The sequence below is a fragment of the Pantherophis guttatus genome, chromosome 4 (genome assembly GCF_059756535.1).
Source record: "Pantherophis guttatus breed Tessera chromosome 4, ASM5975653v1, whole genome shotgun sequence".
NCBI lineage: Eukaryota > Metazoa > Chordata > Lepidosauria > Squamata > Colubridae > Pantherophis > Pantherophis guttatus.
Window position 1 is genome coordinate 35,616,635 of NC_142066.1, and position 69,649 is coordinate 35,686,283.

Genomic DNA, 69,649 nt, shown 5'->3' on the forward strand with positions numbered 1-69,649 from the left:
TTAAAAATGAACTGGATACTCTACTGTGTGGTAGTAATGAACATATTATGGCTAAAGTCTATAAAGTGTTATTGAATTTCAATCTGCAAAATGAACAAGTAAAGCATTGTATGATTCAGTGTGCAAGGAATTTTGAATATAATGTAATGCTTGAACAATGGGAGAATATGTGGAATAAAGGTTTAAAGTTTACATTAAATTATAGTTTAAAAGAAAATTTCTATAAGATGATGTATTGTTGATATTCAGCTCCAGATAAATTGTAAAGAATGTATAAAGGTACCTCAAATAAATGTTGAAAATGTAAATGTAAAGAAGTGACTTTTATCATCTATGATGGATGTGCGATAAAGCAAAGAAATATTGGAATAGGATTCATATCTTAATAGAGAAAATTCTTAAACTGAATATAGAAACAAAACCAGATACTTTTCTTTCGGGTTTAATGGAACAAGACTTGGGAAAAAGAATCACAACTCTGATGTTATATATGTTGACAGCAGCAAGGTTACTCTACACACAGAAATGAAAGGTCACCTCGATCCCCACAATGGATGAATGGCTACAAAAGCCATTGTTAGAATTTAGCCAGAGATGGCTAAATTAGCAATAGCAATAGCACTTAGATTTATATACCGCTTCATAGTGCTTTTACAGCCCTCTCTAAGTGGTTTACAGAGTCAGCATATTGCCCCCAACAATCTGGGTCGTCATTTTACCCACCTCAGAAGGATGGAAGGCTGAATCAACCTTGAGCCGGTGAGATTTGAACGGCTGAACTGCAGCTAGCAGTCAGCTGAACTAGCCTGCAGTACTACACTCCACCTCGGCTCTTGACTGCTTTGATGAAAGAAAAAAATACAAATACTTTCATTTCTACTTGGAAACCACTTACGGATTTTGTGCTTCAGGTGGGAAAAAAAATGAAACTTTGATTTTGGGTTTTACTGATTAAACAAATTTGTTGTTATAGAAATGGCTAGTTGCTATTATTATGAAAAAGTAAAAAGTTGAGGGTAGATCTTAATGCCTTATTTTACTGCACCAAAGGAGTTGGAAGTCAATGCCTTTTTTTCTTTTTCCCTTGCTTTCCCCCACTATCCACCTTTCCTTTTCCTAATTTCCCTATTTGTTTTTGTATTCTTTTTGTATGTCATATTATAAATTAATAAAACTCTAAAACTCAGGAAAAAAATAAAAAAAAATCTGGTTACACCATCAGATCTGGGAACCCCATGGAACTAGCAAATTAGTGAAATGCCTCCATTATTGTTAACATATTATCACCAGTTACTTTATTTTTTTAGCTGCATTTTATAAATTTTCATATTTATTTGTGTATATTTTTTTTTTAAAAATGTTGTATGCCATTCAGTGTCATTTGTTTTGTGAGAGAGCTGACTATATCAATCTGAAAAAATGAATAAGTGAATGAATGAAAAAAGATTATTTTCATTGAATTATATTTTAAAATTATTATAAAATTAAAATTATTATAACATGCTGCTTAATTTTAGAAATAAATGGAATTTTGTTATTTGAATGTTTATTCAGAAATACCTGTTTCAGATTATTCATATTGTATACCAAGAATTAAAATAAATATTTGATATAATGCAAGTTTAAATCTTGAATTGTAGCAAAATTGTTAGTGCATAGATGAAACACTAATAAATATTCATTATTTTTCAAATTACAAACACTGCACATATCTTTAAAGAAAATGTTATCTGTGACTGGCCTCTATCTACTACTCCCACTTTGCAACAAAATACATATATACAAATGTTGCTGTCAGATTAAAATATGTTAGATCTCTCCCTTAGATTTAGATACATCTCTTGAAAAGTCTTCATGGAAACAAGAAAATAATTTTTAAATTAATAATGTGACATTTCTGATTCTACATTCCTATGAATACCTCACACTGAATTCAAAGCAGTTCTTTTTTCAGTCAGAAGGATAAAATGTTGTTTTTTTTTAATGGTTGTGAGGTGTAAGGTATAAAATGATACTGGACAAGTATCCTTGACTAAATTTTTTTAACTTTACTTTTTCATTCCATGTGCTCTAGGTTTTAGCCTAAACAAGGAAAAAAAAAACGAGGAATGTTAAATGAGGCTCATCAAGGATGAAATGTTAATATTAGAAAAATGTGAGCTACAAACAATAAAAGCTTCATTTCTAAAATCAGTATTTCTATATTTAAGGGCACATGAGCATGGATTGAACACACACACATACACACACACACACACACACACACACACACACTGTAAAGTCCTCCATTCATAAGTAAGACGCTCTATTAATTTTAATTTACTCACAAAAAAGGCAGAGTCCCAGCAAGTGTGTGATTACAAATTGAGCCATTCTACTTGCAAACTTGTCACACGGCTTCTACTACATTAGTCAGACATCAACTGCTGCTGCTTCAGGATGAAGAGGTTTTAGATGACATCAGAATTGGTTATTAGTTTCCGATTCTCAGTTCCTTATTTGCATGCACGATAGAAATATAACTGTAATCTGATTTTACTTATGAAGAAATAAAGATTACTTATACGTTGTTGCATTATAAATATTCACCTACTTTTGTAGGATTTTTGTAGATACTGTTTTCATCACACTTTCCCTACCTTTATAAATAACTTAAGATGGTGAAAATATCCAATACATCTTCCTTCTTGTAGTTTTGCCACAACACCACCCTGTGAGGTGAGTTGGGCTAAGAGAGAGAGTGTGTGACTGACTCAAGATCAGCCAGCTGGCTTTTATGTCCAATGTGGGACTAGAACTCATACTTTCCTAATTTTTAGCCTGATAATTTAACCACTAGATCAAACTGGCTCCGTTTTTAATACTGAGGAGGCAAAGTGGCCCTGTCTTTAATACCTATGAGGCAACTTCATGCAAGGAATTGGGAATATGAGCTTGAAATGGATATTATACAACATACATTGAAATGGCTGGGTATTCCAGGGAATAAGAAGGAACAATTTGCACTTAGCACAATATTTTGTTTCATAATGCAAAATAGTTAATATCAGGATCCACTGCCAACAGAAACTGTCCTAGACTTTATGTTCTATGTTCACATTATTTGTTTTTGCACTCTTGAAACAGCTCAGTGGATTTGGAGTAAAATACAGTAGTCCATGTATTATGTAGCAATCACAATCATTAGAATATTACAACTTTAATGTAGACCTCATATTGGCTTCCAAAGGATTTGTGAGCAATATTCTCAGTGCTGGTTTTAATCCACAAGTGTCTATATATGAGTCTACTTGCCTGACCTTTGATCCCACAATCACAGTCAACCTATCAAAGATGGCCATTATGGAAATACAATGCTTGTGATTCCCCACTTCTATGTGATAAAAGGAACTGAGGCTCATAAGCATTGCTTTTCAAGTGCTACGGAAGTTATGATAGTTACCTCTTAAATTTATCCTTCTGGGAGAAAAGGGGGAAATGTGCTTTTTTTTTCTTCCTAAAGAGCATTCAAGGATTGTTGAAATGATGTTATCTGTTATTAGTTTTCTGTTAATATACTTTCATTTTAATTATCTAACATTTACTAAATTGTATTCTAATAATGTAATATATGACCTACAATATGCGCCATATGCTATTGTTGGTATATAAACTTGTTTCTGACACATTCTTTTTCTTATATTTTAAACTACTGAGAAACCATTGAGAATGTCATTATATAAAATATGATTCTTGTGGGTGGGGCCCACACAAGCTATGAGATCAAAACACACAATATACATTCTCAGAGAGTTAAATGTACATTCACATACACAAGGCAGAGTACAGATTCAGATTTACACAGGGGTGAAATTCAGCAGGTTCTGACAGGTTCTGGAGGCCAGTAGTAGAAATTTTGAGTAGCTCGGAAAATTGGCAAATATAACCTCTGGCTGGGGTAAGAATAGAGATTTTGCAATATCCTTCCTCCAGGAGTGGGGACAGAATGGCAATTTTGCAGTATCCTTCCCCTGGAGTGGGGTGGGAATGGAGATTTTGCAATATCCTTCCCCCTTGACCCACCAAGCCACACCACGGCCACCAAGCCATGCCCACATAACCGGTAGTAAAAAAAAATGTGAATTTCACCACTGGATTTACATATCCATAACATCTATCACTTTTTAGTTGTGATTTTTGAGTAACGAAACAGATTTGCCATTACTTGACACTTCAGATCAGTTTATCCCAATTTAAGGAATTTTGCTCCTTAACTCATATTCTACATATTTGTAGGAGCTTTTTATATTGTATCCATTCTAAAACCATGCCAACTATTGTTGTGGTGTGAATATTTTCCTTCAACTATCTCCTTTTTCTTTTCTTCTTTAAATTCAGGTTACTCTGAACTAACAACTTAAAATAGCTCTTTCTGTAGAAAACAAAATGGTGGTTCCATTTTGGAGCTGCATTGGACCAAAACTCATTCAGCTGCTTTCATGCCTTAGCTGGGAGTAGAACTCATAGTCTTCTGATTTCTAGGCAGGGTAATCTTTCTCAATTTGACAGAAGGATTTGGAAATGTCCAGCCAGAAGAAGTATAAATTTATAAAAATGTAAGAACCACTTACTTAGGACATGTGATGAATCTCTAGCACCTGTAATTTGAACAGAAGTTTATTATATTTACATATAATTCTACTTTTGCTTTACATGTAAATAAGATCTTATAAATATCCATATCAGTTTTTTTAAAAAAAGCTTAAATCCTAAAGCTCTACATAGAATTTTCAATTGAAAATTACTTAGGCACGGCTTTCTGAGGAAATAAATTCAAAATAAGCTTCAATTCCACCTTCTGCCTCAAACCTGGTTATTCTTATATTCCAAAAACAGAATTTGATCTTTGGCATTATCAAGTGTAGAAAATAGATCTGAAAGTAACAATCTAATGTAAGCCACAACCTGATTTTTTTTCAGAGATGGAAGCATATTGCAAGATGGTGGTGCATGTAGAGACCGGTATTTTTTAATTAATTTATTTTTTGTGTATTTTTTAATGAGTGCTTGTTCAGGCACAAGAGTTATTGTGCAGCTGACAAGAGTTATTAATCATTGGCAGAGAAGGGAGAAAAGACTGCATTTTTGAACCAGGAGTCTCAACTTACAACATTCCAGCTAAGATGGTTAGAATGATGCCGTGGATTACTCTGCCTGCTAAGAGAGCAAAGGAAATGGAGGAGACGAAGGAAACAAAGGCAGAAATGAGGCTGTAGAGCCGGACTACGTGTAAGGTTAGGAAAAAATCCTCACAAGCCTGCATTACCAAGTCTTTTTGTTTCAAATGTTAGATCTCTCCCTAATAAGATTGAAGAGCTGGAACTTACTATCTCTCGGCAGAAAAGCGTTCAGGACTGCTGTGTTACGGTCTTTACAGAAACGTGGCTTGACCCTACCATTCCGGGGTGGCAATTGAATTACAAGGATGTTCAGTTTACCGAGCGGATAGAACCATGGTCTCTGGGAAGAGCAGAGGAGGGGGATTTTGTGTTTATATAAATAATAACTGGAGCATAAATGTTAACATAATGGACACTCACTGTTCTCCTGATTTGGAGTACTTGGCAGTGAAATGCCACCTCTTTTATTTGCCTCATGAGTTTAACATTGTAATAACAACCGCAGTATATATACATCCTGATATTAACATGACCACAGCCAGGAGTCACCTGTTAATTGCTATTAGCAAACAGCAACAGGCCTACCTGGATGGAGTGCTGGTGGTTACGGATGATTTCAATCAAGCGAATTTAAAGACTGTCCTCCCTAAATTCTATCAGTATGTAGATTGTCCCACTAGAGGGAAAAATAGCTTGGATCAGGTAGATAGTAACATCATGAATGGATGCAGGACTATGCCTTTACCCCTCCTGGGACAGTCAGATTATATATATCTGTGTTCTTGATTCCATCATATAGACCTCTTGTCAACAGAATTAGACCATCGATTAGAGAAATATTAGTGTGGCCAGTGGGTGCATCGGAGCAACTTCAAGATTGCTTTAGGAGCACTGATTGGGCACTGTTTGAGGAGGACAATATTGATACTTACACTTCAACAGTATTATTTTATATTAAGCTGCATTGATATTATCACTACTGCTCTATTTGTAGAACAAAGGCATGGGCTAGAGGTTACCAGAACAGATCTTTATTAACATAACAGCTAACACATAACAACAGCAACAGAACAGTACAAACTTGGCTGACAGCTGCTTAAATAGCCGGCTGTCAAACAGGGTGACCAATCGGAGGCCGCGCAGCTTCCCGCTCGCCAACCCAGAAAGCTTCAGCCAATCGGGGACGGGTAGCAACACGCAAGTCTATACGGCGTTGTCTCTGTGAGGACTTAACACCCCTTCCCACCAGTACAGCGCATGCGTAATCTTTAAGTACATCGGCCAGCATCGGCTCCGCCCTGATCTCCTCAGTTCAGGGCCAGCCCTTGGCGAAGGCGGAGCTGGAACACTGTCCTCGTGGGAGCTGTTGGATTGCGGTTGCGAAGTGGGCAGAACGACGGCCAGCACGGGAGAACCGAATCGAACAGGTGAGTTTGCCAACGAGAACGCATCAGGTTGTAGGGCGACAGCAGGCAGAGCAGGTGTTGGAGTATTGATGGTTATGTGCGGCCCAGCCCCTTCATGCGGACGATTCCCAGATGAGCATTGTGTAGATGGGCTAGAACGGGGTGCCGCAACCCCTCAGGGACAACGACTCTATTTCCCCAAAGGAGACAGCCCTTTTGGGTCGACAGCTCATTTTGCCTATGGAAAAAGGGCAGGAGATCTGCTTGCACGGGACCCTTAGGCCACCCCCTGTGGACCCAATCTAAGACCTTGGAAATAGCAGGTTCCGCTAGGGACCCAGCGCTGATGTCCGAAGCCATTAGGGGAAAGTCGAAGTCCTCAACGAGGAGGACTGACAAGGCGGGAGTCGGATCTGAGGCCGGGGCAGGCACAGGGCACCAGCTCAAAACATCGGCATGGCCGATGGCCGAGCCAGGCCAGTAGACTAGGTGGTCGGAGTACCCGGCCAAAAACTCCGCCCAGCGGGACATGCAGGCCGAGAGCATGACCGGGGTTTGCCAATCACCGGCAAGCAACCCTAGGAGGGGCTTGTGGTCGGTGAACAGGGTAAAGGAACGGCCATAAAAATAATTATGGAATTATTTGACTCCGGCGACTGCCGCCAGAGCCTCCCGATCCAATTGGCTGTAATTCCTTTCTGGTGTGGAAAGGGTACGGGAATAAAAGGAAATCAGTGCCTCAAGGCCAGTTGGAAAGACATGACTCAAAATGGCACCAATGCCATAAGGCGAGGCGTTGCAAGTCAAGGACAAGGGCATGCTCTCGTCGTATTGGACGAGAAGCGCCTTAGATGTCAGTGCATCTTTGACAGCTTGGAATGACGTGGCAGTGGCTCGACTCCACCCCAGGATGACTTAGCATCCAGGAGACGGTGGAGGGGCTCAGCAAGGGACGCCTTATGAGGCAAAAAAATAGAGTAAAAATTGAGGAGCCCAAGGAACGCCTGCAGCTCCGCCTTGCATGTGGGCATAGGGGCGTTTTTAATAGCCGCGACCTTGGAAGGGGTAGGGTGGATACCTTGGGCGTCGATGAGGAACCCCAGGAATTCCATTTGCGGAACTCCTATAATGCACTTTGATCTCTTGACGCGGAGGCCGGCACTGCGCAAACGGCCCAATACGGCCCGTAGCTTAGCTAGGAGGTCGGGTTGGTCTCCAGTAGAGACCAAAACATTGTCGAAGTAGGTTACCACCCCGGGAATTCCCTGAAGCAATCGTTCCATGATGCTTTGGAATATTCCCGGGGCGACACTCACTCCGAACTGAAGCCGGGTGCATTTAAATGCACCCCGGTGAGTGACAATGGTTTGGGCCATGGCCGTTGGCTCATCAACCGGTAATTGTTGATAAGCCTGGGCCAGGTCCAGCTTAGCAAATATCTTGCTGTGACCCAGGGAGTGCAGCAAGTGCTGCACTACTGGCACCGGGTATGGGTTGGCCTGCAATGCCTTATTAATAGAACATTTATGGTCGGCGCAAATTCTGATTGAGCTGTCCTGTTTTAAGGGAATTACAATAGGGGTCTCCCAAGATGAATGATCCACGGGGACTAACACGCCCTGAGCTACAAGCTTATCAAGCTCTGTATCTACCCGTGGGCACAAAGTTAAAGGCACTCTCTGTGGTTTGAGGCGGACTGGCATCACCTGGGGGTCCAAATTAAAGGATATAGGCCTACCCGTATATTTACCCAGCTGGTCTGAGAACACGTCTGCGAACTCTCGGGTCAGGATAGACGGAACATCGGGGGCTACCCTATGCACTCCAGAAATGGACAATTTTAAAGCGGCAAACCAGTCCAGCCCTAAGAGGGTAGGGCGGTCGTCTCTTACCGCAATTAGTGGCAATTTACCAGAGAATGAACGGAAAGACACCAGGAAAGTGTCATATCCCAGAGTGGGGATAGCCTTCCCTTGATAGTCCTTTAAGAGGACAGAGCATGGCTTGAGCCAGCAGCGGGACAACCCTGGCAACAACTTAGAGAGTGTTGCCCACGCTATGAGTGACTTGGAGGACCCCGTGTCCACCTCCATTTTACAGGCCGCTCCTTCCAAACCCACAGTGAGGAAGAGCTTGCTGGCAGAAGCTGAAGAAGTGGTGTTGCTCACAGCAATGTCAGGCAGGTCCTTGTAGCGGGTGACAGCGAGACAATCCTTGCGGTGAGTAGCCACTTTCCGTCCATGGCAGCACTCCAGGAGGGGGCTGGAGGGAACGTCGGACATTGGGTGGGCACTCTGCAGACCCACAATAAATGGCCCCTCTTGCCATAGTGGCAGCACACGACGGTCTTAAAACGGCAGTCGATTCTGCGATGGTTGCCGCCACAGCCGAAGCAATTGTCCTTTAAAAGTTTAGTGGACGCACTGCGCTTTCGTTGAGTCACCTTGAGGCAGCTCACCTCCCTCTCATCGTCGGAGGACTCCACCAGGTCCGAGTCCTCATAATGGACAGACAGGGGCTTAGGAGTCGCTGAAGAGGGCGTCTGGTAATGGTGGACATTTTGGCAGCCGGACATTTCAGCAGCCCTGGCCTCATCCAGAGCGACTTGGAGGGTCAACTCTGAGCGGGCCAAAGGGCGCTGTTGTAGCTTCATGTCCTTGATCCCGCAAACCAGCTGGTCCAACAACATCTCATCAAAGTGGTCACGGAACTCACAATGAAGGGCTGCTGAACGTAAGGAAGCCATGTAATCGTTCACGGATTCACCCTCCATTTGTGAGTGCTGCCAGAATGCATGGTGTCACGCAATGCGAGACGGGGTAGAAATGGTGCTTTAATCTCTCTACCAGAGTCTCCCATGGAATGTCAAATACTTGCTGAGGCGCAGCTAGAGCCCTAGCAGCGCCAAAAATCTCACTCCCACAGGAACTGAGGAAATAACCCCGTTTGCGAGCGCTAGAAAGTTCAGTCAGGGTGTTCACTTGCAGGAAACATTCGAAACATTTCATATAGGTGTCCCATGTTTCAGATGCAGGAACGAAAGGAAAGAACGCCGGCAAGAAAGTAGACATGGCAGCGCTAGCGGGGTGGTGGAGGTTCCGCCATCAAAATTACCTCAGATGTACACCACCAATCCCACCTTCGTCGCCAATGCTCTATTTGTAGAACAAAGGCATGGGCTAGAGGTTACCAGAACAGATCTTTATTAACGTAACAGCTAACACATAACAACAGCAACAGAACAGTACAAACTTGGCTGACAGCTGCTTAAATAGCCGGCTGTCAAACAGGGCAACCAATCGGAGGCCACACAGCTTCCCGCTCGGCAACCCAGGAAGCTTCAGCCAATCGGGGACGGGTAGCAACACGCAAGTCTATACGGCGTTGTCTCTGTGAGGACTTAACAACTACCACCAGACACCTGTACTTGTGCCCTGGATAAACAGAGAAGTATGTCTTTTATTAAGAGTTAGAAATGCTGCTTTCCATTTTGGTGATGTGATACAGTATAGCGAGGCAAGAGCTAAATTGAAAAAGGGTATCAGGGACGCTAAAGCTACGTACAGATGGAGGATTGAACATCCTTTTGAGAACTCGGACTCTGGTCAGGTATAGCAAGGCCTGCGACAAATCATGGGGCAAAGCAATAAAAATAGTTTGTCTAGCAGTAGTGACTCTTTGGCTGAGCAGCTAAATCAATTCTTCAGCCGTTTTGAGGTGGAAACAGGAACAACCATCATTCCAGCATCTACCACTGATAGTACACCATTAACACCTACCACCAATAGACAACCACTTCTACTGCAGATCTCTGATGTGAGATGCACTTTCCAGAATGTTAATATCCGGAAGGCAGCTAGGCCTGATGGAATCATGGGATGAGTTGTCAGGGACTGGCTACAGAGCTAGCTGGAGTGTTCACGGATATTTTCAATCTACCCCTGCTACAGTGCTCTATTCCTACCTGCCTGCAGACATCCATTATAGTGGTATCCCTTAATGATTATAGACCAGTAGCTTTAACATCTGTTGTCATGAAATGTTTTGAGAGGCTGGTGTTGAACTATATTAAGGCTAGTCTTCCATCTACTTTGGACCCACACCAATTTGCATATAGGAGTAATAGATCAACTGACGATGCTATGTCTATTGTTGTCCCTACCATACTGAATCATTTGGAACAACAGGGGACATATGCAAGGCTATTATTTGTGGATTATAATGTCCAATTCGGGTATAAATCAGAGGATTTGTTTGTGGATAAAGGATTTTCTGACAGATAGACCACAGTCAGTAAGGATGGGATCTCAGGATTCCTCTATTCTGATACTAAGCACAGGAGCCCCCCAGGGTTGTTTGCTAAGCCCTTTCCCTTATTCCTTTTACGCACATGACTGCACCTCATTGTATAACACCCAATGCAATTATTAAATTTGCGGATGACACAAGAGTGGTGGGGCTCATTAATAAGAACAATGAGTCTGCTTACAGAAAGGAAGTACAAGGGCTGACATTGTGATGTAAAGAAAATAATCTTACACTTAACACCAAAAAAGCTAAAGAATTTATAATTGACTTCAGGAGGAAGAGAGATGTACATTTACCATTGTACATAAATGGGGAGGAGGTGGAGAGGGTTGATAGTTTTAAATTTCTGGGCATTTATATCTCAAAGGACCTCTCATGGAGTATGAATAGTAACATGCTTGCAAAAAAGGCACAGAAGAGGCTGTACTTCCTGAGAATGCTCAGGAAGATAAATCTATCTCAGCATCTACTTCTGTCCTACTATCACAGCACCATTGAGAGTGTCCTGACATACAGCATTCTTGTATGGTTTGGGAGTAACTCTGTAGTGGACAAAAAAGCTCTATAGAGAATAATTAAAATTGCCCAGAATATCATTGGGCTCCAGCTACCAGCCCTGAGTGACATCTTCAAATCTCGCTGTTTGAGGAAGTTGCATAACATTCTCAGAGACTCTTCCCATCCTGCTTACAATCTTTTTGGACTGTTGCCTTCTGGCAGAAGATACAGAACAATTAAAACTTGGACCACATGTTTTCTGAATAGTTTTTATTCCAGAGCTATAATTGCACTCAACAATGAACTAAAGGGCCACCATCAGTGAGCTGTTGGACAGTATTACTTGGTCTGTTGTGTGGATGTTTCGGTGGTTTAGGGGTGGAGAATTGTGGTGGGTGGGAGTGTGTTCGGAGATTGTTATGTGTGTTGGACCTGGTCTTTGGGTGCTAAGTGAATTTCATTGTATGTGTATATTGTGTATACACGTACAATGACAATAAAGTTACTATTATTATTATTATTATTATTATTATTATTATTATTATCATCATCATCATCATCATCATCATCATCATCATTATTGTTATTAACATTAAGTCTGGGGTTTAAAAAGTGCCTCTCACACATAAATATAGAAGTCCACATAAAACTGGTCAAACTCTAATGTTGGTAGGTGCTCTAAAGAAATCCAGTATCCAATCACTCCTGTCATCCAAAGCAAAGTGTCCATGAAGGATAATGCCCAGTAATGGAGAGGGTAGAGGTTCATAGTGTCAGCAGCCTAAATTGATCAACAGATTTCTAAACTTTAAATTGTCCCAGATAAATGCTGGTGATGAGACTAAAGCCACATCTACTCCCCTCCCCCACAAAGAAAACTTCCAGGGCATGTTTGGCCATAATTACTTGAGGTGTGGCTAAACTAACAAGATTTCTCACTTTTTTAGAATTATCCTTAATTTTAAAAGATTGAAAACAAAAGGATCCTTGCTAAGTGGTTTTCTCCACTGAAAATGGAGCACACTTAGTTCTAGATCCAAAGATTACTGGATTGTTAAAATTAAGAAAGCTGTTTATAACAATGAAAACTAGAAGCACTAAATATGACATATAAAATCTCTTCAAGATTCGAAATGAATCTTGAAGCAGATAGAAATAGAAAACAATGAATCTATTCATTTCTGTTTTTTCTGTTCTTAATTTTACCGATTGTATATTTTTATACTATTTGATATATTTATTATTTTTTAAAAAATGCACAAAAAGTATACATATCCAGAAGTGATTCTCCAAAAAAACAAAGAGAGGCTTCAAAGCCACATATGGCCTTTGAACATTTTAGATGCAATTTTTTGGAAACTAGTAAATTATTACCAAATTGTCATTATTATTATGTTAGCGAAAGATAAGTAATACACTCACGTTTGCACAGCAATCATGTTAACTATATTTAAATTAAATTTAAATGCATAAGAAATTAATAATACAAAATGTTGTTCTGAATACACATTCTAGTGTTTGAGGTTTGATAATATTAAAACAGAAAATAGCCTCGTTGATCCAGAAAAAATTGCGCACCCTGATGTTTAGGTTTAAAAAAGTACCAAAAGAATATGAACTTCAGATCTATATTGTGTAACAGTAAAGGAGGGAAAATATATTTTTAGTTCACCAGTTTAAAAAGAACAATTTTGATTTTCTCAAAAATTTTTATCCTTACCTAAGATGTTGACATTGCTCAGATCAGAATTCTTCACCTTGTTGTTGGTGTCCTTGAACTGGAACATGCAGAAAATCTCTCCTGCGCCGACTTCTGATATTTTGTAATAAAAATTATATGCAAATGTACTATCTTTTTGTTCCAAACTTTTCACTTCCTTTCCATCTTTACACAAAATTACCTGAGAAAACTTTGATAGTGGGGGTAACCAAAATTATATCACCATTGTTGGATAAAGTTTCCAGAAATATGTGAAGTGAAGTAAGATTACCTGTGAAGATTAAAAACAAAACAAATTGAACAAAGGATATTCTTCTGTAACAAAATTTTTGTCTGTTTATCTATCTGTTTTCCTGTTTTAGCAAATTCCCTGCAGTTATTCCTGAATATTCTTGGGCAAAACTTAGTAGCACTTTTTTGTGTGGCTGTTGTTGAAAATAGGATCGCCAACATGATAGCTGACATCCGATGATGGACATGGCAGAAGAAGAATTCTTGAACAGAAATTCAGTGCATAAACTAAATTGGGTTTTCAAGCAAACAATTAGCACTTTAGTGGCACAAAAGGAAGAAGTTTCATAAATTTCATTAAAATTTCATTAAATTTCATTAGTACAGTATGGTTAAAACTTACTCCAATCCTCATATTAAAAGTATATGTTATCACTGAATCCTAGTTACATCAAATACCAGAGGACCAGAGAAATGATGAAAGAGTATGTCTAGTTTTATTAAGAAAGGAAAGTCCAGGAAGAAGTAGCTGACTTAAAGAAACAATATCAAAAAATAATTTGTAAATTATTCTCTATGGGAAAATAGGAAGTTGCAATTGGTAAGGGAGGTATGTGAAATGTAAAACAATGAGGTGTGAAATAATTTTGAGGAAAAAGCAACTTTATTTATTTATTTATTTTCATCAAGCATGTACTAGATAACAGATATAAGTATAAATGTAATTATGAATAACTTCTTGTATAATAAAGGAATATAAAGGGGAAAAACTCACCTGGGGCACTACAGCTATCTGGTCTTGTCAGGGGAATGCCTGTCAAGTTGAAAACATGCAATTAGCACGGAAAAGTGCATTAATAGGATTTACAAAACTTTAAATGATAATATATTTATTAGAATTTACGGCACATCATAAATTAAAACTTGTGGGGTTTGGTAGGTTTATGCATTAAAAACTGAAATGGTTTGCCCATTGGAAAAATAATCCTCGATAAGACATTTTACCCAAATCACCACATAGTTTTATGAAGTGTAAGGAGATGAAATATGCATCTTTGGAATACACTGTTCTACAGTTTTGTTTTTGTTATATTAAATTATCCCAGATCATTTTTTCTATTAAATAGGAGCTTCATTAGATTAATGCAGTCTAACGTGTGTGGTGCCCCAGTTGTGGAATGTCCTCTTTCTTGAGGTTAGGCTGGCAGCCTCATTCCTGACTTCCCAAAGATCCTTAAAAATCTGGTTGTCCCATTAGGCCTGGGAACTGGCAAATTAGTGAGATGGCTCCATTATAACCATCCTGCTGTAGATTTTATTGTTTGTGGTTCATTATCTGTTGTTGTTACTCAGTGTCATTTGAAAAGAAAATGAATGAATGAATAAACAAAAATCATTTTCACTTAATTATATTCTTAAAATTATTCTACCATGCTGCTTAATTTAATGATGAAATGAAAATTTGTTCTTTACATGTTTGTTCAAAATACTTTTTTGAGTCTATTCATGTCCTGTACTAACAATCAAAATTAAAATAAATTTCTGATATAAGTCCAAACCCTGAATTGTATCAAGATTATTACTCTTTTAATATTGTATTATTTAAAGTCCATCTGGATTTTCTTTTTTGGCCTTTCCAGGTAGCTGTCACAGGATTGTGGTCAGCCCATACATTTGTTTCTATTTCCACGTGTTCTATATTCAAAGTCAAATCCATTGTTGTCCATATCATATCTAGCCTAGACCAAGATGAGTGTCTATTGGAGTAAAAGGTATATTGTCTGTTTTTCCCATTTCTATCTCTCCATACATCTTTCAAGTTTATTTCCTCTATCATCTTAAAAAAGGGTTTCAGTAATGTCTTTCTATTATGTCTTGCTGTTTTATGTGTTTTATAGTCCAGATTTTCATCCACTACTCCATTAAAACTGCCCATCATACATATATTTTCATACTCCATTTCAATTATTTTCATGTGTAATTTTCTATAAAAGTCACTTCGATTGTTATTTGGAGCATATATTGCTACCAAAAGAATTTTCATATTATTGTCAATTATTTCCACCATCAAAATTCTACCTTCTTTTACTTTGTGACAATGATAAAAAGGTTCTTCCAAGTTTTGGTTGTATCAACAATTGTTCATGCTGCTTTTTAATGTGTACTTCTTTTAGACAAATTATGTCAAATTTTAATTTCTCTAATTTATGAAACACCTTTCTCCTTTTAACTACTGAGTTAAGTCCATTTATATTTATTGAAATTAATTTCGTTTCTTCCATGTTCATACTTTATATGTAGGTTTTGTTGCTTTAGTTAATCTTACTTCACATTGTTCCTTGTATTCCACAATCCCACCTACAGCGCCTTCTGCTGATTCAATCATTGCCAATTCCTCTTCTGTGAATTTTAATGGCACTACTGTAGCTTGGGTTTCCATTTCCATTTCGACTTCCTTTTCTTTAAGAAATTCTTCATTGAAGGCTCTCACTTTGTCAATTGTACCCAGCCTATATCTTTGAAGTTGCTACGTTAAGATTAACCCTTCTGGTATCAACCATCTGTAGTTAATTCCTTTTTGGGTTAATATTTTGGTCAAAAATTGGTATTTTCTTCTCATCTCTCTCACTTCTCTTGGTATTTGTTTCAAAATCACCACTTCTTTCTCCTTGTATTTCAAGGTTTTTTCTCTGACCATCTGAAGAATTTGTGCTTTGATCAATTTTTTAATAATCTTATATGTACTTCTTGTGGCAACTTTTTACACATTGCATATCTAGTGTAGACTTGATATATCTCATCCACACCATCCATCATCTTGTCTTTGGTCATTTCTAATGCATCAGCCAGCATCTCAATCATGGTATCTGCCAAATTCTCTCCCTTTTCTTCTTCCACATTTTGAAATCTAAGGTAAAATTCTGCTTTATCCATTTCCTATCCAATTAAGCCACTCCTTTCTCGTTCAACCTCTCCCAGTCTATTATCTATATCTTTCATTTTTTCCTCTTTTTGATCATCCTTTTTCTCTAGTTTTTGCAACCTTTCTTCATATTTCGACATTGTTTGCTGGATGCTGACCACTTTTTCATCTGTCTTAAATAGTTGTTGTTCCATCCTTTGGACTGTTTGAAGAATCAGTTGTATTGATCTGTCTTTCTCTTTCTCTTTCTCTTTCTCTTTCTCTTTCTCTTTCTCTTTCTCTTTCTCTTGTTGAAGCATTGCCTGAATGGTACATTGTCCTCCAGATGGAGATGAAGAAGGTGTGGTTGCAGCAGCTCCCACTGTCGCAACTTTTCTGCTCATTTTATTCAGTGGTCAGCCAAAGCCAAAGCCAAAAAATAATTAAAAAATGCCAAATATAAAAAAAAGAAAAGAGAGAGAGAGAGAAAAATAGAATAAAACAACTCTTCAGATTCTTCCAAACCCTAATCCATTAGGGTTTCAAACCCTATTTGAAACCCTATTCCATTAGATGCAAATCAATAGAAAAGAAAAGAAAAAAGAAAAGAAAAGAAAAGAAAAAAGGAACAAGAAAAGAACAAGCCAGCCAAAATTAAAAAGAAGAAATAAAATAAAATAAAAATCAAGTTCAAAAATCAGCAATAAATCTTCAGCCTCTTAAGTGCCTTAATCCAATTCAGTTATATAAAAATCTCAAAAAGAAGATTCATCAAACACATTTGTACCGGGAAAGCATACGGAGAGTTATCAAATAAGCCACAAATAAGAAAAATGAAAGTAGCTGCCCAAAAGGAAAAAAAAAATCCTTCTATAGTATTTCTAGACTCCTGCTTCAGATAAGTCCACCAAGAACACCTGTGTAAACAATACAGATTGTTCCACTTCCTCAGATATTCTCTTTACACACTTATCAGTCTAGAAGTTAAAAGTCTCTTAGTTATGGCTACAATGTATCTCTCAGCTTGTTACTTGTATAAACATAGTAACAAAGTTTCTTTTTCAGCAGATGGAAGCACTGCACACACTCCTATCTTTCCTGCACGTTAAAATCCAGAGCTTCTTTGTTAAAAATTAATAAAAAATTACAGAAAAACAAAAAAAGAGGAAAGGCTTCAATCACAAAAAATCAAACCAAAATCAAACAATCATTTTAAAAAGGCAGGGCTCAAAGAATTACCAGTATTAGTCTCTTCTCTTTCAATCCAGTCCTGGTCAATAGTAAAAAATACTAATTTTAAAGTCCTTCAAATTAAATAGTTGGGTATAAAAAAAACCATTCCAAGTTAAATTCACACTTAATTTCTCTTACTCTTACTCTCCAAATCTCTTATCTCTCAGGGTGTTCTTTGTATTAATTAAAAAATAAAGAAAGCTCTCTCACCGCATCGATTTACTGTCATTCTTCTTTCTCTTCCTGGAGCTGTCCCAGCCTCAGCAGCCGCAATGGCTGCTACCCCGCTGCAGGAAAAAGGGCTTTCCTGGATCAGCCAGGGACTTTGCGATGTCCCTGGGATCATCAGGATGTGCCCTCCACTACCACAGTTAAAACTAGACTGTGGGATCAAGAATGGACCGTCCAGCAGCGGAGCTATCGGCAGAGATCCTGGAACCCCAAAATCTCGCCGCGATGTCATCTTCTGGTCCATATCAAGATTATTACTGTCTCTATGAAACATTAATAAATATACATTCATTATTACATGATTTTTCAAAATACAAACACTGAACCATATCATTTCAATGTATCACAAATAATATTAAAGAAAATGTTATTTGTGACTGGGCTCTATCTAATATTCCTACATTGCAATAAAATACACATATATAGCTCTTACAGTCAGTTGAAATGTGTTAAACTCTTCTTTATATTTAGACATATTTCTTGAAAAATGATGCAACAACTCTGATTCTATATTGCTATGAATACCTCACACTGAATTCAAAGCAATTTTCTTCCGACTAGACATATATAATTTCAAGAGTCAGAAGGATAAACATTGATTTTCTTTTTATTGCCAGGATGTGTAAGCTATAAAATGATACTGGACAAGTAATCTTGACTAAAGTTTTTAAACTTTACTTCTTTATTCCAAGTTCTTGGTTTTAGCCTAAATGAGGAAAAAAATAAGAAATGTTAATGAAATTCATACCAAGAATGAGGAGTTAATGTGGGCTAGAGGCAATAAAAAATTTCATATCTGACATAAATATTTCTACATTTTTAAGGCATGGACTGAATACACAAAAACATATACACATAATCATTTATATTGTAACCTCATTCAATCTTGAGAAAGACACACTATTAATTATACTCACAAAAAAGACAGAGCCTCAGCAAGAATGTCATTATAAATTGAGCCATTCCACTTGCAAACTGTTCCTTGGCTTTTCCTACATTAGGTTAGACATCAACTGCTGCTGTTTCAGGATGAAGAGGTTTTAGATGACACCAGAATTGATTATTAGTTCCCAATTCTCAATTCCTTATTTGCATGCAAGATAGAAAGAGAACTCTAATCTGATTTCACTTAGGAAAAAAAAATCTTATATACTGCTGCATTGCAATTCACCAACTTTTTAAAAAGTTTTAGATACTCTTTTATCACACCTTTCTTTACTTTATAAATAACTCAAGATGGTCTAACACACCTTCCTCCTATTTTTCCCACAATAACAATGGTGTGAGTTTGGCTGAGAGGGAGAGAGTAACTGACCTAAGGTCACCCAGCTGGATTTCATGCCAATGTGTTACTAGAATTCACAATTTCATGCCCAATGTGGTACTAGAACTTTCCTGGATTCTAGTCTATGACTTAACCACTAGGCCAAACTGGCTCTGTTTTAATACTGAGGAGGTAAACTGGCTCTGTCTTAAATATTTAATAGCAATAGCATTTAGACTTATATACCACTTCACAGTGCTTTATAGCCCTCTCTAAGCAGTTTACAGAGTCAGCATATCTGTCTCATTTAACAACATCAGTATGTCATCATTCTGAGTAACACATCCATCAAAAACAGAACTCTGAGGCAGGTAGATTCCTCAAAGAACATACCTATGTATACAGAACATATGGATACATCATATCGGCACAGTTAGTGAAAACTAACTCTAAAGTTTCTTGCAGTTTTAGCATAGTTAAAAGAGCAAAGATTTCCCTCCCCAGATGTCACAGATCACATTGTCCAATCGAAGTAGTTGTTAGGTTGCTTGGTCACTCCTCTCCTCCTTTAACTGCCATCTGTTGGGATGACCTTCATTCCCACAAGAAAGCTTTTTGTTTTGACTACCTACTTCCCCCTCCCTTCCCCTGTTCAGAGTTCATAGCAACTTTAAGGCAGCAAAAGATGGCTTCAACCAGGTTTGCTTCAGAGTTGACACAATATGTGAAGACATAATCAGAAATCTTAGATTTAAAAGAGTGAAAATCTTGAACAAATGGGAAACTTTTCTTATAATCTTCTACAGCAACCAGCTAATGCAACACGATTGATTGTTGTTCGATTGTTGCTATTCTTTTTATTATTAAAATATTATTAAATATGATATAAACTGTCTTAACTCCTACCCTCAAAACGATGCTATAGAGCACTGCACATCAGAACAATTAGATAGAACAGTTTTTTCCCAAACACCATCATTCTGCTAAACAAGTAATTCCCTCAACACTGTCAAACTAGTTACTAAGTCTGCATTAATCTTATCATTGTTCCCATTACCCATCTCCTTTCACTCATGTCTGTATGACTGTAACTTTGTTGCTTGTATCCTTACGATTTATACTGACATTGATTGTTTCCTGATTGCTTATTTATACCCTATGACTATCAATAAGTATTGTATGTTATGATTCTTGATGAACGTATCTTTTCTTTTATGTACACTGAGAGCATATGCACCAAGACAAATTCTTTGTGTGTCCAATTACACTTGGCCAATAAAAAATTCTATTTTATTCTATTTCATATGAGTCAGTTGTTCCCACTGCAGGACTGCTATGGAACTCCTGCCCACCAAAGTTGTAGCTCACCCAACCCACTTTCAGCATGCCTGTAGATATACCATTAGACTGAATGGTTTTGCTTTGTTCTCACATAAATCATCCCCAAGGAAAGGAGAATCAGCAGGCAAATCCCGTCCATCTGCAGATCACTTTCTGAAAGAGTTTTCCTCACCCTGCCCACTTCTGATTTTTCTCCCTCTCTTGCATCTCAAGCAAAATCAAACTGTGATGAATGAGGCAGCCAACAAGATCTGAGAAGTAATCACACTTCTGCTTGCCTCCTTCACCATACTCACCTAAACCAGATCCCCCCTCTGCTCATTAGCCCCACCAGCCCTGCACACATGCACATCCAAAAATGCTCCCTCCACAGCTTCAGCCTAATTCATTTCCAAGAAATGAGGATCAGCATAAAAATGGGGTGGGTGGGTTGGAGTCCTACACAAGGAAGGTGGAGATTTGTTTTGGAGCTACACCAGAGCATTTCACAGGAAGTTTTCAGAGGTAAAATTGAGTTGCACATCTGCGCCAGCAAGAGGGGTGTAGGCTGGGGGCTCAGCAGCTTGGGAAAATGGATTTTGTGGTGCAAAGGAAGAAAGGATGATCTCCCCCTCCCTCCTCTGTCCTGCTACAGGGCTGCCATGGAGCTCATGCAGGACAGGGGAGGGATGCACGACCACTGGTGAAGGGGTACTGGCAGGCCAGCAGCAGGGGAGGCACTCTGGAGGCCATAGAACTGGGCCAAGGTTCCCTGCACCTGGCAGGAGCAGCCCAGCAAGGTGGCTGAGAGCAGCAGGGCCAGGAGGGTGAACAGCCCCTGCGAGGCCAGCAGCAGCAGGTGCCGCAAGCCCAGAAGCCAGGCAGAGGCAAGGGAAAATTGATCCCAATGAACCACATGGCCTTCTGCCTCGTCATATGATAGCAGCCTGAGGAAGACCCAAGCTCCAGGCCCAGCAGACAACAAACTGTGGTCGCTATTCCAGAGCCACGTGAGCTGCAGAAGAAAGGGGTCCTTGGCCTTGAGGTTGCCTGGCACCACGGGCAGGGCCAGGGCTAATGACAGTGCACCAAAAATACTTCTAGGTGTCTGGAGAGACAGAATGAGAGGCAGCTCCCGGATCTCGCTGGCTCAGCTGATTCACGATTAAGGGACCGAGCCTCCATGAGGTGACCAGGGGAGGGAAGGAGCTGCCACAGCTGAGGGATTGATGCCCATGTTTATTAGGGGACACATGGTTAGATTGCCTCCTGTGTTGGCCATGCCCACCCCTTCACCAGGGCTTATTTTTGTAATACTTTTAATAATGTAAATGTAATACTTTTAATAATTTTTAAAATTTAAATTGTGATATTTGTATTGTGCTTTTACCTGGCTGTACACCGCCCTGAGTCCTTTGGGAGAGGGGCAGTATAGAAATAAAATTATCCTATCCTATCCTATCCCTATCCTTTTGGGGTGCGGGTAATATTAGGCACACACTTTAAAAATCAGGCTAGGACTTATTTTCAAGGTAGGGCTTATTTTCGGGGAAACAGTATTTGTAACAAATACAAATATTTAAACAAATCTGTAAAAAGAAACATTACATGTAACTGGCCTCTATGCATACCTAGTACTTCTACAGATTATTACAACAATATGCACACACATACATCTTACTGTCAGATTATATTAAACTCTTTTTTTAGATTTAGACATATTCCTTGAATAAGTCATCCATGGAAATACTATGGCAAAATGCATTTTCAAAAACTAAATAGCGCTGCAATTTTGAATTCACTTTCCTCTGAGTCAGTGTCACTAAATTCAATATAATTTCTTTTGGAATAGACATAAAGCTGCTAGTGGCAAAGAATTAAGAGTTAAAGGTGTAAAAGAACTAAAGATTCCACTTTTTTAAAAGGATCTATTTGTAAATATAATGTGTTCTTGGTGAAATCTTAGAACTTTTCTTTTTCCATGCTAGTCTGTCTTTTATAATGAGCTATAGAAAAAAAATGAGCTATAGAAAAAATGAGTGGATTTTTTTTTGGGTGTGAAATTCACCTCAAAATTGAGAAAACTGCAATCATGGGGGAAAGGAAGATATCGCCCATAACTTTTTTTTTCATTTTATAACATTTTATAACATGCCTTACAAGCATATGTTGAATAGACTATTAATTAGTCTATTAGGCTATTAATAGAATATTAACATTAATTTATATTGCAAACTCCTCCAATCTCAAGACACAGTATTAATTTTAATTATACTCACAAAAAAGACACATCCCCAAAAAGTGCACTATTACCAACAGCCCCCCTGAGTCTCCGGAGAAAGGCAGCATACAAATTGAATTAATAAATAAATAAACTGATCCATTCCAATTGCAAATTGTCACAATGCTTCTCCTACATTAGTTAGACATTAACTGCTGCCATTACAGGATAAAGAGATTTTAAATGACAGAAGAATTGGTGAGTTCCCAATTATCATTAGTTCCTCATTTAAAAGCAAGATAGAAACAGAGCACTAATCTCATTTCACTTATAAAGAAATAAAAATGCATTATATACTCCTACATCATAAAGTATTTAGTTACCTTATGTTTTATATCTCCAAGACTTTTCCTCTTAAACACAATTAGAATAATCTGTATTAAATAATTTTTATTTGTTCAAAAATCTTTGATATTTATAGGAGAAACCCAAATATGGAACTAGGAGTGTGAGCCTGAAATGGATACCATATAACATATGTCAAAAAATATTCAGACTATAGTTTAAACTGAGAAGGCATTTGAAATACCTCTGAAATTCTGCAAACATCCCAGATATATTAGAAAATATTTTCTACATTCAAGAATCTCTATTAATGGAAGATGAAAGTAAATTAATGTTCCAGCTATTTAATGTCAGAAGGCCTCAGGAATTGATGGAATATCTACTTAAATATAGCACGCAATAGAAGAAGAATCAATAACTCTTTTAAGTAAACTATGCCAACAAATCTGCAGAATGATTCAGTGGCTGGCTGATTAAAAGAGGTCAGTCTACAATTCGATACCACAGAAAAGAGACTTAACAGAGTGTGCAAACTATTGCACAAGATCCTTACTTTGATATACTAGCAAAATAATATTTAGGGTTACTGAGTGTAAATTAGCCTTTATACATAAAGGAGCCACCATATTTTCTAGTAGCTTTAGAAAAAAATAAGAATCAAGAGCCAGTATTATTGATGCACTTAGAATAATTGAGAAAGCCAAAGAATATCAAAAGGTATTCAATATGTGCCTCATAGATTATAGAAAGGCCTTTAATTGTATCAGATATGTTAAACTGTAGATTATGTTAGGAAAATGGGAATAACTGATCTTTATCTTCATGCAATAAATGTATCAACAAAGGTATAAAAATATGCAATTTTTTTTTTGTTAAAAGTTGGAGTTGGGCATAATTAAATTGCTGTATATGCAATAAAATATAGCATCTTATATGTCAATTCTTTGAATTACCAGGAAAACTCTGAACTGAATGGGAACCTGAAAAAAGCAGTTTCTCCCTACTCCTAAATCTAGAGGAAGAAAAATAATTTTAAATTTTCATCATGAAGATCAGTGGCACCTGGAGAAGTTGGGTGAGGATGACCAAAAGATACAATGTATGGAGCAATGTTGAACAAATGTATACAGATATATAAGGGTCAAATCTTACATTATGATGCCATATCATTTCATTTCATTACAATATTATTATTATTGGTTAATCTTTAGTGAGATTCACAGCCTTTGAGGCTGGTTAATAGCTCAGCAGCTCGAGTCCTAACCAAGGACCTAGGAACTGTTAAGGTATCGTCGGAGAATGTAAGCTGTTCCCAGTAAGGTGGTTTTTTGTAGAGTCAAAATGTTCAAGTCCGGCAAATTTAGAATTTCTAAATAGCGAGGTAGCCCTTTGGGTATGGCTCCAAGGGTTCCAATTACAATTGGGACAACACACAATTTCTTTTTCCACAGTCACTCAACTTCAATTTGCAAGTTCTGGTACTTTGTGATTTTTTTCTTGCTGCTTATCTTCAATCCGTGCATCACCAGGTATTGCAATGTCAATGAACCATACTTTTTTCTTTTCAACTATTGTTATGTCAGGTGTGGACCAAGTGCCTGTCGGTCTGAATCCTAGAGTCCCACAAGATCTTGAGTTTCTCATTCTCTAAAACTTTCTCAACCTGATGTTCCCAGTGGTTTTTGCTGTACTCAAATCCAAACTTCTGGCACAATTTCCAGTGAATGATTTTAGCAACACGGTCATGGCGTTGTAGGTAGTCAGTTTGTGAAATTTTGCTGCACCCACTGATCAGGTGGTCGACTGTCTCATCTTTCTCATTGCAGAGGCGGCATTTGCTATTATTATTATTATTATTATTATTATTATTATTATTATTATTATTATTATTATTAGAATTTGTATACCGCCCTACTCCCGAAGGACTCAGGGTGGTGAACAGCCAAATAAAATACATATAATACAAATGTTAAAAAACCATTAAAATACAATTAAATAATTGGCCCAGAAAATGAAATTTAAAACACCCCAAATTCATAAGATAAATTTAAAATTTTTAAAAATTTTAAAAAAGTTTAAAAGAGAGGTTAGGCCAGGCTGGCCTGCTGGAAAAGAAATGTTTTGATGGCACGGCGGAAAGCATGCAGGTCTGGGATCCTCCGTAACTCCGGGGGGAGCTCGTTCCAGATGGCGGGTGCCCCCACAGAGAAGGCTCTCCCCCTGGGGGCCGCCAGTTGACATTGTTTGGCTGACGGCACCCTGAGGAGCCCCTCTCTATGGGAGCGTAGTATAGCATATATTATATGTCGTATATATGCAAGAGGATTATTAATGATGATCTTGGCCAGGGCATTTGCTATGCATCTTATTCCAGAGGGCAGGTATTGTTATGCAAAAGATATATTACTGGGGACCTGATAGATGGCATTGTTTAATAGAAGAAACCTAGAGTTAGCCAACTCTGCCAGATTAGTTTACCAGTCTAGGTTGAATTTATGCTATATGTAGTTAAAACGATAATGATAATAATGATAATAATAGTGGTCACTGTAGGCACATTTTTGCAAGTATTCCACAAGTAAAAACAAAGACTAATTGTTAAATAGTTGGATTAAAGAAACTGGTGACAAGCTTCAGACAACAGCTTCAGCAACTATTTATAATCCAGCAGCCAGATTCTCAGACAGACAGCCCTTTTATAGGGAGGGAAACCAGCCAATCACATTCAAGCATTCTTCCCACTTAAATAGAGGACCAGAGGGAAAACTATCCTGTCAATATCTAACACTAATTTTACTTGAAGAGTGCTCATATTATGCTATGCAAACTCCCTAATTTAGAGATTGCTTGAAAGCCAGCATGCTGTATTTTGTATCCCGCTAGCAAAAGAGCATTTGCAGAATATGGCTGTACATGCATAAACCTCAGAGACAGGAAACTAAAACTTATGCTCCTACACAAGAAAGAAAGAAAGAAAGAAGGAAAAAGTGACTATCATGCTACTCAGTCCTTCAATAATTTTGAGGTAAAAAGTAGCCTGACACATCCTTCCTCTGTGGTTTCATTAATGTACTTAAAATAATTTTAACATATATATATAGAGAGAGATAGATAGATAGATAGATAGATAGATAGATAGATAGATAGATATAGATATAGATATAGATATAGATATAGATATAGATATAGATATAGATATATATAACTTCTCAGCTATGTTTTCCCAGCATGTATCTTTACTTTATGAAATTATACAGTTACAGAAATGACATGAATATTAAAAATACGTACATTAATACAACAAAAATAATCTGTTCCAAAGTATTCATAATTCTTTTTCCTGCTATGCCAAATATAACATTCTAAAAGCTTTATTTCTTTTTGGAGTCACATAGTAAAATTGTGAACCATTGAGAATGAAGACATTATCCACTATGGGCTGATGATTTGTGTTTTTGTGTGTGTGTGTGTGTGTGTGTGTGTCCAGACCACAGGGATCTCTTTGTATTTCCAAAAAAGTGATAGGAACCATGTTGAACTCGCTCTCTTCATCTACTTCCACTGACTGTCAACATGCCATTAAAAATAAATAAACCAGAGATAATTGAGAAATAATAGAATGGTAATCAGGGCAACAGGAGCATTTGTAAGCTTGCTTCATGTTAACTCAGAAAATACCTTATTTCTAACAAGATTTTTATATAGACAGCATTTGTCTATTTTCAAGCTGCCCGTGATTTCATTTTGCTTTTTATAGTTTTTAACTGTAAGTCTCCCAGTTATTGGAACTGAGCAGCCTCTAAATTAAAGCTAAACTGGGCAGCCCCTACACATAAATTCAAAGAATGTGGATGTTTCTTTCCAAGGTAATTCTAATACCAGAGATATGTATAGTTAGTCATCTCCCAGCTCTCCCTCAAATGGGGTGTGTATTGGAGGAGGAGGAGAAGTCTTGAATGCTGCAACTGGTCTGAATAGTTCTAACATTTCCATGAGTCAGGTGAAAAGACAGTGGCGTGGAAGAGAACACTTGCTGCTTTTTATTTGACTATTTACAGCTGCAAAGAATCCTGATGAATCTCTTCTGGTGTATATGTATGTTTAGTGATGTCATGATAGTTATGGAGTGTGATGCTTCCAATTTGAGGGAAATCTTTTCTTTTCTTTTCTTTTCTTTTCTTTTCTTTTCTTTTCTTTTCTTTTCTTTTCTTTTCTCCTCCCCTTCCCTTCCCTTTCCTTCTCTTCCCTCCTCTCCTCTTTCCAATGACTAAATAGAAAAAACATATCTGTGGGTGTATATCTGTCTCTGTGCAATTATTGTATCATAAAATTGCTATTTTTTTCAAACATTAAGGAAATAGATTTGGTGCTAATAGCTTAAAGATGTTATGAAATTTCTATGTAAAACATCTCCTGGACTTTAATACATTGATATCATTACAGATGCTTTGGTCATCATTCACTGCTGTTTAGACAAAGTTTCAGGCAGTCAGGATTTGGACCTATGTAACTCTTCAGGTATGTATGTCTGAGTCTGTTTAATAATCAGAAATCAAAAAGACCTGAAAAGTATTACAAAGAAATAAGGTTGTTTCTTCTATTCATTCCTTTAGGCGAACTTCCTTCTCCAGAGCTATTTCTTGATGCAGGATCAGGTCATATGGGAGATTCAATTGTGCTGTTGTGTATGCATCCTTCAGAGGGTGTGGTGACAAGATTTTTTTTTTGCAAAGATAAAATTCTTCTTTCAGTCCGAAAAGCAATACTTTACCTGGGTATATATAAACTCAATGTTTCACAAGATCTTCGTGGTCAATATTCATGTGGGTACCAACATAGGAATGAGATGAACCAGGAGACAACATCTGCACTCAGTTCTGTGCGAAATTTGACTGTCCTATCAGGTAAGAGTATAAAATTCAATGCAATTTATTATAGAAAAATAAATGAATCAATAAATAAAACGAACATGTAATGGTTTTTTTGGAGTACTCCTCTTTATATATTCTTTTGGTTTACTTCACAATATTACCCATATCCCAATTTTGCTCCTAATTTTTGCTCCTAACTATGGATTTCAAGGGGATTTGAAGTGTCAAATAGATTTGGAAGACAATATCCTGCCTGTCCTATATTAAGAACGAACCCTCTGATTGTAGATTTTTTAAGATACACTTAAAAACAAGCATGTGGAAAATGAAAAACATTTTTCACTTTACTTGTTAATAATGGTATGTGTGTGGGGGGTGGGAAGAAGAAATAGGTCTTAAACCAGATTTTCGGAGAATACTATTTGCTATTAGATTTTTAAAAAAATTATTTGAGGTAGAGTATTCTAATCAAGGCTGTGACATGGCTGATTTCTTAGACGTTTCAACTAGAACACACTGCATTACAATATTTTGTCACAGGTTTTGAATATTGACTTGCTTATTTGAGATGTGGAAGAGATTTTTGCAATATTGCTTGTAAATTGCATTTTTTTAATTGACTCCTTGTTAAAGAAAAAATAGGAATAGTAAGACAATTTTATTACTCCTATCTGTCAGAAGATGTGATAGCAAAATAAAAATGAATCTGATGATGTAAAAAACTTCATCTTTCTTTCCTGTTTGGTTGGTGACCTTAATTTTTTGAGAGGATCAAGAGCGTAATTTCCATACCTATTTCTTATTTGGATGCTCAAGATCAGCCTAATGAAATTGCCATTTGTTTTGATGAATTATAAAATTCTACTTGTATTAAAGAGAATGATCATGAATGATGTTGTGTTTAGTTCTACTATTCTAAATAATGTAGTGTATTACCCAAAATATTTATCTGTCTACAAGAAATTTTCTAATTGCACTAAAAGAATCGTTAGAAGTGTGCATCAGTTTTCCACAATATTCTTGAAATATTCTCTCTCTCTCTCTCTCTCTCTCTCTCTCTCTCTCTCTCTCTCTCTCTCTCTCTCTCTCACACACACACACACACACACACACACACACACACACACACTTTTCTTTGTTATACATAAAAACTCAATATTCACATTGACAGTGTGTTGTCTGGGTACAATTGATTTTGAATGATAACAAAAATTTTCATGCTGCTATTTATAACAATTTCATCAAAACATATTCATATAAAATGCTATAGTCCTAAGGACACAAAAAACCTATTTCTAGTTGTAAAAACAATGCTGTTACTGGGGGAAAGATTGACATGAATGCTAAATATAAAACATAGAATTCTAGATTTGGAATTTTAAAAAATTATATATTGTCTTTTTCAATAATACAAAAAGTGATATAATGACTTGAATAATGATATTGCTTGTCACAATCTTATTATTTTCCAAGAATTGTGGACTACAATGTTTATCAAATTCAGACAGGAGCGCTAAGGGAGAGAACTGAAATTAAATCTCTTAGCAAAAATACCAAATTGCACTACTAGCTTTGAGCAATTCACCCTAATAGATTTACCGCTAACTCCCACCAACAAAAGTGGAGTAAAAGATGATCCATAGAGTTCCCCTTCTCATGCTCACTTGTGCCCTATTGCCATACTTTCACCCCTATTTCTCATCTTCTTACTACAGAAATGTACCATTTTTCTCCTTCTTTACACTTAAAAATAATGAAGGAAAAGAGGATTGAACTATGGATGAGGGAGCATTAAGGGAGAACAAGGGAGCAAGATAATGTGCTGATAAGTGCTAATCCAGAAAAGCCTGTGGACATTTCCCCCACTGTTTGTTTAACTTCAACAGGCAAGATAAAAATTATCTTGACTCAGGAGAAATGACACAAGTATACCCATGTAATTTTCCTACCAAGTCAAGATAATACCCATATACTATACATATGTAGCTTTCTTAGAAAAAAGAAAGAAAGAAAATGGTTTACTATTGACATCTTTTAGAAAGTAAAACACTAGCATCTTTAGCTTTTAAATTGTGACAGTGAGCATGAGCTTTTCAGGGTCCTTTAATGAAGCATTGCTTGCCTGGATTCCATAGCACTAATTCTGATTCTGTATCTACAACAGCCAAGGAGGAACACATTTAATTCTTTGATTTAATTGGGCTTATTCTTCATTCTTCATCAGAGAAGAAATGGGCCATTATATCTGGAGTTCTAGTCTTTGTCATTCTGACTCTGGCTACCTTGATTTGTTACTTGATTAAGAAAGGTGAGTAATAATAGGAAAAGGGTAATGTAAGAAGGTGGGGGAAAGTACTGTCTACATTATAGCAGGGATCCTCAACCACCACTGGTCCATGGCCTGTTAGGTACTAGTCTGTGGCCTGTTAGGAACCAGGCTGCACAGCTGGAGATGAAAGGTGGGCTGTAAATTGAGTGTGCGAGGGATCTAGATTGCATTCAAGACCATTTTTTTTTTTGGATTTGATTTATATGCCGCCCTTCTCTGAAGACTCAGGGCAGCTTACAATGTGTTAAACAATAACCTTCATTCTTTTGTATATTTTATACAAAGTCAGCTTATTGCCCCCACAATCTGGGTCCTCATTTTACCTACCTTAGAAAGGATGGAAGACTGAGTCAACCTTGAGCTTGGTTAGATTTGAACTTGCAGTAATTGCAGGCAGATGATGTTAATAACAGTGCTTTAGTCTGCTGTGCTACCAGGGCTCCTCCTTCCTCCAGTCCATGGAAAAACTGTCTTCCAAGAAATCAATCCCTAGTGCCAAAAATGTTCGGGACTGCTGCACTATAGGACATATACTATGGTTTTATGCCAATCTTATGCCAGTCTCATCATTGGAAGTTTTTAAGAAGAAGTCACTTGTCCAAAAGTGTATAGTCTCCTGACTGAGCAGGGGGCTAGATTGGAAGACCTCCAAGGTCCCTTCTATTATTCCATGATTCTCTAAAGATCTCCTGCTTGAGCAGGGGATTGGGCAAAATGACCTCCAAGATCTCTACCATCCCTATTCTTCTATGATTCTGTAAAGGTCTCATGCTTGAGCAGGAGGTTGGACTAGATGACCTCCAAGCCCTTTCCATTATCCCATGATTCTTTATGGATCTCCTGTTTGATCGGGGGGTGGACTAGGTGACCTCTAAGGTCCCTTCCATCCCTATTCTTCTTCTATGATTAGTCTGATTAGCACTGTTAAGTAGCATTCACCTACTTGTTCATTCTTTCTATATATGAATTTGGGGAAGAGGAATTTTTTAAAAGAGCCAAAATAACACTAATAAAACCAATAGCATAAGAAAATAAAGCTAAAATAGATAAATACAGATCAATAAATAGTTTTAATAGGCAACAGTTTTGGTGGAATCAGAAGTGGGCAGTTCAGGATGCACGATTCCCACACCCATGAAATGGATAAATAAAACAAAAATAGATAATGACTTTCCATACATCTCTTTCTGAGAAAAACTAAAAAGTCATTCAATACATATGACTAAAAAAATACTTCCTATTTGGCAAAAACTACAGAAATTATTCTTTCTCCCTTTCTCTCTCTTTTAAGCTTGTCAAAGATGGTTAAAGTCGGAAGAAACAAACCCTCAGAACACTACTTATTATTGGTAATATTTCTTCACAAACTTTGTTACTGATTACTCAACTTCTGTTTCAGCCTTAATATTTTGTTACCATACTCTTTCTTTCTAAGTCATCATTTCTCTACTCCTAAATATTTTATTAAAAACACATTACAGAAAATGAAACAATTTGAATTAATAATCTAAAGTGATTGATCTGTGGTAAAAGCTAACCTTATTTCTCATGTCATTTATCTTAGTGTAACCTTTTAAAAAAATCCAATTAGTATTACATTAATATGAGTGTAAAGATAGAAATTTAAAAAAGATTAAACCTAGATTTTGGAGTTATTAATTCAATAGGAACAGAGAAATTTGTGTAGCAGTTAAGGTACCAAGTTAAAAACTACAAGACCATGAGTTCCACTTTCACTTTAGGCACAAAGTGAGCTGGATGACCTTGGGCAAATGACTACCTCAAGCCTAGGAAGCAGAAAAAGTCAAATCACTTTCTGAAATCTTGTCAAGAAAATTGCCTGAAGTAGTCCATTTGCATTTGCCTGGCATTAAAAAAAATGACTCCATCTATCTATCTATCTATCTATCTATCTATCTATCTATCTATCTATCTATCTATGATCTATCTTTTTTCTCTGAAAACACGACCTACTCCAATAATAAGTGCAACCCTAATTTTTTTTGGGTGGACCTAATGTTACCCCTACTCCAAAAATAAGCCTGGGTGTAGGCGTGGTCAGCACGATTGCCAGCAGGGGGGGAACTGTCCGGCTGCAGCTGCAGCCTGCTGGCCCTTTGGGGCAGCGCAAATAATGCTTTTGCCCTTGTCTTTCTGGGCTCAGTGCTTCTGCTTGTTTGGCTGCTTCCCCAAAGTCGGCAGTTTCGCGGCCAGCTGCTTTGCTTTTTTCTTCTTTTTGGGAGGCTTGTAGGAGGCATGCATGGGAGCACCGGCATTGGGGAGGATTGTATCCCAGGATTTCAACACTGAAAGTTCGGAGTGGAGCCATTTTTGCAAAAGGCAGGAAAATCCCCTTCTCCATTTTCCTGCCATTTGCAAAAAAGGCTCCATTCCGAACCTTCAGTTTTGCAATTCTGGGATACACCAAAGGCTTGGAGTGGAGCCGTTTTTGGTGAAAGGCAGGAAAACGGGGAAGGGGATTTTCCTGCTTTTCATCCATTCCTCAAGCTCAGCACAGACTGAGGGAAAGATGGTAGGCAGGAAAATCCCCTCCCCCAGATTAGTTTACCAGTCTAGGTTGAATTTATGCTATATGTACTTAAAACTGTTATGGAATGAAAGACTGAAAAACATTCCTGGGTCAGCCAGATACAGTTTATTGCGCAGGTTCAGAACCAGATTTGTACCTGAAATTCTGAACAAAGGAAGAGTTCTGATACAACTGTTTTTATACATATCCAAGACAAAGGATTCGGTGAGCTCATGCATTTTCCATATATGGTTAACATACACTTGTTATATGATAATTGACATTTCTTAATTACTAAACCATTAGTTTCTAGTTTATAAGATTAACTTTAGCTAGACAACCTTTCTTAGTTCTGTAATTACTAATACGGGAGATTTATTGCTGTCCTTAGGTAAATTTATTGGATTAAGTAACTCTTTGTAACATATATGTCCTTGTGTCTTTGACAGTAAGGCCTCTCAGATGTTTTCCATATGGCTGTCCTTCTGTGACAGCTAGGCCTCATCAGGAGATATATTACCAAAAATGGGATTTAGCTGATTTCTAATGTAATCTCCAAACAAGCACATTTCTCCCTAATAATAATGTGAATAGAGAGGGTCCTTTAGTGTTCATATAGCTGACCCTGTATGATTCCTACTTTATTCACATTAAAACGATAATGATAATAATGATAATAATAGTGGTCACTGTAGGCACATTTTTGCAAGTATTCCACAAGTAAAAACAAAGACTAATTTTACTTGAAGAGTGCTCATATTATGCTATGCAAACTCCCTAATTTCGAGATCGCTTAGTCAGCATGCTATATTTTGTATCCCACTAGCTAAAGAACATTTGCAGAATATGGCTGTACATGCATAAACCTCAGAGACAGGAAACTAAAACTTATGCCCCTACACAAGAAAGAAAGAAAGAAAGGAAGGAAGGAAGGAAGGAAGGAAGGAAGGAAGGAAGGAAGGAAGGAGGGAGGGACCTTCCTCTGTGGTTTCATTAATGTACTTAAAATAATTTTAACTTCATATATATATATATATATATATATGGTGTATATGTATGTTTAGTGATGTCATGATAGTTATGGAGTGTGATGCTTCCAATTTGAGGAAAATCTTCTTTCCTTTCCTTTCCTTTCCTTTTCCTTTCCTTTCCTTTCCTTTCCTTTCCTTTCCTTTCCTTTCCTTTCCTTTCCTTTCCTTTCCTTTCCTCTCCTCTCCTCTCCTCTCCTCTCCTCTCCTCTCCTCTCCTAACTCCTCTCCTCCCTTCCCCTCCCCTCCCCTCCCCTTCTCTCTTCTCCTCTTTCCAATGACCGAATAGAAAAAACGTATCTGTGGGTGTATATCTGTCTGTGCAATTATTGTATCATAAAATTGCTATTTTTGCCATCCTTCCCTTAGTCTGTGCTGAGATTGAGGAATGGATGACAGGCAGGAAAATCCCCTTCCCCATTTTCCTGCCACTCGTGAAAAATGCTCCATTCCAAACCTTCAGCATTACAATTGTGGGATACACTAAAGGCTCAGAGTGGAGCCATTTTTTCAAAAGGCACGAAAATGGGGAAGGGGATTTTCCTGCCTGTCATCCATTCCTCAAGTTCAGCACAGACTGAGGGAAGGATGGTAGGCAGGAAAAGCCCTCCCTATTTTCCTGCAGTTCATTAAAAAGGCTCCTATCCAAACCTTCATTGTTGTAATCCTGGGATATGCTGAAGGCTTGGAGTTTTCGCAAAAGGCATTCCAAACCATCAGTGTATCCCAGGACCCTGCAAGGCTTGTTGTAGCATTGTGTGTGTGAGTGGCAGCATTGTCGTGAGGTTCATCACATAGATACAGCATCTTCGAGCAGGATTGCTATGCCATTGTGTGCACTAGCGGTAGCACCACCACAAGTTTGGACACACTGGTGCAGCCACTCATGCCAGGATGCCATCTGCACCGGTGTGATGATGCACGTGGATGTGCTGCCATTCATGAGTGCAATGCCACAACAAGCCTTGCAGAGTCCTGCTCCAAAAGGCTGCACCGGTATGACAAACTTCAAGGCAGTGCCGCTGTTCCTGCCATGGCTCACTCGAGTTGCAAACAGCCCAGGGATTTTTGCGGCCTTTATGTACCCGGGATGCCTGCAGGATCCCTGGCTTCTGAATCCAGCGAGGCCCAGCATTTATGCTCTGGTGCATTCTTCTCATGTATGGGTGCATATTCCAAAAGCAATAAGGAGAAAAGGTCAACCAAAGGCTAGAAAGCTCAGGTTTACAGGCTTTGAGCCTGATTCAAAGAGCTATTGCTTTAGCGATGGGAGCAAGGGAATAGTGATTTCCAGATCTGCTAGCTTTGCAGAGCAAAATTGGAACAGAACTGATGTGATGCCAATTTTTGGAATGATCCACTTAGTGACAGTGACGCACTTAGTGACAGTGACCCACTTAGTGATGGTGTCATTGTTCAGGGAGGAGAAACTGGAAAAGAACAAGAAAAGGAGTTAGGAGAAGATGATGACTCAGATATGAAGCAAGAGAGGGTTGAAGCACAAGAGCAGTCAATGCTATACAGGTGAGAGCGATGGAACAAGGGGATTCCACCTGACAGGTATTCTGCTAGTGAAATAAAGGTGTATAATGTGTGGTATGAGCCAATAAACTATCAGGAAGTATAGGCATTACCCAAAATTGAACAAGTGAAGTGGAAAGAAGCCATGGACAAAGAAATGAAATCCATGGGTGAACATACAATGTTTATATCTATGACTTTGCTACAAGGTTGCAAAGCTGTAGGATGTAAATGGATATATAAAAAGAAAGTGCTATCCAACAATGAGGTACAATATAAGGCAAGATTAGTGGTGAAATCAATTTTTTTTTACTACCGATTCTATGGGCGTGGCTTGGTCGGCGTGGCAGGGGAAAGATACTGCAAAATCTCCATTCCACTGGAGCCAGCCAGAGGTGGTATTTGCCAGTTCTCTGAACGACTCAAAATTTCCGCTACCGGTTCTCCGAAGTGCTCAAAATTTCCGCTACCAGTTCTCCAGAACCTGTCATAACCTGCTGGATTTCACCCCTGACGTGCACTATTATGAGGTATTTGTGCCTATGGTAAAGAGTGAAAGCATAGGGTTGGTACTAGCATTAGCAGTGGCACGTAGCCATAAAATTTGGCATTTTGATATAACCACAACATTCTTCAATGCAGAATTAGAGGAAGAAATTTACACGGTTCAAGTACCAGGGTCTGAAAGTAAAAAGCCTGTGTATAAATTGAACAAGGCCATTTATGGGTTGAAGCAGTCAGCCAGAAATTGGAATATCTATTCAGATATGGCATTGAAAGGTCTTGGGTTCAAGAGTTGCAAGGCTGATGGTTGCATATATCCTGGAAAATTAAAAGGTGGGAAATTGTCAATTATTAGCATTTGTTGCAAAGGATGTGTCACAGATAAAAGAATTTGCTAATCAGTTAGAGAAGAAGTTTGAATTAAAAAAAATTGGGTGAAATAAAAAATTATAGAGATACAAAAAACTGAGAAAGGTGGTTATGTTCTCAGTCAAAGAAGAAAAATTGAACAGATGTTGGAGAGATATAACATGTAGGATTGTAACTCTACTCCAACACCTATGAGCACAGATTTTCACAACAATTTAGGTGAGGATAAAAGTGAAGCCTGTGATTAAGAGATATATCAGTCAGCAATAGGGAGCTTGCTGTATCTGTCACAGTGGTCCAGACCAGACATAGCTTGTGAAGTAAGCATTTTAAGTCGCTTTACTGCTGCACCAACGCAATTGCATTGGAAGGGTGTAAAAAGGATTCTCAGGTATTTGAAGGGAACTGTTAACTTGGGTCTTCAAATACAGGTCTCTGAAGAATTATAGTTGAAATGTTATGTTGACAGTGATTATGCCAATGATGTAAAACCCAGAAAGTCTAATTCTAGGGTTGTGGTATTATTTGGAGGGGCTTTAATTGGTTGGAAGTCCAGAAAGCAAACAACTGTAGCCAGTTCTACTGCAGAGGCAGAATTTATTGCTGTGTCTGAACTTTGTTCAGAGGTAACTTAGTACGTACAGCTGTTAAAGGATTTAAATGTAAAAGTAAATGAATCTGTAATGGTATTTGAGGATAATGCTGCTGATAACAGGTGACAGAGTAAAAAATAGAAGCAAGCATGTGGATATTAAATATTGTAATGTAAGAGAAGCTATCAAATGTAAATTGATTAGCTTGCTTCACTGTTCTTCAGAAGACAATCTGGCAAATATAATGGCCAAGCCATTGGGTGGAGTGCACCATGGGAAGAATATTAAATTATTCAGTTTTATTCCAGTTATAAAGGGAGGAGTGTCAGTGTATAAGAAATTATGAGCTGGGATAGCAATAACAAGTCAGCCAATGGGAACTGTTTGGTGACTAAGAAACAGGATCTGTTGTGAGCCATGAGAGATGGCTCAGAGCCTGGGCATGGCTTAGCTTGACTGATCTGTATATATCTAAGAATTAGTTTGTTCTTGCATTATTGCTTCTGTGCTTCTGTGCTTTCTGGTTCTGGCTTCTGCTGCATGGGTATTGTATACATGCATCATGCTTTATTATTGTATATAAAGAAGTTTCTTCTATAAATGAATCCTGATGAATTATTTACTTGTGTGCTGGTTAGATTGTTGCAAACTCTTACATACATTGATCATCTATCTGTCTGTCTGTCTGTCTGTCTGTCTGTCTGTCTGTCTGTCTGTCTGTTTGTCCGTCCATCCATCCATCCATCCATCCATCCATCCATCCATCCATCCATCTATCTATCTATCTATCTATCTATCTATCTATCTATCTATCTATCTATCCTATCATCATCATCACCATCATCTTCACCATCATCACCATCATCATGTATTCTCTCCCTCTCCCTCTCTTTCAACAGGATCTTTTGTTAAAATTGTGTTATTAAACATAAGCAGGCTACTGAAAGAATACTGGGAAATTAAGCAACAACACCCTATGAAAAACTTAAATACTCATAATATAATAAAATTGGATGGAGAGGAATGGCTTAGCCCAATTGCCAGTGAGTGCTAGTAGGTATTCATTATCCGCAGTCATTTAGCAACTGCGATTGGTTCAGGTGAAATGATTGCTAACCAACATCAGACGTGGATGCTAAGTGAACCACCAGACTGAGAGAAAAAGAAAAGGAAATGCTCAAAGATCACTGGTTACTGCCACCTCATTAAGATAAAATTCTCTTGTGCAACAGTTTCAGCTGAATGATCTTAGGTCATGCTCTCAGCCCAAGTCATTTCACAAGGTTGCTTTTGTGGGGAAAAACAGGAGGAGGAAGGTGTGTTGAATATGTTCACTATCTTGAGTCATTTGTAAAAATAACAACAGTGCAATACAAATATATTGTTCCCATTCTGGTGTGAAAAATGGTTAAGCCCAGAAATTTTGGTGTAAGTGCATGTATTGGTCAGAAAAGATTTTTTTTACCACCATTTATTACCATTCTGTTTTGCATTATCTGAGGCAGTTGCTAAAGAAGGACTACCTGTACATTTGAAGTAAAAAGCAGATTTATGAAGAAATACACAAGAAAACCAAAGTCTTATTTATATATAGGAGAGAGGGAGGGAGAGAGAGAGAAAGAAACATTTCCTTTGTGTTTTAAACAGGCAGACATAGGAATAATTTATGAAGATTATTCCCCTTATCTGCCTCTCACCAGTAGCCCTAGGGATCAAATAATTGATAGGAACAAAGAGATGTTATAATCTCAAACACTAGGGTAATTCTAAGATTTTTTTTTAAAAAATTCCAAATTTGAAACTTCTTTGTAACTACTTTAAAGTAAGAAATAGCTGGTCTCCATATTTAGTGAAACTTTACAATCTAATTTTTGGAAACCTTTTAGTCTTCCTTCCTCTATTTTCTCTGCTGATATAACTGTCTTTTTACTCTCTAGTTCAGGGATCACATAGACCAGAGTTTGGCCTAGGATCCTAATTGCTTACACAATGTCTTTGGGCTTCCCTTCAAGTCCAGGGTCCCCTCAGCCTGATATTACATTTACTCTAGAAAGCCTTGTAATGCTATATCACAAATACATGTTTTCTGTTTGTGTGTGTACCCCCTCCCCCCTTTAGGGAAGTCTCACATCAGGAACAGCAACAAACATTTGAATGAAGAAATTCAATGTAAGCATTTATTTTCTTTTTTCCTTCAGAATGTGGGCCTTTGCATTAAAAGAAATAACATCTAGCATATAATTTTAAGGGACCAAAGAACTGATCTTCTCAAAAAGGCCCAGCCTCAAATTAGCTTACGAGAAGTAGGCAATATTTTCACCTGGAGGCATTTTTGGAAATATAACACTGTATGTTTAATAACTCACAAAATGGTTAACCTCATAGGCAAGATGATACAAATCATGCATTACCATTCTAATGATATCTTCACAGTACTCAAATATGCTCCTGTCAAGCCTATGATATTTGAAGCATTTGTTTGATTAATTTTTAAAGAATCTATAAATCATTTAAATAGAATATCTTCAACAGAAACTGGAATTTTGTTCAGTAAGAATTCCATTTAGTGTTTTCTTTAAATACCAACATATTTGTTTACATCAAGTATTTTTTTTTTTTAATTTGATTTATATGCCGCCCTTCTCTGGAGACTCAGGGCGGCTTACAATGTGCTCAGCAATAGCCTTCATCCTTTTGTATATTTATACAAAGTCAGCTTATTGCCCCCACAACTGGGTCTTCAATTTACCTACCTTAGAAAGGATGGAAGGCTGAGTCAACCTTGAGCCTTGGCGAGATTCAAACCTGCAGTAATTGCAGGCAGCTGGTCTTAATAACCAGCTTAATAACAGGGTGCCTTAGATCACTGTACTACCAAGGCTCTTTAAATAATTTAATAATTTATAATGTATTTAAATAATTTGTGGGTTATTCGTACCTATACACTTGATTTTTAAATCACATAACCTATTCAGTATACAGACTTTGGCCAAAACACAAATCAGTATTTTTCTTTTCTTCTTAACTCATACCAGAAAGTTAAAGATCTTATGTGATTTTAAGTTAATCACAATTATTTAATATTATTTCATTATATAAAAAAGCATTTCCTTCTTCGCTGATCAGCCAGACAAGTGCATTTGAATATATATTAATATAAAGATATCTCTCTTCTTAACTTTGAATTGTGGCATTGGAGATGACTACTATGCATCCAATTAACTGCAGGGTTAGGGTCTTTTCAACTGAAGTTTCTAAACTTGTATTTTTCTCATTGCCTAGTTCTCTGATACCTTCCAGTATTATTAGAATTAAATTGATAAGTTCCATACTTCACATCATTTAGGAATATTTATCAACTTTGAAATCCAGGAAAACTTTCATTGGGATAGTGACCCGGTATAATCCAGTTCTGGAAACTTTATCATGATAAATAATTGTTTACACTTTTGTATTTGTGTAAATTTCATTCTAAGTCATTGTAACTTGTTCTCAAGAGTTAAACTTCTAGGACTCTCTGAAATTATCACATATAATTGTTATATTGAACCCTATCATTAACTGATTTAGGAATACCTTATTAAGTTGAACCATATTCACTCCTTAGTTTATCTAACAGCCTGCTATTCAATTTGTAGGAAATTACTACATTTGTAGTCACTTACCAATCCTCTGCTTCCACATATACAAAAAAAATCCAATAAAGTACCAAAAATCTGATGGTATTAAGGACAAACATTTCTTTTTATTCTTTCTAGTTAGGAAATTTGTGAAAATATGCAACCCCTTTTTCTGTAACAGTTAATCTCTAATGAGTCTACTAATTTGTTTTAATTTAAAAGGTACCATCTCTGCAGAATATAGAAACCTCGACCTATGTAACTAACGTAAGGGAAAATTTACACAAGTATTTCAAGATCATACCAAAGCCTCAGAATGGATACAAATCTATGGAAATAATCTGGAAGTGTTGATGAAAAATGTACAGATTTGGAGTTCTGAAAAAAGCTGAAGAAAATAAACTCTCGACCTTATTCATCCTTTTCTTGCTGTTAAAAATGTCTGGCTTCTTTGTTTGTATTCCTGTATGAAAATGTTAATAATATTTATAATGTGTGGTTTTTTTTGTGTGTATATGTACCCAATATATACAGTATACAAGGCACATATACAAAGAGAAAGTGTCAAAATGGATATATAAATTTAAATATATAAAGTCAAAGAATCAAAATGCAAATATATGCAAGTACAAAAACCATCTTTAAAAAAACTCAATTTTTATATTATATTTGATCAGGGTGGATAAAAATCAATGATTTTTTTTTAAAAAAATCAAAAAAAATCTGATTTTTTTTATTTAAATCAGATTTTTTTATTTAAATCAGATTTTTTTGATTTTTATTGAATTTATTTTAATAAAAAACTTTTGGGGTAAAAATCTATCGTAAGATAGTTTTCTATTTAAGATACATAAATAATTTAGTTTATTCAGCATGAAATGGAGCTTAGTTATGTAGCACAAGGCCAGGCTCAAGGTTGACTCAGCCTTCCATCCTTTCTAAGGTAGGTAAATTGAGGACCCAGTTTGTGGGGGCAATAAGCTGACTTTATAAAATATACAAAAGTATGAAGGCTATTGCTTAACACATTGTAAGCCGCCCTAAGTCTCCAGAGAAGGGCGGCATATATATCAATTTTTTTTTAAAAAAAGGCTGTATATTCTGCAACACTGGGACTATCGGTGAGTCAACAGCGGGTCAAAGGAGTAGCAGAGATGACAGTTGCTCTTTAAAAATTATGATTTAAATCGAGTTGATTTAAATCAAGTCTTTTTACTAGTGATTTAAATCATGATTTAAATCGACTCGATTTAAATCAAATCCACCCTGTATTTGATTATAGATTAAATTTATAGGGCGATTAGGAGTGAAGATTATGTTGTATATATTATGAGAATAATGGTTATAATTATGGTGTGTATAATATTATGTGTAATCAAAAATATTTGATACAGACAGTACACTGCCATTGCAGAAATGGAAAAATTATGCATAACAAAAGGAAATGTATAATAAAAACATTTTTTTAAAAAAGAATACATTTCTTTCACAGGAACAGAAAGCAAGTTCAAAGCGCAAGGGAGGGTATAACTCTCTCTCTCTCTCTCTCTCTCTCTCTCTCTCTCTCTCTCTCTCTCTCTCTCTCTCTCCCATGTGCTTGATTGCCAAGGACTTCAAACCACGAGGTCCTGTCCACCATTAAACCATCTTTCCAAGCAGCCTCCATGTTTCCAGTGTCTTTCTTCCCACTTGGAACTGAACCCAGATGGACATTTATTAATCAACATGATGATTAATAAATACTATTTTTAAATGCAAACTGATAGAATTTGTGCATTCTACAGCATAATTAAGATGTAGATTTGAATTTATTTATCTCAGTGTATGCTATTTACTTGTAATTTACTTCAATATGTAGAATATTTAGCTAAGTTTAACTGAAGTACATCTTTCTCCCTCATCTTCTATATTTTTATTTCTATAAAAATGATTATCTATTTTTCATAGACAAAAAAACCACAAAGCTTTGATTTTACCAGTCAAAACAAGCAATTAAATTATTAGAGCACAAACTCAATCCATGTTATTAGATTATTTAAATATAAATTAATAAGTAATAATAAAGAAGAATTTATTTGCGTTATATTTTTTTACTCTTATATAGAAATACCTATGCATAGGGAAAAATGCCTTGCTTAGCAGTTACGGTTGGCAGATTTGCTGATCTATGTCCCCAATATATTCTTTATCCTTGGATAAGTTTACATACAGTTCAGAATATCTGGAGAGAGAGCCCAAAAAGTAAAACTATCACTTTAAGTTTCTCATTAAGTAAAACTGACAAAATTGAGGCTTATTCATTTAGCAAATACTGTGAGAAGCATCAGATTAAATCTAATCTTGAGGATGGAAATTGGAAATTGGAAAATAAATTGAGGTTCTGCTCCATGGAAAGAAGGATCCCTAAGCTACAGTTCAAAAGGCAAATCCAGACTGGAGACAGGCATTTCTTTAAGAGTAGAACTGCTGAAAGTTATTAATTATTAATAGAAATTTGTTAGATTTCTGACTCCAGTTATTCGATCTATCATTTCAATTTTGCCAAACCTTGCTATTCTGTAACAGAATCACTAAAACCTGATTTTCTGTAGACCTTTGTTACTTGAACTCAGCTGCAGAGATAGGCTCTTGGCTACTTCCACAACTTTGATCCTTTTGGTTTACTACTCTTCTGGCTTTGATCATTGAAGTGCACTGTTCTTGGCAATGACCTTTGCTTCATTGTTTTATTTGATCATTCTGTTCCAGACTGATGCTGCTGTAAGTTTATCTTATTGACTACTGGACTTTTTAAGCCTCCTAATGCTTCCCCCTTATGTTGTTATTACCTAACAGCAACAACAAGTAGTTGTTATACTATTTAAGCAATAGCTTTCTCAGCTTAAACATTACACACAGACACAGACACACACACACACACGATGTGTATATGATGTGTTTTCTGTATGTACATATCCCTGTTTATATACATGGATTTGTATATACAGAATCTACATTATAAATATTATGAAGAAGAGAAAGAAGGGAGAACTCTCAATACGTTTGTGAGAATAATGGCACTTTTAAGAACATGTGAAGATAGGAAAAATCCAACTAAATAAAAGAAAAAAAAATCCAAGAATCTCAGCATTTTTTGCATCCCAACACTTTCGCAGTCACTCAGTTGCTTCCAGCAAATTTACAAGATGAAAATAGGATTAGAATTAGTCTAATACGTCACCTTCTTGCAAGGAATTATAAAATAAATACACTTTGTGTGAATCTGATCTTCAAGCATATGCCAACTTGTTGACAGTGATTGCAAGTATAAGAAGGATCTATTCTTTTTTCCCTACCTTCTCATTTCCCTCTCCCACTTTTAATTAATCAAAATTGGTCTGAATTATTTTGTATTTCTTCACAGTAAATAAGTTCCAACATGAATAATTTACATATGCATTACTGTATTGATTACCATCTGTAATATCATTTTTTTGTGAATGTGATGATCAGACGCAATCTGTTTTCCTAATATTGCTGCATCATACACCTATATAAAGGCATTATTATAGAGACTTATTTCAGTACACTTCCTAAGAACACCTTAGAATGGAATTTGCCATTATTAGTGCCACGTAACTTGACCTGGTGCTTTTTGAACACATTCTCTCCAGGTAATTAATATGTAACAAGCCAATATAATTTCTGTTCCCTCCATTTAGTAGTCTTCACTGACAACGATCAACTCTTCCTTTAAGACTAGAGAGTTCAGTTATAATAGCAAAGTGAATCATTTTTCAGGAGGATTGGAAAGAATATTTTATTCAGACCACTGTGATTATTGAAAAAATTTAGAAAAGGTATGTTATAATTTCTATTTTTAATTGTTTTACTGTTTAAAAATATTATGACAGTATGCATAAGATTGTAGCAGTATAGGAGAATTTGCTTGAACTATCCAGTCCACTCCATGCCTGGGATGGAATCTTGTCTATATTTGAGAATAGTTTGAACCTGCTAGACCTGAAGTCAGCCAATTGTTTCCCCACATCTCCTAGCTTGTGAAAGTTGCCCAGGAGATGCTATATGAATTTATTCTAGTGATGTCTAATTCTTCTTTGAATGAAGGAGATGTTTTTTAATCTCTTAAAAAAAACCTTGATTCACCACCTTTTCAAAAGTCATCACTCGATCCCACCATACTGGACAATTTTTATCCACTATCCATTTTAGGAAAAGTGGTTAAGAAGGTGGTTGTGCATCAGCTTCAAAGGGCCCTGGATGAAGTCAATTATCTGGCTCTTTTTCTGTCATGATTCAGACCAGGGTATGGGACAGATATGTTGTACTTTTGGATGCAGTAGTTAGAAAGCAGTATTGCAGACTAACTCTGTCAGCAGTTGGATTCTGACAAGCTCAAGGTTCAAGTCAACCTGAGCTGTTAACAATTGAACTCTTGGCATTGAGCAGTGAGTTAGCCTGCAATACTGCATTTTAACCACTGTACCACCACAGCTTTTTATATTATTTTATTTATATTACTTTACATTTCTTTTGATGAAGGTTTATTATATTTTCTCACAGGTTTAATTTTTCATCAGAAATAAGAGGTAAGAGTAGTTTTTAATGTCATATCAATTTCAATTATTTTAAAACTTTTTTTACTAGTGTAAAAGAAATGAAAATATTGCACAGTTCTGTTGAATTTGGTAAACTAAAATAAGATGAAATATATGCTGCAATAGTTCCATTTTTCTTCTGAAAGTGATCTGTAGTTATTGGTTGAAATTTATTGTGATAACAATTCAACTATTTCTGCTTTGGTACTTCGTGCATATCTCAGATGGTGTGCTGTTAGGACAAAATCTTTAACTTAGATTGTTATTCCAAGAATTCAAAGATTATATTGTGGGGATCTAAGAAAGAGAAGGATTGTCATTGTTATATCTGACAATACAATGTTCATATTTTAGATCAAAATTGGTGGAAGAAATACTGAAGACATGAATCTGAAGAAAAACGTTAGCAAGATTCCTTCAGCTCTAATCAGCTGGATCAAAGGTCTAAATTCTTTAAAATTAACTAAACATCTTACCATGGGAAAGAAAGCATACAATTGTATAATAAAACCCCCAACTTTTAAAGTCCCATATACCATTTATTTTACCTATGTCCTTGTCATGTGTCCTGTTAGTTATGTTGGGAAAATATTTATTGAATGGTTGTTTCTCTTAAAAGATTCATGAAGTTCTTTAAAGAAGTTATGGACATCACTTGGTTTTCTTGCTTATTGTTTCATTGAGAGACATTGTGGCTAAGTGACTTAATGAATTAGATAAAGTCTTTGCTCTGGCAGTTTGAATTCTAGCACTGTGTGGCAGGATGAGTTCCTGCCACACACCTCAGCTTCTGCCTACCTAGCAGTTCGAAAACATGTCATATGTGAATAGATGACTAGGTATCACTTTGGTGGGAAGACAAGCTGGCAGATTGTGTGGATGGTTAGCATCCTGCTAGTGCTGACTCTTCATAGTTGTGACATCAAAGGCTTGCAAAGTGGTTTCATTGAAGGGAAAGGGCCCTGGATAACACTGCAGGAAAGCTGTTCATCTTTCTTTCTGGTGAAGAATTAGCCTACCCCTCCCTTTGGGGCACATTGGGAAGTGTGTGGGTGTGAGACAAACAGGGCTAGCAATCTTAGGCAGCCAAACTACTACTCTGCATTAGCACTGTAGTCTCCTGGCTAATGTAACATCATCATATGCTAAATAAATATATTTTTTAATCCAGCCATTGACTACAAGGATCCTCTTGAACAATACTTTGGAAAGATAAATGGATGGATAGATACATCATAATAGACATAGTTAAACCACAGATTCAGAAAACCCAAGGAGCTTTACTTTGGATTTTTCATCCACTTTTTAGGCATTTATTCCTCTTACATTTCCTGCTGGATTCCTGACCCCAGAAAGCAAAAAACAGAATGTCTTTCTAGTTTAAGAAAATTGCCTCACAAGCTACTAGGTAATTATAATAATTTTCTGTGTATATGTAGTTTCCATTTAACAAAGCATATTGCCAAGATTTTACTAAAATAATGGAGTATATACATATATATGTATGTGTGTGTGTGTGTGTGTGTGTGTGTGTGTGTACATACATAGCTTTTGAAATTCTCTATCTAATTTTTAACCAGAGTAAAAGGGTGAGTAATTTGTCCATGTGCTTAAAGGTAAAAAGATATTCCTAACATTTCTTAAAAATAGGAAACTCCATGATTATAGTAGGTTTATTAGTAAAAATGTTCTTAGCAAGTGCTCCCTAAGCATATGTTCCCAAGGGATTTAGTTGTCTCCAGAAATCTGCAGATGAATGGAGAGATGCTTTTGCAATAAAAGACAGAATATTTACCAATGCTTAGTTACTTCATGACTAAATAAATGAACACACTACAAGCTCTTCTGTGGGAATGTCTTTATTTCTTTGAACTAATTTTTGAAGCAAAGTCTAGTAGTCTATTAAATTAGAGGAGAATTGATAGAAAAAGATACGGGAAAATTTCTCTGTCAGACATTACCACTCATTGAGGACACTTTCATAAAGCAAAAATATCCACAAGGAAAGGAAGAATAGAGTTTGGAGGACATATCCTTTATTTCCACAATTGAGTTCCCTGCTTACTCAATATATATTAGTAGTGTATTTTAATTAGAAATAGTAGAAGGAATCAATGCCATTACCTGATCCTAAACAGAGTTAGTTTAGTAGCGACCAGCTCTGGAGAGAACTAAGATTCTACTGTATGTTCAGCCCAGTGGTGGGTTGTTACTGGTTCGCCCCGGATTGGGTGAACTGGTAGTGGCAGTGGTGGGAGGCTCCGCCCACCTGCCCAGATGTCTCTGCACATGTGCAGAAGCATCGTGTGCTCGTGCTCGCACAAATTTAAAATCCACTGAGCTTGACAATTAAATAAACATATTTTGCATTAGCTATTCATCATGATTCAGGACGATAGCATGGCTGGGAAGCTCCTACTTAAAGTCAAGTTATGATTTTAAAACACCAAAACAAACATATTGTAAGAATTTACTAACATGGTTCAATATATCTTTTATATTTTAGACATTGTTTTTTCTTTGAGGATTTATGAATGCATGGAGCCAAGATTTGGATATCTTAAGGACATCATAGACAACACATGGCCTTGGAGAATTATAAGTAATTTCAAAATATATTGGCATAGATAAATACAGTTTACAGATTAACAGTCTTGTAAAATCTAAAATATAAATGTTTAATTCTGTTTTTCAGATGTCTGTTTTTAGTTCCTATTTTTTCTTCCCCATCAAGTTAAAAATGACTGAATGATCATGTGAGAAAGATGTGGTATAATTTTTACACAGAGAGAAATCTAGGCACAAAAACGTTGTTGAAGAAAGTAAAAAAGAGTTAAAAAACAAAGAGGCAGGGAAATTGTAGAACAGTATATTGAAAATGAGACATTATTTTGAAAGTGGGTGAAAATGGATCTTCTGTATGAGTGAAAGGAATTAAAGATAAAAGAGATGAAATGCAATTTAGATTGACATTCATGGAGGGAATGCTGAAATAAATGGTGCAGCAATGGTGGCTGCTGTGCGACAACCAGGTGGAGGACGGTGATGGCTGATAGTAATATATAAAAAATATATAAAAAATAAAATAAAAGTGAATGCCATAAATATTATTGACTAAGAAAAAGATGGAAACGAAGATATGTTTAAAAAATGCAGGTGGATACATTGTACAAAAAGAAATGTTAGTATTAAAATAAGGATATATATGTGTCTATAAAAGGAAAAGTAACAATTTGATTATCATGTGGAAAGCAAGCCATAAATTCTGTGAGAATGTTAAAAATACATAGATGGCTAATTTAAAGAAAGTACGGTACATGAGGAAATAAATAATCTTAGATTATGGAATATTTTGCATCAACGCAGCACGAAACAGTGGTTGCTGAATGCCCTAAGAGGAGTATATCATTGAAGGAAAAATGAGTGAGGAAAAAAAGGATATATATATGTGTGTGTGTGTGTGTTTGTGTATGTGTGTGTGTGTGTGTGTGTGTGAATAATAGATAGGTATAAATATAGATATAGATGATACATATATATTGTTCTTTTAATTCGTAGGTTCATATGTATAATACTTTTCTAGTCAGGGTTTTTTCCTACATAGCTCAAGATATTTGTATAGCCATAGTGGGGTGATATCTCAAATCACCACTTTCAGGCTTTATCAGACATTTTGTGTTGTCTGTTGTGAGACTTAAGGGAGACTGGGATAGTACTATTTCTGTCTTATGAGACTTCTTCAGCCAGCCACACCCTTATTTTATGACTCTTCCCTGTAAAGGTCAAATATTTATTTTTATTTTGTTCTTTTAATTCGTAGGTTCATATGTATAATACTTTTCTAGTCAGGGTTTTTTCTACGTAGCTCAAGATGTTTGTATAGCCATAGTGGGGTGATATCTCAAATCACCACTTTCAGGCTTTATCAGACATTTTGTGTTGTCTGTTGTGAGACTTAAGGGAGACTGGGATAGTACTATTTCTGTCTTATGAGACTTCTTCAGCCAGCCACACCCTTATTTTATGACTCCTCCCTGTAAAGGTTAAATATTTATTTTTATTTTGTTCTTTTAATTTGTAGGTTCATATGTATAATACTTTTCTAGTCAGGGTTTTTTCTACATAGCTCAAGATGTTTGTATAGCCATAGTGGGGTGATATCTCAAATCACCACTTTCAGGCTTTATCAGACATTTTGTGTTGTCTGTTGTGAGACTTAAGGGAGACTGGGATAGTACTATTTCTGTCTTATGAGACTTCTTCAGCAGCCACACCCTTATTTTATGACTCCTCCCTGTAAAGGTCAAATATTTATTTTTATTTTGTTCTTTTAATTCGTAGGTTCATATGTATAATACTTTTCTAGTCAGGGTTTTTTCTACATAGCTCAAGATGTTTGTATAGCCATAGTGGGGTGATATCTCAAATCACCACTTTCAGGCTTTATCAGACAAAACAGGCTTTATCAGAAAAAACCCTGACTAGAAAAGTATTATACATATGAACCTACAAATTAAAAGAACAAAATAAAAATAAATATTTAACCTTTACAGGGAGGAGTCATAAAATAAGGGTGTGGCTGGCTGAAGAAGTCTCATAAGACAGAAATAGTACTATCCCAGTCTCCCTTAAGTCTCACAACAGACAACACAAAATGTCTAATAAAGCCTGAAAGTGGTGATTTGAGATATCACCCCACTATGGCTATACAAACATCTTGAGCTATGTAGGAAAAAACCCTGACTAGAAAAGTATTATATAGATATGTCAGGTTTTGTTGGTATCTTAAATAAACTTCATTTTCAAACACAAAGTCTCTAATGAATCTTTTTTCTTTATTTAAGAATAGAGAACGACTTTCCTGAACTCTGTTGCAGCCAAGATTGGCACCTCCTTCCACACCCCTCCCTTTCCGTTCTTCAACCCCAATGTCTCATTGGCCACTATGCAGGTCCATCTCTTTGTGCCATGCACTTTCTCTTCACAAGAATTCCCCCCTCCCTCTGTTGCCCCAGTAATGCTATCTGCTGAAGAGCCAGCAACTAGGTGAAAGTTCATCACAGCATTAAGCAAGTCTTCCTGTGTCTTTTATGTCAGCGCTGAAAGAGATCACAATTTGGAATGCTGACAATATATATATATATGCAAGTTTTGGTGTATTCGGGTCTTTTCCTGTGTAAGATTGAATCTTGGCGACGTTTCGACGAGGTCCCACTCGTCATCTTCAGGCTGATGTCTTCAGCTTCGTGTTTGTGCGAGGAAAGCATGATCAGAGCTACTATCTTTCTATAAATACTGGAGGGGAGGTGTGGGGTGCTGGCTTTGTTGTTGTGAGCGGATTGATTGCCTGTGTTGTTACATCTTGATTGGTTGATGGAGTTGATGTTTGCAGATTAGTCGGCTGTTTCATAACATCCTGTGTGGGTGAGGTCCTTGATGTGTGCTCATTAGACTTTTGTGTTTTAACGACCTGGGTAATGAGCTGTGTGTTAACATCCTGAGTTCTAGTGTTGTGATATCCTGAGTTTTTTGATGTAATATCCTGAGCAGATGGCTGTGATGCCACATCCCGGACTTTGGTTTGGCTCCGAGTTTGAGGTCTTGCCATGTGTTCATGGCGTGTGTCAGTGACAAGACCTCAAACTCGGAGCCAAAGGATATATATATATATATATATATATCCTTTTTTCTCACTCAGGTTGAATATTTACCATATTTTTTGGAGTATAAGATGCACCGGAGTATAAGATGCACCTACCATTTTTGGTGAGGAAAAGAAGAAAAAGAAATCTCCCTCTGCCTCTGCCTCTGCCTCTGAGCAATTTTGCCTCGTTGGAGCAAACAGCAAACAGCCTGCTTTATTTTCATTTTTGTTTTCAGCATAGCTTGATTAGCACAAGGAAAAAAAAATCTGCTCCAGCAATTTCCATCTTTGCAGCAAGCAGCAGAGCCTGAGCAAAACAGCTGAGAGCAAATCAGCTGAGAGTCAGGAGGCCAATCCAAACAACTTGTACTAATTAGGCTGTGCTGAAGCTGAAAGGAGCTGTTTCTTCTTGCTGTTTGCTGCAAGGAGGTGACTGCTGCAAGGCAGAGGCCAAAGAGTGGGGGCCAGTGGGTGGGTGGGGCTACATTCGGTGTATAAGACACATCTAAATTTTCACCCCCTTTTAGCGGAGGAAAAGGTGCGTCTTATACTCCGAAAAATACAGTAATGTATTTAGAAAATGCTGTGGGGACTATGATGAGGTATATTGTTATTGTTTGAGAATATAAATGTATGTATTCATTTGTATGCATAGAATGTTATACCTTTGCCTGAGAATGATATCCAATAAAAATTAAGTAGATTATGTGACAAAATAAAAAATATATAGCTCTAAATGTTAATGAATTAAAAGCCAAGCTGGATAGGCGAAATGAAGTTTGCATATTCTGGTAGAATAGTAGTAAGAAGCACATGATTCTCCCCCCCTTCCCCCCCCATTGGAATGAGAGTTTAGTGTGCCAGGAGAAATGTAAAAGCATAGCTACTAACCATATTGACTCAAAAATGTAAAAAAAGTAAGAAATAGTTCTTTTCAAAATTTATTTTTTAACCATCTGATCAGCAATTTAAACTCCAAGAATGATACAGATTACTCTTTCTTTTCCATGCACATTCCTATGATATCTCTTTAATAATGGATAATCTTGTTTGCTCTTGTATATAGATACATTTATCCATATTTCTATAGAAAAATATTTCACGTTAAAGATAACAAATGATGAGATTGTTTTGGGAGGAGTATCTTTGCTTGCTTTTACTTTTTGGATTAATTTGAAATTTATGAATTAATTTCACAGATTGTATCGCATAGACTAGTAATTATCATTGTGATATGGACAAGTGAGTAATGAGTTATTGGCAGTTACTTTCCATATTAATGATTCAGACAGCTTCAGGATAACCTTGAAAAAATTACTTATGATCAACTAACTACACCAAAAAACATATTCTAGAATCTACAAAAGTATATGATTTTTAAATTTAGTTTAAAGAGAAATAAAATATAAATCTTACACAATAAAAAGTAGAATTTAATGTAATAATTTTAGTGATTCTTTATATTAGGTGAACATTGTGTACTAATAAGGGAAATGATATATTAATATATAGACTTCTTTTTTCTTTCTTTCCCCCAGATCAGTTAAAGAAAGAAAATAGTAAGTCTCTTTAAACTAAGATTTTAATTATTTATTTGTTTTAGGCTTGTTTAATTTTCATGCAAGATAAATTCCTAATTTTTTTGAAATGTGTAAAAAGGTTCCGCTTTTCCTTTGCAGATCAGTTACAGGCAGAAAATGGTAAGTATGTTAATGAATCTCAGCATTTGAATGATTGATTAATATAAAGAATACATTGTAATAAAGGGTATTTAACTGAAATTTAAAAACGAATAGTTTAATACTTTAAAATAGTATTTAAAAAGTAAAATCTTCTTTTGTAATGTTAAATGTTACATTGTCTATCTAGGATTGCTTTCTGGAGCTGTAACTAGTCCTGGTGTTTTCCTCTTGCAGATAATTGTCAATGAGACCTGAGAGGGTAGAGCTAGGATATTGAAAATGCAATGGCTTCTCTGACAGGGGAATTCTGGGAGCGGAATAATCTTATATGCTCCTTTTAGATATTTTTACTACTATTTTTCATGTACTCTATGCCATATGCAGAATAAATGAATAAAATAAATCTGGAAGCTGATGTCCATAATTCTTAAAGTTAATAAGATTGAGAAACACTGGTTGAGATTAATAATGTAGCTACACATTTTATCTTTATTCTAATTCTTTTAAGAAATACCTTCTGTTCTCCCATTTCATTTTATTATCCCATGGGACATATTAACTATTTACTCATTAAGCTCTTCTTCATGTGAAACATTAACATAAAACATAAGAAAGAGTAAGCAAAAGCAATCAAAGGGATAAAATAAGAGAATGAAAAAAATTATAGAAATAAAATTATTATTATTAAAAAAGAAGTGCTAAAGAAAAATATAAAATGTACAATTAAGGGTTGAAGACAATTATTTTATTCTAGAGAAAGTTAAAGTTTCCATTGCTTTTATTATTCTTGAAGTGGTACGAGTCCAAAGGTGATTTATGTTCATTGCTTGGAAAGTCAGTTATAACTGGCTACAAAAGAACAATGAGAAAACAAATCTTGAGAGAGAATAAAGCACTTTATGAAAACTAACAGACATTTTTCCTCCATGATCCAGGTGAGAATAGGTATGGAGCAGAGGTGGTATTCAAAATTTTTTACTACTGGTTCTGTGGGTATAGCTTGGTGGGCATGTGACTGGGTTGGCATGGCTTGGTGGGCATGTGACTGGGTGGGTGTGGCTGAGTGGTTATTTGACTGGGTGGGTGTGGCTGGGTGGTCATGTGATTGAGTGGTCATGGCTAACTTGACATCACTCACGTCGAGGGGCGCTTTGCCTCGCACCGCTTGCCTGGCCTACCAAGCTCTTCTGGTCTTTGTCTATTAATTTGTCTCTCTCATCTCTCTTTTTCTCTCTCTCATCTCTCTTTTTCTTTCTCTCTCTCTCTCTCATTTCTCTCTCTTTCTCTCTCCCTATCTCTCTCTTTCTCATGTCTCTCTCATGTCTCTCTTTCATCTTTCTATTTCTTTCCCCCTTCCTCTTTCTTTCTTTCTCTCTCTCATCTCTTTTTCCCTCTCTCTCCCCCTCTCTCCTGACATCATCTCTCTCTCTCTGTCTCTCTCATCTCCTCTCTCTCTTCTTTTTTATCTTTCTCTTTACCTATCTCTCTCATTTCTCTCTCTTTCTTTCTCATCTCTCTCTCATCTCTCTCATTCTCTTTCTTTTTCCCTCTCTTTCTCTCTCATCTCTTTCTCCCTCATTATGATGCAGAGCATTGGCTGCAGCCTTGGTGATCTAACAAAATGTCTTCCAGCTCTTTGACTTTGAAGAGCCGAGAGGCTGAGAGCAAAAGTAGCTGTGGAGGGGGGACAGGGGTATGTCCCTCCATAAGGACACATGGAGGCAGACACCGTGCCTCTGAGGAAAAGAGGATGTGGCAAAGTCCTGGCTGTCACCGGGAGAGGGCTGAGGAGGGAGACAGATGCCCCTGTCATCCTTGCCACCACTACTTTTTCTCTCAGCTTCTTGGCTTCTTCCATGGGGGCACTAGTCGATCTTGAAGAGCTGGAAGATGTTTTGTTAGATCGCTGCCAAACTCATTGGTGTAGGCCTAGCCCTGTGTTCTGTTCCCGTACCCCACATGCACCCCCACAGACGGCCTGGAGTTAATAAGCCACATGACAAAACTCTTTGAAGATAAAGCTGGCAGCAACCCAGTGGCTAGCTGCCAATTCAGACTTTACTCACACAAAACAAAGATTAGACTGCCAGCATTCCGATAAAACAGGCAGAGTGTCAACAATACAAGGATTAATCCAAATGTAGTCCGATAAAGCAGGCAAAGTCCAGTAACACAGAGATCATGGAGTATTTCCAGTTTTTGCTCGTCACAAACTGAACCGGCCACCACACCCACATTTATACCCTGTGGGGTGTGGTCCAGTGGCTCAGCTAATCTCTGGCATGCTTTCCCTTCTGCTGTGCACGCTTCTCCCTGTACCTCTGTCGCGGGTCCAGCCAGCACTTATCTTCTTCATTGCTGTCCACCTGTGGCTGCGGGGACATGCTTGGCTCTGAGCCTATCGTTTGCCCTTCGGTGTCCTCCGGAGGCATTGCCAGAGAGGAGGATCCTGGAGAGGGAGGCCTTGCCAACTCCTCTCCCTCACTCTCAGAGTCTGCATCTGTCGATAGCCCAGGCTCAGGCAACGGAGCCACAACACTCTGAATACCTTCTTGGGCAAAGTTCTTCCAAAATTTGGCCAAGTCTTCTCCTCCTTCTTGGCCTTAACGTGTGTGAGCAAACATGCACACACCTCACAGTGCCTTGAGATGTGTGCGACTGTGCGTGTTTGCTCTGTGTGTATGTTTGAGGCTGAGAAAGAAGAAAAGACTTGGCCGAACTTTTCTGCCTCCCTCTTTTCTTACACTGGCCAGGCAGATGAGCAGTGTCGCATGGGGAAAATGTCCTCCCAGCCAGAGCCAGATTCCTGGTCAGGCAAGTGAGCCTCTTCCTGGCTAATGTGGCCAAGCTAGGCCGCAGCCAGCATGGCCTGTTATGGAGCTGCGCAGTGGCTTAGCCAGCCATCTGAGCCCGGGAATGGGGTGGGGGCACAGAAAGTTCCAGGGATGTGGGGGGGCTAGCCTATGACTCATAGGCTTCCCTGTAGGCAGGACGAGGCAGTTCAGTTGGGGCACAGGCCCTATGTGGGAAGGCAGGTAACAGTTGCAGAGCAGAGACTGTGCATATATGCACAAGCGAATGCCACACAGAGTGCTATGCCACTGGGGAGGTCAGGTCATGTGAGGAGTGATGAGGCGAGGCGATTAGCTGGGCCACATGCCAAAGGCAACATATATAGGGTGGGGGTGGCCAGGGTGGGTGGGGTGAGTGGTGGGTGGGCAGGGACGAGCAGTGAATGAGCAGCAAGCAGGAGAGCGGGTGAGTGGGGGCAGGGCCAGCCAGAGGTCATATTTGCCAATTTGGTGAATCAGTTAGAATTTCCATTACCGGTTTGCCTGAACTGGTCTGAACTAGCAGAATACCACCTCTGGTATGGAGAAAATGAAGCCTAAAGTAAATTAAAGTTTCTTTACAAAATCATTTCCTATATGAAGAATTGACAGGGGGGAACAGGAGGGAAACAAAACGTTTTGGAAAAAAAAAGGGGAAAAGACTGTTTCTCTTTTGAAAAGAATCGTACCTCAGATTTTCTATATTTTATTTTTTCCATTCTTTTATTCACAGAATTCTTAGATGTCCATTTCTACAGAGGTGAGAATAATTGAATAACATTGCATAAGCACAGATAAAAATGGTGAACAGTGAAGGAAAAGTGAGGAAGAGAAATAAGTGTATATGGAAGAGGAAGATGTAGGAAGCATGAAGAGTTCATGCAACAGGGAGAAAAAGATGGAGGAAAAAGAGAGAAAATATGGCTGACAGGAGATGTAGTTACACTTGCATTCAATATTCATCCAGTTCAACATTCTGGGACAATTCAACAAATCCAATTAGAACACAAACAAAAATGCAAGTTATTATCAAAATTTAAATTTAAAACCACTTTTCATTTACTGCAAATGTTTAGAAAATATTGTTTGAAAGAATTTGAAGTTTTCTAAAGTTTAGAAAAATTGTTTAACTACTTTTCTATTGTCTGAAAGAATTTGGATCACTGAGGTGGATCATTTGACTATCAGGACATAAACATAAAGTATTAATCACTTGTAATAATGATAACTAGCCAGCTAGTGCTAATTGGGTTAATGTAATATGTGCAATAACAAATTTTGCTTTCACAAATACAATGCAATATCTATGTAATCAATCAGAAAGGTTTAACACAATTAGAAAGGTATATGGTGGGTGGAAACAAAAATAGTGATCACTTTGTGTATGAATTAAATCACATGAAAAGATTCATGGACTCTTATTTTAAATAAATTAGGCATACATTAATGCTCTATTGTGGTGTCCCACTAGTCACACATAAAATATCTAACAGTGTGTACTTTTTTGTAAAGTCTTCATACATAGATTCTATTAGGAAAGTGTGGTTCCTTGGAAATCATTCAGAAAACTTATTTTATAGCATATAACCATATATAGTACTTGTCTGCTACTTTTTGAAACAACTGCATCCCAAAAACAACTGTCAAAATTATTTCTGAAACCATACATAGTCACATTGTTCATCATAGACAACTAACATTTTCAAAAAGTGATGAAAATATATGTTCTTTTCCAAGATTCTTTTCATATTTTACATAAATGACCTTTGTGATCATATTAAAAGAAACTGTATTCTCTTTGCTGATGATGTTAAACTATTCAACACTACCGACAATGCAACTACCCTTCAAAAAGACCTTGACTATGCGTCAGATTGATCTAACAAGTGGCAACTTCAAATCTCAACCAAAAAATGCTCTGTCTTGCACATTGGCAAATAAATAAATAAATCAAAACATAAAATACAAATTAGATGGACATGACCTTGTAGTTGACCCTCACTCTGTCAAGGACCTTGGAGTACTCATTTCTAAAGATCTAAGTGCCAGAGCCCACTGTAACAACATTGCCAAAAAAGCATTAAGATTGTTAGCTTAATCTTGCGTAGCTTCTTCTCTGGTAATGTTGTACTACTAACTAGACCATACAAAACATTTGCTAGACCAATTCTTGAATATAGCTCATCTGTCTGGAACCTGCACTGCATATTGGACATAAATACAATTGAGAGAGTTCAGAGATATTTTATGAGAAGAGTTCTTCATTCCTCTAATCGCAATAAAATAACTTATGCCACCAGACTCCAAATTTTGAGCTTAGACAATTTAGAACTACACCAACTTCAGTCTGACCTAAGCATAGTACATAAAATTATCTGCCACAATGTCCTTCCTGTCAATGACTACTTCAGCTTCAACCACAACAATACATGAGCAAATAATAGATACAAATTCAAGGTAAACTGCTCCAAACTTGATTGCAGAAAATATGACTTCAGTAACAGAATGGTCAATGCCTGGAAATCACTACCTGACTCTATAGTTTCTTCCCCAAACCCCCAAAACTTTAATCTTAAACTGTCTACTGTTGACCTCACCCCATTACTAAGAGGTCTGTAAGGGGCGTGCATAAGTGCACCATGGTGCCTACCATCTCTGTCTTAATATTCCTTTTTACTTACTCTTTTCATGTTTTCAGATTATGTTTATACTTTTACCTGTTATTTTATATACGCTTGACAAATAAAATAAATAAATAAATAAATAAAAAAAATTCTGAGTTAAGAAATTTTCTTTTCTTTGCAGTTGATCTTACCTTGGACTTAAAAACAGCTCATCCAAGATTGGAAGTGTCTGAAGATGGGAAAAGTGTGAGAGACACTGGAAATATTCATCATGTTTTGATGAGTAAAGAGAGATTTGAGTCTCATACATTTGTCTTGGCAAAACAAGGATTTTCTAAAGGCAACTATTACTGGGAAGTGGAGGTTAGCCATAAAAATGTGTGGGATTTAGGTGTTGCATCTGAAACTGCTCCTAGAATAGGGAAGATCACATTGTCTCCTCAGAATGGCTACTGGGTCATAGGGTGTGATTATAGAAAAGATTACTGGGCTCGGACAGATCCCTGGACACGCTTGAATATGCCATCTAAACCAACAAGAATAGGGATATTCCTAAATGTGAAAAGCCATGAAATTTCTTTTTATGATGCTCAGAGAAAACATAAACTATATACCTTTCTCCATGTTGCTTCTGGGAAATTTTATCCCTTCTTCTCAACAGGCTCTGTAAAAGGAGAAGAATTTGATAATGGGGAATTGATAATCTCACCATGGTTTTGAAGAAAAATGAGATAGTGGAAGAAAAGGAAAGAAATAATTAGGATAGACTTTAGTGTGGTGTAGATGTCTTTTTAATGTCCTGATTGAAAATGAAATGCACAATGATAGAGATCTTTCCAGTGAATACAACCTAGAACACATTTTTCCTTGTGGGTATTTATATTTAAATTTTAACTCCATACTTATATGTCTAAAATATAATACACTTAGAGGTTTTATAGCCTACAGTTATCTTTGTTCCATTAATATACCAGGTTTAATTTATGTAATGCAAAGATATGTTTTGTTTTTACTTCAGTTAGCAGCAATTAACTTTAGAGGAACTGTGATGGCACAGTGGTTAGATTGCAACAATACAGACTAATTTTGCTGACTGCTTATTGCCAACAGTTTGTCAGTTGGACTCTCACCAGCTCAAGGTTGACTCAACCTTCTATCCTTCTGAGGTTGGTAAAATGAGGACCCAGATTGTTGGGGATAATATGCTGATTCTGTAAACCACTTAGAAAGGGATGTAAAAGCACTATGAAGTGGTAGATAAGTCTAAGTGATATTGCTATTATTATTAGAAGTAAAGTTTTGATACTAAAACATTCACTTACAATAAACAATAGAGCCAAATAACTATTTTATTAATGCAGACAATGTACAACCTTTTTTCCACAGCTTTAAAATGTTAACCATGTAATATTTCTGATGTAATATTAAACACTGGTTCTGAAAAAAATGGTTTTGTTTATCGATTGGCTTTTTAAAGGAGAAGAAATAAATAGGGAAGCTATTCAAATCCACATAATTTAAGAGAATTTTGAACTGACTTCAAGTTAAGAAGCAACTGGAAGAAATGCATTGATCAGATATTTATGAACATTATAATAATGATAATGTGAAAGACTGGGTCTTATATTTATTTTTGATCAAAAAGACCTATTAGGGCCTATTTTGAATGGGGCTGAAAGTGTCCAGCAGCAGCTACAGCCTGCCGGCTCCATGACTGGTGCACTCTGGGACAGCGAAGCCTGGTCAGTGCAGGTGAGTGGGAGTGCTGCTACCGCTGGCAATCCCATCCAGCCAGAGCCCGCACAGCCGCCTGCCCACTCTGTCCTAGCATCTGGTTGTTTGCAACTGCCACAGAGCAGGCAGCCACACCATGCACCAGTGCTGCCAACAGGAGATCAGGCAATTCAGGTGATGGTGGGTGTGCAGCTGCTCAACATGTCTTGCACCCACACATGGGTCCCTGCAACCAGGCCTCCCATGCCCCACCATCTGCTTTATCTTGTGGCACTGGCATCAGCAACCTGTCCAGCCCGAACCTGCACAGCTCTCCACTCACTCCGTCCCACTATCTAGTTTTCGTGACTGCCATAGACCAGGCAGCTGCACCATGTGGCATTGCTGCCAACACGAGATCAGGTGAGGCAGGTGGTGGTATGTGTGTGGAGCTGCCCAACACTCTCTGCACCCTTACATCTCAGGGTCCCACACACTGCCACCTGCTTCATCTCATGACACCATCACTGGCAATCCTGTCCAGCCAGAGCCCGTGTGGCTGCCCGCTTACTTCATCCTACCAGGGCACATGATCCACCCCTACCTGCCTTGCCTTATCTCATATTGGCAGCACTGGTACATAGTGCAGCCGCCTGCTCAATTGCAGCCACGATCAACCAATCGGTGGGATGGAGTGAGTGGGAGTCTGCATAGGCTCCAGCTGGATGGGGTTGCCAGTGCTGGTGTGGTGAGATAGAGGAGGTGGCATGGCATGAGAAGCTGGCTGCAGGGACTCTGAGGTGCGTGGGTGCAGGGTGCATGGGCCAGATTCACCCCACCCACCTGCCTCGACTGACTTAGTGTCGGAAGCATCAGCATACAGTGTGGCTTCCTGTTCTGTGGCAGCCATGAGCAGATGGTGGAACAAAGTGGGCTGCACAGGCTTCGGGTGGACAGGATTGCTGGTGCCAGAGGAAGCACGTGGCATTCATTGGATGGCTTGGCTGCGAGAACCCTGAGGTGCGTGGGTATGGGGCACTTGGGCAGATCCAGTCCCCACCTGCTTTGTGGGACCTGACATGTGGTACCAGTGCATGGTGTGGCTGCCTGATCTGTTGTGGCCATGAGCAACCTGACAGTAGGACAGAGTGAGCAGATGGCCAATGGGGGCTCCAGCTGGATGGGGTTGCCAGTGCCATGAGACAAAACTGGTGGTGGAGCATGGGAGGCCTGGCTGCAGGGACCCTGATGTGTGCAGGTGTGTGGCATGTGGTGCAGAACCACCCCCCAACCTGCTTTGCCTGACTGCATGGTGCCTGCCCTGCCCTGCTGTGTCTGTGAACAACCAGATGGTGGGATGGAATTGATGGGCTTAACTGCAACTTATTTTTGTGGTAGGGCTTAATTAGGCACATGCTTAAAAATCATGCTAGGGCTCATTTTCTGGTTGGGTCTTATTTTCAAGGAAATATGTGCTTTTACTAATCCTTGCCTCTCTACTCTGAAATAAATTAATTAACATCCAATGTTAAAATATTTAGAATTAAGAGAACAATAAGATCAGACCTGTGAACCTGCAACATAGGTGGCTTGCTTCAGGATAAAATGAAATCTACCTGTTAACAAACATAACACAGATCTTCAAAATAGAAAACCTCCAGATGGCAATTTTGAATACTGTGTTTCCCTGAAAATAAGACCCAGTCTTATTTTTGGGGGGGGCTCCTCCAAAATAATCACTGAGGCTTATTTTCAGGATGATCAGCCAGCGCTTCGACCCTCCAGTGCTCACACAAGAGAGGGCACGCATACTCCCTGATCCCTTAGTCGGTGCACTAACGGGCTGTGCAGCCCATGGAGCACAGATGAGTTGATTCCCTGTCCAAGCAGTAGATAGAGGCAGACCCATGGGGATGGAGGCAAATGATCCAGATGTAGCACATGAGCTATGGGAAAGCCAAGAATCAGTGGGCCAGTGTGGGTGGGTGGCTGTGGGAGGCTCGCTTTTGTGCAGAAGCAGCCGCAGCAGATGGAGGTAGAGGCATGGGCTGGAAGGCAGATAATTCTGATGCACCATGTGGGCTACAGGTAAACTGAGAGAGGTGAACATGAGCTCCCACAGCCACCTATCTGCACCAGCCCAGTGAATCTTGGCTTTCCTACTTCCCTGCGTGGCTCATCCAGATCGCCTCCCTCCCTCCTGCACCTCTGTCTCTATCTGCTACTGCTACTGGTGCTGCTGCTTGAAGATGAGTCTCTCTGGCCTCCCTTCTCCAATCCACCCACTCTCAGCTTTCCCACAGCCCATGTGACACATCCAGATTGCCTGCCTCTCACAACCACTGCCTTCCCCTGCTGCTTGGACAGAGAATAAATTCACCTGCACTGCATGGACTGAGGCTGCTGCCATTGACTGTCAGCCATGATTCACAACTAGCCAGTCACTTCGGCTTCCAAAAACCCTCCACCTAGCCTGAAGGTACTTCTGGTGGCCCAAAATGAAAGCCAAAGTGGAGGATTATATATAAAGCTGTGCCACTTGTGCCACCTGTGCCACCATGAAGATGAGGCCAGGGAAACCTCCTGGACTTCTCTAGCAAGTAGATAACTCCAGCTGGCCCTGGGAAGAGATCACCATGGATTTCATCTTGGAACTCCCAGAGAGTGGGAGAGAGTGGGGGGAATACAGCCATCAGGACTATAATTGACTTGTTCTCTAAGCAAGCTCACTTCACTGCCTGCTTTGCCAAAAAGCTGGCAAAAATGTTCATCAGACAAATCTACAGGCTGCACAGAGTGCCCCACAAGGTGATCTCAGACAGAGGCATTCAGTTCACTGCTAAATTTTGGAGAGAGTTCCTGAAATCCATTGGATTGACTCAGGGACTTAGCTCAGCTTTTCATCCAAGCACGAATGGAGCCGCGGAACATACGAATGCCATGGTGGAGCAATACATAAGATGTTATGTGGATTACCATCAAGAAAATTGGGCAGATCTACTGCCCGTCGTGGAAGTGGCTTACAACAATACTGTGCACAGCAGCACTGGATTGACCCTCTTTCAGGTCACCAGCAGCACCAAATTCCATTTTGTTCCCATGCCAGAGCTGCTGAGAGAGCTACCCTCCTCCATGACTCTAGCTGAGTGGATGGAGTCGTAAATGAAGGGGTGGGAAGATACTAAAAAAATGCTAGTTGAAGCCGCAGAAGCATACAAAAAAAAAAAAAAACAAGCTGAGAAGACCGATGGAGACCGATTTCTCCAGTCCCCCTTCCGTGTGGAAGATTGAGTTTATTTATCAACCAAGTATATTAAGTTGAAATTGCCCAGCAAGAAGCTAGGACCTAAATTCTTAGGGCCCTCTGGATAGTGAAAGTAATTAACCAGTAATTAATCAGTAACAATTCAGCTTAACCTCCCATGCATACTAGAGAAAGTGCATCCAGTCTTTCACAGCAGCTTGTTTGCTATCAGTTTAAGATTGAGAGTGCAAAAGAGGGCAGCGCCCAGGCTAATAGTAGTACAAGGGAGACCCATTATGAAGTGGAAAGAATTTTAGATTCTAAGTTACGTAGAGGTCGATTACAATATTTAGTCCACTAGAAAGGATACCCTTTGTCTGAAGCTACCTGGGTTAAGAGCTGGGACATAAAGGCAGATAGACTAGTGAAGCAATTCCATGATAAATTCCCTGAAAAGCTGAAGGGTCCTCCTAGAGGAGGGAAGAGGTGGTTAGGGATTGACTGCATTAATCTCCTATGTTCCTCTTGTTCCAAGACACAATCATCGGCTGGGGGGGGGGGTGGCAGCCTGTCAGCCCTGGAGGCCATCTTTTTCTTTGGATCTTCAGGGCTGCCACACTTAGTGCTGTGGGAAAATGGGAGGGGGCTGCATGGAAATATAGCCATAATAACATTCTTTTCTCTGGGAGTCAAGGACGTTCAGCCTGCACCTGGAGAGGTGTGACTGGGGAATATCTCCAGTTGGGATGGTGAATTGATTGGACCATGTGATGGACATGTGGGTGAAGGGAAGGGACTTTGATTTTCTTTTGGGTGGGGAAAACCTGGGGGTTCCGATTCGGGTTTCCCAGATGTGCCAATATGACATCTCTAATAAAATGGAACTTTGAGGAATTGCTGGCCTCAGAGTCTTATTTGGTTGGGGGTGTTACTTAGAACCCTGACAGGTGTTTTTTCAAAGTCCAGTTGCTTCCTGAAAAAGCACTTTTGGGGCAATAAAAGTAAATGGAAATTGATCTGATGACATATCTTTTCCTCTACTTGCTGTCCTTGTAGAAGGCTGTAACAATGCTATGATTAGCCAAACACAGTGAAGATGAGCCCAGACTGTCTGTCTGCAGCAGTCTTTCTTGGAGAAGAAATACTTAGAGGCAGGTAAAGCTACAAAATATTTACTGTAATAGAATTTCAGAGTTTCAGAAAAAGCAACATCTATAAAAATTGGTACCCAAGGTGATGCATATCCATGACTATTTTAAGATGGCAAGAAGAACAGGGGTACTGGGAACCAGTACCGGTCTATGGCTAATTAGGAACCTGGATGCACAGCTGGAGGTGAGCAGTAGATGAGTGAGTGAAACCTTATCTGTGCATGTATGGAATCTGGGTTGTGTAAGCCCTGAAGCCATATTGGAGCATCTTCAGGGCTGCAAAGGCAAGGCCAGTTAAAGCTGAGGGAATGGGAGGGGGGGGAATAGAGATAGCTGGGGATGTGTAGCCAAAATAAAATTCTTTCTCCTGGAAACCAAGGACGTTCTCACCAGGTGCTGGGAAGGCGTGGACTGAAACCAACTGGAGTTGTGACTGTGACCTGATTGGACCATGTGACGTACGTGTGACCAAGGGACAAGGACTTTGGGTTTTAGTTTGGGTGGGGAAAACCTCAGATCTTTCAGAGTCAGTTTTTCACCTGCTGTGCCAATATGACATTCCTAATAAATTCATACTTTGAGGAAACTCCAGGCCTCAGAGTTTTGATTGCATTGGGTCTGTCACTTGGAACCCTGACAGATTGCACATGAAACTGTCTCCCCACCCTTTCCAGAAAAATTATCTTCCACGAAACCATCCTTGGTGCCAAAATATTTGGGGACTGCTGCAATACAAGATGAAGTAGCAAATTTACAAATGAATAGTTCAGAATACTTCCACTAGTAGTACATATAAAGTATACTAAATTCATATGTAGTTATAGTGTATCTGTTTTGTGAGATTAAAGTTTCTCCTAAATATGTTTGTAAAGTAGTTCTCATCTTTTGTATGTTCAAAATCCACAGTTATAGCACTTCAAATTCATGATGAATCTTTTAGGGAGATGATGATAGAAATTTTGTATGTGACTGACTACAGCCAAATCTTGTAGAACACATAAGAATTACCCCTTGGCTCCTTTAAGGTGTCTCTGAATCACATCTTAAATAGTATGCAAGCATTATTCATTTTGTGTTTAAGCAAATGGTCCCTCCATTAAAATCATCAGGCATTGGGCACTTGGGATTTCTTAAGTCTATTTGCTCTTTTAATTCCATTTTCAAATAGAAACAACATTGTGGCTTTTTCAGGCATGGGCCACATCATAGATACTGTGTACAAACTATATTGATGCAAAAATGACAAAACCTCCCCCTCTTCCCTCCCTCCCTCCACACACACACACATATAAACATTTCCATGCACACAAATCTATCTACAGCAAGATGCATATTTTATCATTTGATAAAGAGAATGGAGGGAAAATGTTAAGGATTCATGGAGATACAAATTGCAATGGATTCTTAGCAAATCAGTTACAAGAAGAAATAAATTTGAGAAATAACATTGACAATTTATTATTCCTTACGGGGGCGGGGGGAGAGATTTTAGTTATAATTACCTTTGTGGTTAATATGTAACTTATATCTCTTGTTACCTTGCCAAAGTTCAGTGTTATCTTTCATTTATGTTTTATACTTCTTGAAATAATAAGAATACAAAGATCAAATTCAGTTCTTATTTGAATAAACAGAACATTTCCAGTTTTCTGCAATGGAAGGTATGATATTTACAAACTGATGTTGTAATTTAATAAGTCAAACAAACTGCTTTATTAATTTCTTATTTCTCTTCCAAATTATGTGGAACTGAATTGGAACATTATACAATTAAATGGTGCAGTTAACAATACTGAATACATAGTTGAAATTATTTGTTTAATTACATAAAAAATGGAATATATCAATTATAATCAATTATTTTTTATTTTTTAGGTTACCTTAGGAAAAGAGTTCATGTTTTTCAATATTAAAAAATCATAAAGATGTAATTTAGCAAAGACTAAGCACTTCTCAATCCTGCTATGTTTAAGAAGGATATTAAACACGTGGCTAAATTTGGTCAACTGAAATAAATTTGATTTGAAACTTCCAGATTTACTTAGTTCATATTTTCCATGACAACAGATATGGAAACTATACGTGACTGCATTCAATTTAGTATCATTTACTAAATCATTTTCAAATATGATAGATGTTATTGCTCTTAGGAAGTTTTTTCTTGCATTTAATTAAAATTGCTTTTTTGTAACTCAGAAGTCTTGTAAAGCATAAAGCCAAATACTTTATATGGTACAGAGCCTATTTGGAATCTGTTTTGTATCACTGCTAAAGAAAAGTGCTCCCATATTCTACCCCTATTCTTTTAAAGTAAATGTGACACCAATTCTTCTTATAGTTTCCAGTCCCCTGATCATCTTTCTTGCCCTTTTCTGAACCTGTTCTAGTTTCTTTTAATATTTTTTAAAAATTAGTAGCTGATTTGAATTTATAGCTGATATGGAGCTCTAGCTTCATATGATTGCACAGCTGCCAAGACCAAAGTTCCCTGGAATTGCCCATATCTTTTTCTTTATAATGTTAATATTAACACCATTTGTGTTTAGACCACCAACACCATTGCCTGAGTATTTTAAACATGGGAGAAAATACTGTCTTCATCAAATAAAAGATAATAAAACTTAATGACTGTTATATTGTTAGCTGGCCATGAAGATCAAGAACAAATTTTAGAACTATTTTGCTCAACCTTGACTCATTCTTTGTCATCTGCTTTTCAGGCAATTCATCAATTTCATTTTACTTGAACAACTACATTCTTTATTTTATTGGCAGCTCAATTTTCCTATTGGTAATCATTGGATGTGTGTATCCTTGCAAAAGAAAAGGTATTGTGCATATTGTTAATGTATAATAAACTCAGTTGTGAATTCAGCCAGGATTGTAGATTAAAAAAAAAACCAATGGAAAACAAGAGGATATATTAACATATAGTAAGGAAATTAAAGGCTTGCAGAAAATGCAAAGTGTTTAAAGAAAAATAAGAAAAATAGGTAAGGAGAGGATCTTATAAACCCTTGAATATTTTCTTTGGAAAAGAAAAAGAAAAAATTGGATTTGTAGAGTGGGAAATGTTTGCGGAATGCTGAATAGAGTTGAAGTGACATCAGAATTAGGGTCACGGTTAATCAGTAAGGAGTATTATAGGATATATTTGTAGTACACACACACACCTGTTTATATAAGAAAATAATTCTAGATATATAAGCCTCTATTCAGTCTTTACTTGTCAATTATGTCAACAGGATAAGATCCCCAATTAAAAAATGGATAATTTCCAAAGATGATCCCATCTGTTTTTATTATCATCCTATTCTTTTTTTTAAACAATTTTTTTTATTTTTTTTCAGACACACAAACATAAAATACATAATTTCTGAATAGAGTATTGGCCGAGTCAAAATTCACACAGCTTATTTTCTCCATATTTATTATATATACTCCAATTTCTGCCAATATTCTACTTTCCCCCTTTTATCTATTTTTTATAAAATATATAATCAATATTACCATCTGCTCTCACCTCCTTATCTCCACCTATTACAATTTTTTAATCTATTGAAACCTTTACTTTAAGCACAGTCATTCAAACATTTCATTTTTCACAATTATTTCTTTAGTGTCTATTTTTGCCAAAGATGGAGCAATATTTATCCTATCTTACTACTTTATCCGTTATTTGACCCTTTTAAGTATATATTTCATTATATTTGTTTTACATCATCTTTATCATTAATCATTTTACCATTTTACCCAAAACAATACAATTCTTCCCATTTACTTTTATAACCCTAAGTATAAGTAAACCTAACTTCCATTTCAAATTCATTCCAACTTTCTCCTTCAAATAATTCCTTTTTTATAATTCAATTTTTACAGTCCCGGTATTAATACAATTACTTTACATTTTCAGGGTTACAAAATATACTTCATCTTGTTTAAATACTAAATCATCAATATTATTTCTATCATAATTCTTTATATAGCTATTATTGTATTTGTATATAATTTCCCCTTCTAAATAAATCATTTTATCTCAAATCAGTTATGTTGTCAGTTAAATTCAATTTTAACGATCCCAATATTTTTAATTTTATTCATTTCCATTTCATTTAAATTTCAATATTCTAATCCCTTAAATATATCCACACCAGAAACAATACAATTCTTCACCTTTGGTTTTATAATTCATTTTATATAATGAATTTATATATGGCCAAGTCAATGTCACTCATGTCAAGGGGCACCTCACCCGGCCCCTCCCCTCCAAGCCACTCATCACACCTGGCCTCAATGTATATATAGTTCTGTAAAAATGTTGTTCACATTTTTCGACTTTATTATCTGCATCTACGTACTATAGATGCACTTTCATGGACCACTAAAAGGAGAAAATGGATCACATGCTTTGCCCAAGAGTGTGATAGGCAGGTCACAAAACAGGCTTTTGAAGGGCTGCCACAAAGAAAGAGGGGCAATGTATTTTCCAAAGAAGCAGAAGGCAAAACAAGAAGCAATGGATAGAAACTGAACAAAGAGAGACGCAACCTAAAACTAGGGAGAAACTTCCTGACAGTGAGGACAATTAATCAATGGAACTGCTTGTCTCCAGAAGTTCTGGGTACTCAATCACTGGAAGTTTTTAAGAAAAGACTGGACAGCCATTTCTCTGAAATGGTATAGGGTCCCCTCCCCAAGTCCCTTCTAAGTGTTATTCTGTTATTCTGACACCTTTCCCAGGCTCTCCACTGAGATTTTGGCATCCTTAGTTTTCCTGCCTGAGCAGGGGGTTGGACTAGAAGACCTCCAAACTCCATTTCAACTTTGTTATTCTGTTATTCCTGAGCTAAATACGCTAAGACCCTCATTGGGACCCTATCTCTTTTGTTCCCTCTGGTGTAATGAGTTAAAGAGTTGCATCTAGACATTCATTTTAATAAGATTTTTAGAAGCCTGCATTTGAAAGTTCTTCATGTCTCCTTATCATAAAGACCCAATTTCATTTGGAATTTAATCCCAATCCTCTCAGGCCTCGAGAAGTGTAGGAGGCAAAGGGCAAGTGAAACGGATTGAGGCTGAGAGAAGCAGTAAGAAGTGGAGGGTGAGAAAAATGGGAAGCTTTGGAGACGAGCACCCTTCCCAGCCCCACTTCCTGAGGGGGCGTCCGGCCATACTTACCTCTGCCTCAAGGCTTCTGCTGCTGGAGCAGGTGAGACATGCCAAGGCAGCTGGGCAAGTCTAGTCTAGGTGAGTGAGGAGGATCGGACATCGGGGAAGGAAGGCAGTTGAGACAGAGAATTGGGCCACAGCGATGAAGGCAGGCAAGTGGGCTAGGTCACGGTGCCACATGGTGGAGGCAAGCGAGGGAACCAGAGAGCAGCAGCAGCTATGCCATGGGTGTAACACTAAGCAAGCTGGCGCCTGGAAGTGTGGGGGCAGGTGGGGTGGGTGGGGTCAGCCAGTGGTGGGATAAGCTGATTCTCCAAACTGCGCAAAAAGTTAACAAACAGTTTGCCCAAACTGGTGTGAACCAGCTGAATCCTACCTATAAAATATGGCATTTTATTTCATAATTTTGCTTTTCATCTAAGAAGCTTTTTCAGCTCTTACTGGATGGTGGGGAATGGAAGGATTCATGCTTCTTGCAGACAGCTGGTCATTTGCATTCTTTTAGTGAGTCATTCAGACAACCTGGAGGTTTATTTGTGTCATCGGGGTCACCTGAGTGGTGCAAATGGATGAGGAGCCTTCTTGGAATTGTTGAAAGGCTGTTTTATAGACTGGAGTACATGATGTTGTATCCATCCCCCTCTGTTGAGACAGGTTATTGAATTTTGACATAAATGGCTTCTTTCAAGCCACTTTCAAACCAGTAGGGCCTCTCTTGCCTATGGTCCACTCTCCTTGCCCTTGGATCGAGTGGTGTTGGTAGCTATTTCTCATCAGCGGAGATTGGATG

The 69,649-nt window shown here is 37.8% G+C and overlaps 2 protein-coding genes across 4 annotated transcripts; both read left to right on the top strand.

Annotated features, from left to right (window-relative positions):
* The first annotated feature begins 26,569 nt into the window (after nt 1–26,569).
* Nucleotides 26,570–41,864, top strand: LOC117668982 (uncharacterized). Of its 3 annotated transcripts, XM_034423063.2 has the most exons (7): nt 26,570–26,933; nt 27,282–27,356; nt 27,452–27,742; nt 29,934–30,017; nt 31,330–31,387; nt 38,702–38,752; nt 40,426–41,864. In XM_034423063.2, the coding sequence occupies exons 1-6, from the start codon at nt 26,912–26,914 to the stop codon at nt 38,739–38,741; spliced, it is 570 nt and encodes a 189-aa protein (XP_034278954.1). In that variant the 5' UTR covers nt 26,570–26,911; the 3' UTR covers nt 38,742–38,752; nt 40,426–41,864. The 3 variants fall into 3 exon arrangements, with proteins under 3 accessions (XP_034278954.1, XP_034278956.1, XP_087748074.1); XM_034423065.2 differs by lacking the exon at nt 31,330–31,387 and having other exon boundaries at nt 40,426–40,626; XM_087891948.1 differs by lacking the exons at nt 29,934–30,017; nt 31,330–31,387 and having other exon boundaries at nt 26,574–26,933.
* Nucleotides 41,865–43,550: 1,686 nt separating this feature from the next.
* On the top strand, nt 43,551–59,029 carry LOC148113999 (zinc-binding protein A33-like). Its single transcript, XM_087891947.1, has 9 exons — nt 43,551–44,042; nt 44,767–44,792; nt 45,156–45,243; nt 46,111–46,209; nt 47,308–47,403; nt 51,984–52,004; nt 52,125–52,145; nt 55,692–55,718; nt 57,764–59,029. The coding sequence occupies exons 3-9, from the start codon at nt 45,186–45,188 to the stop codon at nt 58,300–58,302; spliced, it is 861 nt and encodes a 286-aa protein (XP_087748073.1). The 5' UTR covers nt 43,551–44,042; nt 44,767–44,792; nt 45,156–45,185; the 3' UTR covers nt 58,303–59,029.
* Nucleotides 59,030–69,649: the final 10,620 nt, after the last annotated feature.

Coding starts and splice junctions, on each gene's coding strand:
- LOC117668982 (XM_034423063.2), top strand. CDS start 26,912: ATGAATCTCTTCTGGTGTATAT. Junction 27,743..29,933: donor AAATTTGACTGTCCTATCAG/GTAAGAGTATAA, acceptor ATTCTTCATCAG/AGAAGAAATGGGCCATTATA. Junction 30,018..31,329: donor TTGTTACTTGATTAAGAAAG/GTGAGTAATAAT, acceptor CTCTCTTTTAAG/CTTGTCAAAGATGGTTAAAG.
- LOC148113999 (XM_087891947.1), top strand. CDS start 45,186: ATGAATCTGAAGAAAAACGTTAGCAAGATTCCTTCAGCTCTAATCAGC. Junction 45,244..46,110: donor TCTAATCAGCTGGATCAAAG/GTCTAAATTCTT, acceptor TCCACTTTTTAG/GCATTTATTCCTCTTACATT. Junction 52,146..55,691: donor TCAGTTACAGGCAGAAAATG/GTAAGTATGTTA, acceptor TTTTATTCACAG/AATTCTTAGATGTCCATTTC.